General features: G+C 38.6%; 3 protein-coding genes and 2 long non-coding RNA genes across 6 annotated transcripts in view; 3 read left to right on the top strand and 2 right to left on the bottom strand.

Moving 5' to 3' along the window:
• Positions 1-22,473: 22,473 nt before the first annotated feature.
• On the bottom strand, positions 22,474-24,901 carry LOC122992765 (heat shock 70 kDa protein 12A-like). Its single transcript, XM_044366674.1, has 4 exons — positions 24,589-24,901; positions 24,024-24,248; positions 23,775-23,946; positions 22,474-23,552 (listed from the first exon to the last, which is right to left on the bottom strand). The coding sequence occupies exons 1-4, from the start codon at positions 24,868-24,870 to the stop codon at positions 22,474-22,476; spliced, it is 1,758 nt and encodes a 585-aa protein (XP_044222609.1). The 5' UTR covers positions 24,871-24,901.
• A 15,252-nt stretch (positions 24,902-40,153) lies between these two features.
• LOC122991941 lies at positions 40,154-42,477 on the bottom strand. The gene is made up of 3 exons (XR_006405951.1): positions 42,464-42,477; positions 42,341-42,374; positions 40,154-41,520 (listed from the first exon to the last, which is right to left on the bottom strand). It is a non-coding gene; the product is annotated as an uncharacterized LOC122991941 (long non-coding RNA).
• A 10,065-nt stretch (positions 42,478-52,542) lies between these two features.
• Positions 52,543-54,916, top strand: LOC122991933. The gene is made up of 3 exons (XR_006405942.1): positions 52,543-52,659; positions 52,806-52,839; positions 54,106-54,916. It is a non-coding gene; the product is annotated as an uncharacterized LOC122991933 (long non-coding RNA).
• Positions 54,917-54,967: 51 nt separating this feature from the next.
• On the top strand, positions 54,968-59,260 carry LOC122992772 (interferon-induced protein 44-like; the record flags this gene model as incomplete). Its single annotated transcript, XM_044366682.1, has 4 exons — positions 54,968-55,108; positions 55,756-55,924; positions 58,575-58,675; positions 58,774-59,260. Coding segments are annotated over 4 exons (573 nt in total), but the record flags the coding sequence as incomplete, so codon positions are not given.
• A 9,811-nt stretch (positions 59,261-69,071) lies between these two features.
• arhgap15 (Rho GTPase activating protein 15) overlaps positions 69,072-72,089 on the top strand; it is a 19,907-nt gene continuing 16,889 nt past the window's right edge. For both annotated transcript variants that reach the window (XM_044365386.1, XM_044365387.1), the window contains exon 1: positions 69,072-69,143. In XM_044365386.1, coding sequence (XP_044221321.1) covers positions 69,130-69,143 — 14 coding nt within the window. In that variant the 5' untranslated portion in view covers positions 69,072-69,129. The remainder of the gene's footprint in view (positions 69,144-72,089) is intronic.

Genomic DNA, 72,089 nt, shown 5'->3' on the forward strand with positions numbered 1-72,089 from the left:
GTTGTTAGCTCTCCCTTTCACAGCTTTCCACAGCTGTGTCCTAATAAGAACTGAGGTTGAAGAGGTGCTCTGCCTGGATGATAGTGCAGGCCAGCCAGTCACATCACAAATCTCAGGGAGCTGGGCTCTGCCTGTTACTCATCCTCCCATTTTCCCGGGAAATAATTTACTCTTAGACTTTGCTCCAAGAGAGTTCCAGGGTGGCCTAACACTTGTACCCAACCGGTCAAGGCAGATGGCCTCCCACCAAGAGCCAGGTTCTGCTTGAGGCCTCTCATCATGCTGAGACTTTGTATTCCCCCACACGACAATGTCATCCAAAAACACACCCACTCCCTCCATGCCATCAAACAGCTGCTGGATTGTCCTGTGGAAAATCTCTGGAGCGGAGGTTATACCAAAGGGAATGCGGTGGAAACAGTGCCTACCAAAAGGCGTGTTAAATGTACACAACTTTCTGCTTTCCTCATCTAACTCTGGTCTGGTAGAAGCCTGAGGATGCATTGAGTTTAGAGAAAAACTGTGCACCTGCCATTGCGCTTGTGATATCTGACTTTGTTGGTAGTTTAAAGTGCTCTCTCTTGATCCATTTCTGTAGATCTTTTGGATCTAAGCAAAGCCTTAAAGCATCAGTTTTCTTCTCTAGGATAACAAGGGGATTAACCCATTCTGTAGGTTCCTACACTTTTCTTATTATGTCTTTGTCTATCAGAGACTGCAGTTCTTTTCTCAGTCTTTCCTTCAGTGCTATTGGCACTTTCCTTGCTGCATGTGTTACCGGCTCAGCACCCTCTTTCAACTTTATTTTGGACTTGTTTGGTAAGCGACCAATCCCTTGAAAGATATCTTTGTGCTCTCTTATTGTCTCTACTGTTGAGTCATTGTCTCCAGCTACCTCTGCTGTAGAGCCTTTGTACATGTGCTCCACTGCGTGTCCTTTGGGAGATATTAAAATATTGAATTGCTGTTTACGACGTGGACTCTTTTGATAAGCCCCATCCTTTCACTTGCTTTTAGACCTAACACAGGCTGTCTGTCTTCCTCCTCTAGGACAAACAGAGCATTTAAACAACATCCCACTCCTGACAGGGTAGCCCTAAACACCCCTTTTGATGGGATGGGCTCATTGTTATATGCTCTTAAGTTCATTTTCTTAGGTCTGACTTTAGGCTTTGTCTGTAGCTTCCTGAAATATTTCATGGGTAGGATGTTGACACTTGCACCTGTATCTATCTTCATTGGGACAATTACATTATTCACCTCTAAGTTGGCTATCCATTCTTCCTCCTCGTCATCCTCATCCATGACTGCTACTCTCGCCACATGCAATGCATCATTATCATCACTGTTGCTTGCCTCTTTTGCCTGGCCCACTACATGCACCTTTTTCTTTGTGCCATTTATCATTTTTCTTCTTGTGCTTTTGCACTGCATCCACAGACTTGACTATTGTTTCACTGTCACTGTCAAAGGACTTGAGCTGTAACTTTGTGCTTTCTGATGACTGGCAAATCTATACTGCCTTTTCCAGAGTAGGGTCTGTTTCCTTTAATAAAAGCAGTTTTACTCTCTGCAGTTGCACTGTTAAATTCAACTTAGGCTAAAATGAAGGTTCGATAGCCTGAGTTAGACAAAAGTGGGTACCCTTCACATTTGCAGCTTTTTCAATATGAAGTTCCTAAAATAAAGAACTTCAAAAAACAAGACAAAACAGACCAAAACAACAGAAGAAAATGTAAACAACACAAGTTAGCCTTCCATTATATTGTAGACATGGACTTTCAGAACTGTATGTTCGTTTTGTGGTTGGTGGAGAGAAACTGTGGCGCCTCACTCTGAAAACTGAATACGTGACAATGCATGCACATTATACTTCCAACATACATGTATTGTCACGTACTTAGCAGTAATTCACACAGGACTAGTTCTTCTCAAACAAGCTCTGTGGTTTAGTTGGACAGGAAGTCACAGTATACAACATGCTCTGCAAAGCTCTGAGAGACTCAGACACAAAGAAGGAATCTAGAGAAAAAGAGGAAGCAAAGCAATAATCTGTATAAACATTATTACTGTATTTGTTTGAAGATTTCTCTGATTTGTATAATCTTAATAAGTACAAATCTTTCTTTTCAATTTTCAGACTGTCAGGATGTTGCATCCACTGATCTTACTTCTCCTATTACAGTCATGGGGAGGTCATTTCAATGAAACATGCTTGAGTAATACATGGATGTGTGTGCATGTGGTGAAAAGCAAAAAACACAATTCAGCTTCTGACAAAAAAGAAAAAAAATACTTTGTATGTAAGCCAAATGCATGAGATAAGATAAAAAACAACTGATATGAATGTAATATTGACATCAAAACTAATACTAAATCATAAATTTTTTTTTGATTCATTCAATTCTAGCGCCACATAGTGGACACAGGAAGTGATAGTTATCTCCTACATGCAATGTCCAATATTCATGAAAATGTATGTCCATATCAGTTGCCCCCTGATAAATGTATCGCTGCAATAATATTTCACTTATGTAATATTGCCTACATGCAACAGGAAGTGAAGTCTAAATAACACATAGTTCATCAAATGTATACACAGTTTCTAATATGTCATCTTCTGTGCAACATACTGCACACAGGAAATAATATTTTACTTATTCACACAGTGTCCCATAATCCTGACAGTTCAGGGCCGTGTCAACAGACCTCCAGTAGTGATACCATGGCTGCTGCTCCCTCAGAAGCGTGCAAGGTGTGAGGGCCCATTCATCACTGCTTGCATCTTTTTTTTAATTTATTATTATGATAAGATGATTCGTCTGTTGTCATAGTAATGAGTGTACACATGGTTGATAAATGAGACCCCTGGTGTTTACTGTGAGCATGGCATCAGCTGTAAAAACTGATAATCAAATACTTTGGAAGTCAACATTTCAACATTATCAATTAAGATCAAAGAGTCTAAATTTTGAATTTAGTCCTCAGGAGAATCTGAACGGTCACTGCTAGTGTCAGGTGTTTATTGTAAAACACCTAAATTATTATCAACTCTTCGTATAAAAATGATTCTTCTGATTTATCCAGTTCTAATCCAGATAACATTTAGCCTGTCGAGGAAACTGCTGCATGTTGGATGATTTTGAAACATCCTAGTGCTTTGGTCATGAAGTCAATCTCGATTGATCCTGTTGACCCAGAAACCTTGTCAGTGGCTGTGGCTGTTATCTCTGTGGAACCAAACTTAATTTCCAATTTGACCTGACGCTTCATGCTGCCTTCAGCATCAGGCATGCTAACATCAAATGAACCGACTTAATTCCCCAATCATCCACATATGTTGGTGTCTTTCTCTCAGTGCGATAAAAACTCATCCTCATCCCTGTTTGAATAGCTCTTATTGGATAGAAGATGTGCTCTCTGGTTTCATTCCAACCAACATCTTCACCGTCTTCCACTAGTGTGTTGGTTGAATCGTGGGTCCACCGTGATGGATAGTAACTCAGACTATAGAGAGGCAGCTGATGACGAGAAGTTGAAGCCGCCTGTTCCCGCGGCTATGACTATTGTGTCCACGCTTTTCAGCCCTCGCTGACAGAGGAGAGGAGGCCTGAGATCTGCCGGGAAGCGGAAGCTCATGTTGGGGGAGCATGAGTGGAGGTGCCCAGTGCCAGTGGCACTGCTGGGACGCTCAGCTTTGGTCTGACTGCTGTGTCGTGGCTGGAGGAGAGGAAAACCTATTTCAAACAAATCTTCATCCGAATCAGATGTGTTGATCTGCAGTTCGTGATCAATGGTTGGTTAACTTTTTGAAATCGAAATTCCGACATTTGTCCAAGTTTTTTATAATGTCATTATGCGATTAGGTGTGGAGTGTGGTTTCTGAGAAACTAGACTGAGACTGCATGTACGTGAAGCGCAGAATATGAGAGCGGAAGAAGAGGAGAGGGTTAGGTGGGATTTATAGGAATGCTGGAAGTGGCATAGTTGAGGTGTGGTCCTGCTCCTGAAACTTTGCTGAATAGCTTCAGTTAAAGAAGAAGCGGTTGTCCTCCTACAGCCTGCGTTAGTTAGTACAGATCAATTTTATATGTTTGCCTGTTATTGACTAATTGAATATACTGTTCAGTAGCTTTAACTTGGGTAATTTTAAAATATCACCTGAATAAGTGATTCAGGAATACACAACTTTTTTCCAGAACTCCAGAACAGCACGACAGAGATTTAACATTTAAAAATTAAAGGCAAAAATGTTTTATAGTGACAGGGTGAAAGGGTCCCTTCAGAAAACTGTAATCTTTGAAAAGCTGAAAATCTCACACTCAGTCAATCTTACAGACAGAACACCATGAGAGAGACAAGAGTTCATTCCCACGCTCACTGTCAAACCTCATTTGGTTTCTCTTTCTGTTCATCTGTGGCTGCTAAGATAGAATCGGCACACTGGTTGTGGTTAGAAAAACAGGAAGGTTAAAGAGTGAGAAACAGCATATTGAAAGTCACTGACTTCACCTTGCAGTGAGAAACTTATGACTGTCTTCAGTGCCTGCATATACAGTATATTGGCTGAGGACTTTTTTATTCCTGATTCAATGATGACATATTTGTTAGTTTTCTTTTAACTGTTTTGGATTCACAGAAGTTCAGGATGATTCACCTGACTGATGGACAGTCTTTCTGAGCTTTGCTTTTCCATCACAACATTATTTATTAAGGCCTGAGCAGGTCCCATTGTAATGCAAGGAATTATTGTGTTTTGGCCAAATTAATCACAACCTTTGAAACTTCACACATGTGTCAGATGTGGTGAACATTTATATGTTTTATGGGTCTTAGACATGGGTGTGGCTAAATGGCTCGTTAGCGCTCCCTATGATATTTCAAATTTGAATGCCCCACATTTAGGTTTCACCTAGATGTACCTAATGTGGTATTCACATGTATCATGTCTAGACTTACAAAAAGCCTCTTGGAGCCATACTCTAATCCCAACAGGAAGTCAGCCATTTGGATCAACTTTGAATTTTTTCTGTAAAGCGAAGCAATTGACAGGCCCCAAAACATGTTTGGAGCATTAAACAGGAAGTTGTTGTAACTTCACTTTACATTGTCCAATCTGCCCCGAATTTCTCATGTTTGATGAGAGTCCAGGCCAGAACACATTTACGTGTCGATATAGAGTCATAGTCATAGCGCCACCTACTGACAACAGGAAGTCAGCTTTATACGACAAACATCATCAGTCGACCTCCACTAAATATGTTGCTGCATTAACGACCCTCTTGTGTAGCACAGCCTACTGGCAACTGGAAATTAAGCCTTATGTAGCAAACATCATCCAGTTCACGTGAAATTTACAAGAAGTGGCCCACACTTGATATACAACAACATGATGTATAATTAGTGGGGTTTTTCTAGCACCACATAATGTATATCACATATTGATATTTAACTTGTTCATGCAAGGTCCAATAAGAATCTGGTCCTGAACACATCTGCATGCATTAAAAGCCCGTCGAGTGTGGCCCACCCGGACATACGCGAAGGTGCCCGATCATCGCCTCTTGCAGCTTTAATTATTATTATTATTATTATTATTGTTATTATTATTAGGGCCCGAGCATGAAAGTGCCAGGGGCCCAACGGTCTCTGTCACTGAAAGAGTGAAGAACCTATTGTTTTTGAAGGGATCATCATCAACATCGTCATCGTCGTCGTCGTCGTACGCCACTTTAATTTTGAGGGGCTTAGAATGCTCAGAAACTCACCAAATTTGGCACACATGTCAGAACTGGCGAAAAGTTTTGTAGTGACTGGGCTGGGCCATAGTGCCCCCAAATGCCAGGCCATTTTGGAACAATGTTTCTTTAATGTGCATGAAATTTGGTAGGTAGGACATAATGCATATTTTTTCAAACTTTTTCACTAAACAGGAAGTCAGCCATTTTGGATTTTGTGCGTCACCTCTCATTTTAGGAACATATGCTTGAGGCCTTTAGGATGTGCGAAAACTGACAAAACTTTCTATATATGTTCAAAACTTATAAATACTTTAGTCAGTATTAAAATGGGGCTTGGGCATGGCATTTCAGCTCTTTCGTGTCCCCTAATTAGTTTTAGCACTTTTAAGGTGCTAGGGGTGTTTAAAACTCACAAAACTTTGCACATGCATCAGAAGTGGCGTAACTTGATATTGGATATGGGTCTTGGGCATAAGTGTAGCAAAATGGCTGAGGGGTGCCCCCTAGAAAATCTCAAAGTTAAAGCACCCACCTTTAATTTTGACATAGATAAATGAAATTTGGTAGGCAGATGTTTCATCCTAAGACTTAAAAAAAAGCCTCTTGGAGCCATACCCTAAGTACAACAGGAAGTCAGCCACTTTGACTCAACTTTGCAATTTTTTCACAAAGTGAAGCCATTGACAGGTGTTGTACTTCAACAAACTCCTCCTAGAGAATATGTGTCGCTGAAGTTTGCCCAAAACATGTTTGGGAAATTAAACAGGAAGTTGTTGTAACTTGTCTTTACATTGTCCAATCTTCCCCAAATTTCTCATGTTTGATAAGAATCCAGGACTGAACACATCTATATGCCAATATAGAGTCATAGTCATAGCGCCACCTACTGACAAAAGGAAATCAGCCACATGTGACAAACATCATCCTATTTACATCAAATTTACATGGTGTGGTCTACACATGATATACAGCAACATGACGTATAATCAATCTCTCTCTTCATCAATAGGTGAAGAGAGTAGCTGACGTGCTACAGTAAGCGTATTGTATCATTTCCGGTTGCCGACTGTGTCTACTGATAGCGTTGTTGCTGCTCTCATCTCAGTTGATTTTCCTATATATATATATCACATTACTGTGGATTAATATCTGCTGTATATTTAAATTTTCGCTAGTTTTACACAAGCACTCTCAGCACTTTTCTCTTAGCAACTTTTCTCGCTAATCGCACAAGTTGTTAGTCACTTTAGCTCTGCAGCTAGCACTAGCAGCTAACTCAAACTAAGCAGTTAGCGATGGCTTCTCTCTCTCCCTCTCGTTCTCCTGCTCTCTCTTGCTCGGTGTGTCAAATGTTTAGTTATTCCTCTGCCTCCTTTAGTGATAGTGGTACGTGTAATAAGTGTAGTTTATTTGCAGCACTGGAGGCAAGGCTTAGTGAATTGGAAGCGCGGCTCCGCACCATGGAGAAACAATCAGCTGCTAATATAGTTAGCCAGCCCCTAGTATCCGGTGCGGGCCGACCTAGCGTAGCTCCTACTCCCCCGGTAGCTCCCGAGCAGCCGGGAAGCCAGGGCGGCTGGGTGACTGTCCGAAGGAAGCATAGCCCTAAGCAGAAGCCCACGGTTCACCACCAACCAGTTCATGTTTCTAACAGGTTCTCCCCACTCAGCGACACACCCGCTGAGAAACAAACTCTGATTATTGGCAGCTCCATAGTCAGAAACGTGAAGTTAGCGACACCAGCAGCTATAGTTAAGTGTATTCCTGGGGCCAGAGCGGGCGACATTGAGTCAAATTTAAAACTGCTGGCTAAGAATAAACGTAAATATGGTACGATCGTCATCCATGTCGGCGGCAACGACTCCCGATTACGCCAATCGGAGGTCACCAAAATTAATGTTGAGTCGGTGTGTACATTTGCAAAAACTATGTCGGACTCCGTAATTTTCTCTGGACCGCTGCCTAATCTGACCAGTGATGACATGTATAGCCGCATGTCACAATTCAACCGCTGGTTGTCGAGGTAGCGTCCAGCAAACGATGTGGGCTTCATAGATAATTGGCAGACTTTCTGGGAAAAACCTGGTCTGATTAGGAGAGACGGCATACATCCCACTTTGGATGGAGCTGCTCTCATATCCAGAAATATGGCTGACTTTATTAGTAAACCAAAACCATGACAACCCAGAGTTGAGACCAGGAGGCAGAGCTGCAGTCCTACACGCTTCTCTGCGCTTCCATTAGAGCAGTTACCCACCCAAACCCACATAGAGACTGTGTCTGTCCCCCGACCACATAAATCAATTAAATCCAAAGTAAACAAAAGAAGAGTCATTCATGAAAATCTAGTAAAAATTAAAACCACTACTGCAATAGTACAACAAAATAAGATAATTAAATGTGGACTCTTGAACATTAGATCTCTTTCATCTAAAGCAGTTTTAGTAAACGATTTAATTTCAGATCATCGTATTGATTTATTTTGTCTTACTGAAACCTGGCTGTGTCATGAAGAATATGTCAGCCTTAATGAATCCACTCCCCCCAGTCATATTAATACTCATATTCCTCGAGACACTGGCCAAGGAGGAGGAGTTGCAGCCATTTTCAACTCAAGCCTAATCATCAACCCTAGACCTAAATTTAATTTTAACTCATTAGAAAGCCTTGTTCTTAGTCTCTCTCAGCCAACCTGGAAAACTTTACAGTCAGTTCTATGTGTTATAGTGTACCGTCCTCCTGGCCCATACTCTGAATTCCTATCTGAATTCTCAGAGTTTTTGTCGTATTTAGTCCTTAGTACAGATGAAGTAATTATAGTAGGTGATTTTAATATTCATGTGGACGTTGATAGTGACAGTCTCAGTACTGCATTTATCTCATTATTAGACTCAATTGGCTTCTCTCAGTGTGTAAATAATCCCACTCACCGTCTTAACCACACCCTAGACCTTGTTCTGGTTTATGGGATTGAAATTGAACATTTAATAATTTTTCCACAAAATCCTATTTTATCAGATCATTTTTTAATAACTTTTGAATTCCTATTACTGGATTACACACCATTAGATAAAAATGTCCTCACTAGATGTCTCTCTGATAGTGTTGTAGATAAATTTAAGGAAGCAATTCCATCAGTACGGAATTCACTGCCATGTCTCAATACTACAGAGGACTCTTATGTTAACTTTAGTCCCTCCCAAATTGATAATCTTGTTGATAGTGCTGCAGGCTCACTAAGACAAACACTCGACTCCATCGCCCCCTTAAAAAAGAAGATAATAAAACATAAGAGGTTAGCTCCATGGTATAACTCCCAAACCCGCAAATTAAAGCAAACATCGCGAAAATTGGAAAGGATTTGGCGTTCCACTAAAGTAGAAGAATCTCGCTTAGTCTGGCAAGATAGTCTTAAAACATATAGGAAGGCCCTCTGTAATGCCAGAGCCGCCTATTACTCAGCATTAATAGAAGAGAATAAAAACAGCCCTAGGTTCCTTTTCAGCACTTTGGCTGACAAAGAGTCATAACTCTACTGATCCATGTATTCCTATAGCTCTTAGTAGTAACGACTTTATGAGCTTCTTTAATGATAAAATTCTAACTATTAGAGACAAAATTATCCACCTCCTGCCCTCAACAGGCACCGTTCTCTCCCCAAACACAGGAACCTTGGTAACGGCAGTAAATCCTGACATATATTTGGACTGTTTTTCTCCAGTAGACTTGTCTGAACTAACTTCAGTGATTTGTTCAGCTAAACCATCGACCTGTCTCTTAGATCCCATCCCAACTAGGCTGCTTAAGGAAGCCTTACCCTTAGTGAGCACTTCTTTACTAGATATGATCAATCTGTCTTTAGTACCACAGTCCTTTAAAGTAGCTGTAATTAAACCTCTTCTTAAGAAGCCTACTCTCGATTCAGGTGTTTTAGCCAATTATAGACCTATATCTAACCTTCCATTTCTATCTAAGATCCTTGAGAAAGCAGTCTCTTATCAGTTATGTGACTTTCTATGTAACAATAGTTTATTTGAGGATTTTCAGTCAGGATTTAGAGGCATCATAGCACAGAGACAGCACTGGTGAAAGTCACAAATGACCTCCTAACTCCATTGGACAAAGGATTTGTCTCTATACTTGTCCTGTTAGATCTTAGTGCTGCATTCAACACAATTGACCATCAAATCCTTTTGCAGAGACTGGAACATCTAATTGGCATTAAAGGAACTGCATTAAGCTGGTTTAAGTCCTATTTATCAGACCGATTTCAGTTTGTACATGTTAATGATGAATCCTCCGTGAAGGCAAAAGTTAGACACAGAGTTCCACAAGGTTCTGTACTTGGACCAATTCTATTCACCTTATATATGCTTCCTTTAGGTAATATTATTAGGAAACATTCCATAAATTTTCATTGTTACGCAGATGATACCCAATTATATTTATCAATGAAGCCAGATGAACCCAATCAGTTAAACAAACTCCAAACATGCCTTAACGACATAAAGACCTGGATGACCTGCAATTTTCTACTACTAAATTCAGATAAAACTGAAGTTATTGTGCTTGGCCCTAAACATCTTAGAAACACATTATCTAATGATAAAGCTACTCTGGATGGCATTACCCTGGCCTCCAGCACCACCGTAAGGATTCTGGGAGTTATCTTTGATCAGGATATGTCCTTTAACTGCCACATAAATCAAATCTCAAGGACTGCCTTTTTTCACTTACGTAATATCACAAAAATCAGGCACATCCTGTCCCTAAAAGATGCAGAAAAACTAGTTCACGCATTTGTTACTTCTAGGCTGGATTATTGCAATTCCTTATTAGGCTGCCCTAACAAGTCTCTAAAGACTCTCCAGCTGGTCCAGAATGCAGCTGCACGTGTTCTGACTAAAACTAGAAAAAGAGACCACATTTCTCCCATTTTAGCTTCACTACATTGGCTTCCTGTAAAATTTAGAATAGAATTTAAAATCCTTCTCCTAACTTACAAAGCCCTTAATGGTCAGGCACCATCATATCTTGAAGAGCTCATAATACCGTATTATCCCACTAGAACACTGCGCTCCCAGTATGCAGGCTTACTGGTGGTCCCTACAGTCTTTAAAAGTAGAATGGGAGGCAGAGCCTTCAGCTATCAGGCTCCTCTTCTATGGAACCATCTACCGGATTCAGTCCGGGGTGCAGACACCCTCTCTATGTTTACGAGTAGGCTTAAAACTTTCCTTTTTGATAAAGCTTATAGTTAGGGCTGACCAGGCTCGCCTTGGATCAGCCCTTAGTTATGCTGCTATAGGCCTAGACTGCTGGGGGACTTCCCATGATGCACTGAGCTCCTCTCTCCTCCTCCTCCTCTCCATCTGTATGCATTCATGTAACATCAATGCATGTCACTAACTTTGCTTCTTCCCCGGAGTTTTTTGTGCTTTCTCATCTCACAGGAAAACCTGAGTCCCGGGCCGAACCTTCGCGGTCCTTCACAGTCCTGATGGCATCCTTCCCTGGCTGTTGCTGCTTGTGCTTGTTGTTGTTGTTGTTGTGATTGTTTTTCTTCTGTCCCCCCTCCCCCTTTCCCTCTCTCTTTCTCTCTCTCAACCCAACCGGTCAAAGCAGATGGCCGCCCACCAAGAGCCGGGGTCTGCTTGAGGTTTCTACCCGTTAAAGGGGAGTTTTTCCTTACCGCTGTCGCCAAGTGCTTGCTCATGGGGGAATTGTTGGGTCTCTGTATATTAAAGAGTACGGTCTTGACCTGCTCTATGTGAAAAGTGCCTTGAGATGACTTCTGTTGTGATATGGCGTTTATATAAATAAAAATTGATTGAAATTGATTGATTGATAATTAGTGGATGTTCTCTAGCGCCACATTGTGGACACAGGAAGTGATAGTTATCTCCTACATGCAATGTCCAATATTCATGAAAATGTATGTCCATGTCAGGTGCCCTCTGGTAAATGTATCGCTTCAAAAATATTTCACTTATGTAATATTGCCTATGTGCAATAGAAAGTGGAAATGACACATAGATCATCAAATGTATACACACTTTCTAATAAGTCATCTCCAACGCCACATACTGCACACAGGAAACAATATTTCACCCATTAACAAAGTGTCCGATAATTCTGAAAATTTAGAATATAAAAATAAAATAAATTTAGAACCATGTCAACATAAAGTGCAGTGAATGGACGGTATATGCAGTTGAGAGCCACGTGTTCAGTTCCAACAATCTGCTGAATCTCTCAGCTCCTCTTCTGACTGGTAATAGAGGGCCTCTGATAAACACTTCAGCATTCAGAGAGCTGACTGTGTTCAACAGATCAATAAAGTCTTGTTTCAGCATTTCAGACTGTTGTTTCACAACATCATTGGTCCCTATGTGCACTATGATGTTTTTCACATTTGGATGTGCAGCCACAATATACAGGATTCTTTTAGTCATGTCAGAGACCATATCTTTGGGAAAGCAGAGTATTTTGGTGTTCTTACTGCACATGCTTCTTAAATCTTTTACATCTTTTCACCCACAATCAGAGGGTGACCTCCATTAGTATTTTTCATTGTTAAATCAAGCTTCAGTTACATATGCTATGGTCCAAAGATGTAGACTTGGCTTTTTAGCAACTATTCAGTAGGAATTGTCACTAATGTGAATTTTACACTGTTTACCTCTCTGAGTCTCTAGGTTAACCCAGGTTGAGAATGTGGTTACATTGCATGTACAGTAAAACTTTACAGGGTCTAAATATTGACTATATATATATATATATATATATATATATATATATATATATATGAATGAGCAAATAAAACTTGTATGTTGGATATGTCACCATTTCATAATCTTAAAAATGTTGAAGCTATGACTGGTAAAACAAATTCTCTGTTTTTTTTGTAAGGAATTATATCATTATAGTCTATTGAAATTGGACTTAAAAATGTTGGATTTTTCATACATTTGAAAGTGTGACTATATTTAAACAAACTTTTTATAGGAAATGATGAACTTTGACTTTTAAAGTCTAGACCACATACCTTCAAAAGTGGAACTTAAAGACAAGAATAAGAAATACTTATTGAATATTATTATTAAACTTCATACTTCAACAGTGGTGGAAGAAATACTGTTTTGCTTACCTACAGTACGTAAATGAAACAATAAAACATATACCTTAAATCAATATTTCACTGCATTTGTTAATAATAAACTTTAAACCATGGAGGGAGGACTGTTAAAGTTAATCTAAATGTCAAAAGTCCTTTTAAATAATAGTTGTGTGAAATTATTGCTGTGTTAAAATGAAAGCAGTGTTTAAAGGTTGTAGCTGCTCAAAGTGAAGATTAGACCTTATCTGTTATGGATTTTATAGCAATGACTCTTATTGTTGCTGTCGAGTGACAATCTCATAATACCAGTTTTGGAGATTACCCTTGTTTTTTCCCATTGTCACATTTCATTTTGTGGCAACTCAAAACTTGTACTTAAAATGGTGCAATTTCATCACATCAAATAATTCTTAACAGAAAACTCACCCATATGTACATTGAAATAGTTATTGGTCTCTGTAATTGTTCCTCCTGTTCATACTTGCCCTGAAATACTGTCAGACTTAAATGTAAGTGATATGAATCAAATACTCAGTCCCCGTTTTGTGAAAAAGTATATTGTTGAATTCAACTTAGGCTAGAATGAAGGTTTGATAGCCTGAGTTAGACAAAATCAAGTGGGTACCCTCCACATTTGTAGCTTTTTCAATATGAAGTTCCTAAAATAAAGAACTTCAAAAAACAAGACAAAACAGACCAAAACAACAGAAGAAAATGTAAACAACACAAGTTAGCCTTCCATTATATTGTAGACATGGACTTTCAGAACTGTATGTTCGTTTTGTGGTTGGTGGAGAGAAACTGTGGCGCCTCACTCTGAAAACTGAATACGTGACAATGCATGCACATTATACTTCCAACATACATGTATTGTCACGTACTTAGCAGTAATTCACACAGGACTAGTTCTTCTCAAACAAGCTCTGTGGTTTAGTCGGACAGGAAGTCACAGTATACAACACGCTCTGCAAAGCTCTGAGAGACTCAGACACAAAGAAGGAATCTAGAGAAAAAGAGGAAGCAAAGCAATAATCTGTATAAACATTATTACTGTATTTGTTTGAAGATTTCGTCACTGTCATTTTCCACTAAGTGAAGATTTACTGTGTCTTTGATTTGTACAATCTTAATAAGTACAAATCTTTCTTTTCAATTTTCAGACTGTCAGGATGTTGCATCCACTGATCTTACTTCTCCTATTACAGTCATGGGGAGGTCATTTCAATGAAACATGCTTGAGCTATACATGGTTGTGTGTGCATGTGGTGAAAAGCAAAGAACACAATTCAGCTTCTGACAAAAAAGAAAAAAAATCCTCTTTATGTAAGCGCAATGCATGAGATGAGATAGAAACATCGACATGAATGTAATACTGACATGAAAACTAATATTAAATTATAAAAAAGATCATTAATTCAACAAGAAAGGCTGGGTTAGAGTCTACAGTTAAGCAGCTCTGTGAGGCTGCACTTTACAACATCAAGTGAGGTTTCCAGTGTGAATTCAGTTGAAATTTACAGCATCTTCAAAAGTAATGCCTGTAATTTTTGATTTCCAAAGCGATTATAGTTCAAAAATATTTTTTGTGCACTTACCAACTGATTAAAAGTGAAAATACACAGAGTTGCCAGTTTACTTTAACTATGTCCAGATTAGCCTTGTAGGAGTATTAAAGAACAAGCGGTTGTCCTCTTACAGCCTGCATTAGTTAGTACAGATCAATTTTATATGTTTGCCTGTTATTGACTAATTGAATATACTGTTCAGTAGCTTTAACTTGTGTCATTTTAAAATATCACCTGAATAAGTGGTTCAGGAATACACAACTTTCTTCCAGAACTCCAGAACAGCACGACAGAGATTTAACATTTAAAAATTAAAGGCAAAAATGTTTTGTGGTGACAGGGTGAAAGGGTCCCTTCAGAAAACTGTAATCTTTGAAAAGCTGAAAATCTCACACTCAGTCAATCTTACAGTCAGAACACCATGAGAGAGACAAGAGTTCATTCCCACGCTCACTGTCAAATCTCATTTGGTTTCTCTTTCTGTTCATCTGTGGCTGCTAAGATAGAATCGGCACACTGGTTGTGGTTAGAAAAACAGTCTCCTGCCTCTATTGGATCGACAGACTGAGGGGGAGGTGGAGTGCTTTGCTGTGTTATCAACGCCACGTCTTAAGCAGTGTAGAGTAGCCTCTCTGAGCCTCTCGTTGAGCAAAAGGTGTTGCCGTGTATAAAGGTGTTACCGGTGATACACTGTGTTTGGGCATTCACCGACTACATGACTTGTACACCACCCCCCTTATTTATTATTTCTTTTTATTGTTTTATGGTACCTACTTCCTACTTACCTCGTGTGGGTGCAGTGGGTTTCGTTTGGTAATGATGTGTGGGTTGGTCGGTAATTGAGAGCCTCCATGTATGTTGAATGTGATTGTGTGTCGTGTATTGTATTGTATGTTTTGTGTTGGACCCCCTCGAAAATGAAATGATTCATCTCAAAGGACTATTCATTAAATAAAATTTTGTGAAACATCTGACATGTGTAGCAAAACCTTCAAGTTAAAATGAAGTGATGTGTAAGTGACCGCTGAGGGGTTGAAGCAAGCAGCAACCTCTGGGGCTGTAAAATGAAGCCAATGCTGAAGTGCAGTTCCTTGAATGGCCACTTGAGGCTACAAAAGCGAGTCAATCCCCATAGACCCCCATGTTAAAATGCCCAACTTTACAGCAGAAATAAACATGTTTACAGCCTGGAACAAAAAACAGTTTTGGTCTCTATAGCTCATGTCTGTATGGGGGGTGAAATTTTATATAACTCACCCATGCAAATTTTATTAAGCCGTAAAGTTCTGCATAATTAAGGATGTGGCTGCTTTGAGTGACAGGTTGCTAGCCGCTAGGTGGCTTGTTTCAGCAACCGGGCTTGATTCAGCCTGCCTCAGCTCCACCTCTTTGCCCATTTTGGATTAGCCAGGAGTTAGGCAGAGTCAGGCACTGCCAAGATGGTGACAGCCAGAGCTGCCCACTTTGAGCTGCTCTTCAGAAACCAATGGGTGATGTCACAGTGGCTACGTCCATATTTTTTACAGTCTATGAGTTGAAGATGTGTTTGGAAGGTGTTCTGGTAAATAATATCAGCACAGTCCAGTATAGGAAGTAACAACTGACAATTCTTTTCCTCATCTGAAAAGTAAAACCATTTATGGAGCGATACAATATAATTAGGTTGCAACTTAATTTGTTTATAATGGTCTGAATGTGTTGTTTGAAAGAGAGGACTGCATCAATCCAGAGACCCAGGCATTTGAAAGTAGCCACTTGTCCAAGAGGTGATCCATCATTAAAGGAAAAAGTCAAATGAGAAGAGTCACCAAGACCTAGTCTGGTACCAAGCAACATACTGCATGACTTCTTTTTATTCAGCAACGATTTTAGCTGTTGCAGACATATTATGGTAAATATCCTGTAAAATTAGTATCTTCGACTTTTTGGAATACCTTGCTATCATACATCATACTCTCCACTGACTCCACCAAATGTTGAAACAATGTTTTCCATTGTTTCTGGAAAGAGAATCATCCCTGGATGACAGTGATAACATCTGATAGTGGAGAATTTGACTTGAAGCCAAAGCTGCTTGCAGCTCCATCCGTCAACAGACGTTTCCACTGGGTTCAAAAAAATAACTCCTTGAGCTGTAATGTCAACTGAAAATGGCCCCATTCAACAGTAACAGTAGATTATCTGAAGTGAAATCCAGTTGTCTCTGATGAAAGTTAATAAAACTACCCGGTGTAAAAATAGTAGCAACTATGAGTACATTGTGTATAGTAGGGGAGGGGTCATGCTAGTAACCCCTCTACATCATCACTCTAACTCCATAATTCAGTACTACATAGTTCAGAGTCTTTTAACATGTTTTCAGCAATTATTTTCTAACATTAAATTAAATTCAATTTTATTCATATAGCGCCAAATCATAACAAAGGTTATCTCAGGGCAATTTTGTGGCCATCTGCCTTGACTGGTTGGGTTGAGAGAGAAAGAGGGAGAGAGGGGGAAAGAGACACAGAGAATCATAACAATAATAACAATAACAACAACAATAATATATAGAAATGACTAGTAATAATAATATTAATAATAGCCAAAGAAGATGTCAAGGCAGGACACCCACAGGACCACGCCATCATCCCTCAGACTCAGGAGTTTCCTGTGAGACAAGAAAACACCAAAACTCCAGGGAAGAAGCAAAGTTAGTACCATGCATTCATGGATGAATGCATACAGATGGAGAGGAGGAGGAGGAGAGAGGAGCTCAGTGCATCATGGGAAGTCCCCCAGCAGTCTAGGTCTATAGCAGCATAACTAAGGTCTGATCCAAGGTGAGCCTGGTCGGCCCTAACTATAAGCTTTATCAAAAAGGAAAGTTTTAAGCCTACTCTTAAACATAGAGAGGGTGTCTGCACCCGGGACCGAATCTCAAAGATGGTTCCACAAGAGAGGAGCCTGATAGCTGTGCTGGAAAGCAAAGAACACAATTAGCTACCCTATTACCTAATAGGGTACTATGAGCTCTTTAAGATATGATAGTGCCTGATCAAGGCTTTGTAGGTGAGGAGAAGGATTTTGAATTCTATTCTGGATTTTACAGGAAGCCAATGCAGTGAAGCTAAAATGGGATTTTTGTTTTTCCTAGTTTTAGTCAGAACACGTGCAGCTGCATTCTGGACCAGCTGGAGAGTCTTTAGAGACTTGTTATTGCAGCCTGATAATAAGGAATTGCAATAATCCAGCCTAGAAGTAACAAATGCGTGAACTAGTTTTTCAGCCTTTTTTAAATTTTTGCAATATTACGTAATATTGCTGTCAAATGCGGCACTAAGATCTAACAGGACAAGTATGGAGACAAATCCTTTGTCCTATGCAGTTAGGAGGTCATTAGTGACTTTCACCAGTGCTGTCTCTGTGCTATGATGCCTCTAAATCCTGACTGAAAATCTTCCAATAAACTATTGTTATGTAGAAAGTCACATAACTGATTAGAGACTGCTTTCTCGAGGATCTTAGAGAGAAATGGAAGGTTAGATATAGGTCTATAATTGGCTAAAATGCCTGAATCAAGAGTAGGCTTCTTAAGAGGAGGTTTAATTACAGCTACTTTAAAGGACTCTGGTACATAGCCTGTTACTAAAGACAGATTAATCATATCTAGTAAAGAAGTGCTCACTAAGGGTAAGACTTCCTTAAGCAGCCTAGTTGGGATGGGGTCTAAGAGACAGGTTGATGGTTTAGATGAAGAGATTGTTGAATATAGTTCTGGAAGGTTGATTGAAGAAAAACAGTCTAAATATATATCAGGTTTAACAGCTGTTTCGAAGGCTCCTGTGTTTGGGGATAAATCAGTGCCTGTTGAGTTGTTGTCTCCGCCCGTTCTCTGCCATGGAAGAGGTGGCACAAGTCCTTCAGACAAAGGACATATCAACAAAGACTGTCCAGTCCAGTGTGAGCATGCTCAGTGCACACCATCAGGGACTGCGGACAGAAGTGTCCTTCCACAGGCTGTATGAAGACGCACAGAACAATGCACTGACGCCCTGTCCTGCCCCCAGTGCGTTGACCACTGTGCCACCTTGATGATGGTGCTGGGCAACATGAATGGCGAACCCCTGAGGAGCTGTACAGAAGCAGGTTCTTTGAGGTGCTTGACATGTTAACATCTGAACTGGCTGGAAGATTCGACCAGCCCACTCTGCTCTCTTGTCTCACATGGAAAAGGTCCTGCTGGCTGCTGTCAACAAGTGAGTGTAGATAGACTTTATATGTGCAATAACTATGAGGAAAAGTCAGGTACCAGCAGCATTGTATTTTTAATTCCCAAGTGTCTGTATTTTCATTTAAAACAATTTTGTATAAATTACACAAAAGGCAGAGAAAATATAATGATTTTTTAACCTATTTCGACCACACGCGGTATTTAGATGTGATGTGTGTGTGCTTCATGGATTTATCACTATAAATCCATAGCGCTGTCCATGGATGTGAAGTAGCAGACGAATTTGCAGTTGCTCCTTTTTCTCAGTCAGTTTCATCTTGGATCTATAATATCCTCTAAATATATAATATATATATAAAATATAGGTCTACTATAAATACTCAATTCCATAGTATAGTGTAGCCTATGTATAATATAGAGTATGTTCACTGTCATGATCGAAGTGACAAGTAGCAATGTGTAGTCGAGGCAGAGCGAGACGATCAGAGACACAAGACAAGACACAGTGCTTGCATTGTTATTATTATTGTTTTAACAGGTCAGACGATGGTCTGGTTGCAATTCCCAATGACATTGCCATCCAATGCTCGGGAGACATGGACATGGCAAGACTCCACACACAGTTGGAAAAGCTCCCTAACCTTTTGACATCCCACAACTCTGTACTCAACTCCACACGCATCACAAAAGTCACTAAAATCGCCACCGTTATTGATGTTTCGGCAGCAGCGGGAGATGTCGCAGGTGTTTTTAGTGAGGTGGACAAGAACTATGTCTCTACCTCAGTGTGCCAATGTCCAATGCCACAGCTGAGAGGAGTTTCTCAATTCTCCATTGTTCGAAGACCTGCATCAGGCGGAGAAAAGGCTTAACAACCTGCTTTTCCTGCACATCCACAAAGAACTGACTGATGACTTGGACATGAACAAAGTGTTAAATAGCTTTTGCTTTGGGAGTGATAGGCACACTCAGTACTTTGGAAAATAAACCGAGGGGACTAAACCTCACTCGTTCTTACAGTTTTCAGTGGGATCTGTTGACACACACAGTCAAGCATGAGATAATTATTAGATGTGCTCTGCTTGCAGAATACTGAAGTATGAATCCCAGTCATGTTTTCCTATTAAAAAATTTAATTTTCAATGTAAATTGTTAAAATGTTAATTTAAATGCTCTTATTACCGCCACTCACAATAGTGACCAATAAAACCTGCCTGCTACTTTTCAGGTTATACATTTACTTTCTGAGAGTTAGTACAGTTTTTATGTATAATACGTTATCAACTTGTGCTGAAGAGATTTACTTAGTGTCACACTAAACCTTGCTCTGCTGCGGTGCTGTCTATTTGTATGTTAACAGGCATATTGAATGTAAAGACTTCGTTTTAATATAGCATGAATTGTGATTGTCTTTCGAACCGTATTAAAAAAAAATATTGACTAGTTTGTTGGTTGATTTGTTACAGTGTAACAGTTCTCAGAGTGAGAAACATAAGGGTCTGTATCAACACGAGCCAGTACGCTCCTTCTGAGTCGAATCTTTTAAGCTGTTTGGTGGCAGACCACTGCACTAAAACAAAACAAAACAAAAAAAGCTGCTACCATTTTGATCGGGAAGTACTCTGATGAGAACAGGGAGTGCATTTCTTACCATATTTTACTTGTACAACAACAGTAAGCTAGGCTGAGACTGAAAGGAAGTTGACATGGAAAAGTTAACTAGCCTATTACGTCATCCAAAGCTGGATGTCTCCCTGTTTCAAACTCATTCCGGCGCCGACTCTTTGTCAGCCTGGCCAAAGTGCTGAAAAAGAACCTATGGCTGTTTTTATTCTCCTCTATTAATGATGAGTAATAGGCTGCTCTGGCATTACAGAGGGCCTTCCTATATGTTTTAAGACTAAGCGAGATTCTTCTGGTTTGGTGGAAGGCCAAAGCCTTTCAAATTATCGCAATGTTTGCTTTAATTTGCAGGTTTGGGAGTTATCCCATGGAGCTAACCTCTTATGTTTTAGTATCTTCTTTTTTAAAAGGGGCGATGGAGTCGATTGTCATTCGCAGTGAGCCTGCGGCACTATCAACAAGTTTATCAATTTGGGAGGATCTAAGGCTGCAGGCTGGCTCATACGGGGTCAACATATCTTTTATGTAGCTTGGAGTCAGTCCCAGAAGTACTTTAAAAGTGATCAGTAAAATCTAAAAATCAATTCTAAAATGAACAGGGAGCCAATGGAGAGAAGCAAGGATTGGGGTGATGTGATGTTGTCTGTTAAAACCAGTAAGATGCCTAGCTGCTGCATTCTGAACTAGTTGGAGGTGAGAGAGGGATTCATTAACCATATCAAAAGCTCAAAATATTTATGACCATTATTTGATTCCATAAAATATCAGCTTTTCTAGTGCAGCTGATAAAAGGTCATCAAATACCAGAAACACCATATCCTCATAGTCCAACTACATTTATTGTAATATCAGAGAAAACATGCATACTGGTCTGAGTCCAAAGACAGAAGAACCTGGAACAAAATAACACAAACATATTTATACTTACAGTCAGTCTTAATCAATAACTCCAAATATGGTGTCATGCTTGTCTAGACAGCTTACTGTCTCCTTAATTTCCATTTATAATGCAACAAACACATGCACAGGGCGTGATCTGCAGTCAATTTCATACATTATCCTAATGAGTACATAATGTTGTCCTACAGTGACATTGTAATTTCAGGGTATAATAAGTTAGAATAGTAATATAATTTTATATGTTTCATATCTAAACATCATAATAAATCTATAGGTGTTTGGGGCCCTTTTAGCTAGGAGCCCCAGGCTTTGCCTAGTGGTAAAGTTTGCCTCTGTATACTGCAGTATGTCGTCTCATTTTGCACTACTTTCTTTAAAGGAGAAAAAGATCACAGTATTCCCAGTACGAACAAGGCTCCGCTTCCTTTACATCTGCTAATGTTACCTGGACTGATGGACACTGTTCACATCAGTTTATTAGATTATTCCTTCAAATATTATATAGATGGTCTTTGGACAAATAATGTGTGTCATGAGGAGAGAATGTGTAGAGTCAGTTGTGATCTCAGTGAAAAAGAACTTTATTTAGAGCACAACCTAAAGACAAAAACAAAACAATTAAAGACACAAAAACATCTTCAAAGAAAAACTGAAGACTTTATTGGATAATTACTTAAAGATAAAATATTAAAGTTATTTAGACATACATTGTTCTTCATCAATGTACAGCAAACAATATCAGCATAAACAAATACAATATATGATACAAAGTCACATTTTATGATACAGTACTGTCCCCATAATTACCAGTCTGATTAACTCATCACTATTCTTAGAAGCTCAGTTTTATGTGTCTCCACATTGTTACTGGGGTTATTGTATTTTACATTGTGGTCTGTAACATTTTCACTATTTTCACGCTTCATTTGTTGCAATGCAATTATTCATCAATGGGGATAAACAACGAGTGATGTGGTGTGAACAATTCATCAAGATCTCCACCATTTAAGAGTGTAGTTTCTGTTGTCATAGAAATGAGCGCACGTATGCTTGATAAATGAGAGCCCTGGTGCTTACTGTTAGTATGGCATCAACTGTAAAAAATGATCATCAAATGCTTTGGAAGTCAACACTTCAACATTAGCAATTAACATCAAAGAATCTAAAATCTGCCTTTTGAATTTAGTCCTCAGGAGAATCTGAACAGTAACTGTTAGATTCAGGTAATTTAATGTACAACACCTAAATTATTATTATGAAACTCTTTGTATAAAAATGATTCTTCTAATCCAGTTCTAATCCAGATAACATTTAGCCTGTCAAGGGCACTGCTGCATTTTGGATGCTTTTGAAACATCCTGGTGCTTTGGTCATGAAGTCCATCTTGATTGATTCTGTTGACCCAGAAACCTTGTCAGTGGCTGTGGCTGTTATCTCTGTGGATCCAAACTTAATTTCCAATTTGACCTGACGCTTCGTGCCACCTTTAGTGTCAGGCATGCTAACACCAAATGAACCGACTTCCTCTATTCCCCACTCATCCACATACTTTGGATTCTTTCTCTCAGTGCGATAAAAGCTCATACTCATTCTTGTCTGATTAGCTCTTACTGGATTAAAGATGTGCTCTCTGACTTCATCCCAACCAACATCTTCACCTTCTTCCACTAGTGTGCTGAAGATATCATTACACCATTCACCCTCTTCAGTTGTGAATTTCTTTCCTGCCTTATGCTTGGACTCATCAAAGGGCTCACTGACAGAAACCCCATAAGTGAAATCACTTTTCCGGGATGCCACCACCTGTGGGTTTCTTCCAAACATTACGGCTCCCTTCACGATTGCTTCTTGAGCCCTAAAAGGGCACAGAACTTTACACTGACTACCAAACTGATCAGTAATGTGTCGATGCAGAATCATGCTTGAAGAGTAACCTCCAACTAACAGAATGTACTCGATACTGAAATCTTTGTTGAAGATGTCACTGAGACTCTTGGTGATGCCTCTCAGACTCTCATCAAAGAAAGACCTCAGTTTCTCTTTAGAGATTTTGATCGAGCCATCATTCCAGGACGCACCTTGCATGGTTTCAAAGTACTTTTCAATTTCTTTCTTTTTCTGAGCTAATGTTCCTAGATTAACTGAGCAGGTAATCTGAACATCTTCATCTGCTTGTTTCAAATGTGTGAAATCATACATTATTTTCTGAACCTCATTGGGATGTTTTTTTTCATATTCATCCCAGACACCATCAGAGAAGATTTCTTTGAGGAAATCTTTGAATTTCTTGTCGACAGTTTGTCCTCCCATATCATTTCCAGAGGCCTTGTGCAGCTCCTTCAGGGCTCCTCCATCCAGCACTTCATGTACAGTTATGTCAATGGTTCCACCTGCAACACAGAGGAAGTGCTTAAAACTGACTAACTACAGCATTTGTACAAACAATAACTTCTTACACATCCAGACACTTTACTCAAAGCCAAACATCAGACAATAATGCTTCAACATACATATTTCTTGTCTGTAGAATTTTAAATTGTGCATGTTCTTGAGAGTGTAAACAAAAGCTTGTATGTGAATAAAGGTTTGTATAATTGTCAACAATACATTACCTCCACAATCAACAACAATGTACTGTGTTCCTGGAGTTTGCTCCAGTGCAGCTTTGTCATGGTTTTCTGTTATGAAACCTTCAGCTGGCAGCTTCTTACACCAGACTGAGGCTGCCTCTGGTTCCAGTGCTATCACCAGTCTGTCTTCTGTTCCATTGGACACAATACCAGCCTAGAAGAAAAATGAAAAGTCATTAGTTTCTTTTACTATTTCATAATTTCAGTGCTTTTTGGAGAAAATGTGCTCACCTTAGTTGCAGCTTCTCGCATGAACTGCTTAGCTGAAGAATCCCAGATCGCAGGTACAGTCAGCACCCAGGTGAAATCAGACGCAATGAACTTCATCCCTGCTGTGTTGTCACTAATGGTTTTTAGTGCATCTTCCTTCAGGTAACTCAGAGCTGCTGTGAAGACCTTCATGGCATTCATTGACTTTCCGTTTGCAGCTTTAATCGTCACATCCCTGTTGAGTTTCTGGTGATGATTGACAAGATGTTTGTTCATATACACACAGTTCTCAGTTTATTAGGTTCACTGAGGTTAAACTAATGTAGTTTAATACAACAGCCCTGCAGTAACTTCTTCCTTCATGAAAATTCTGTTTTTTATTCCCTCTTTCCCTCCCAAAAAACTTAATGCAGTTTTACAAAAAACACAAAACATTTTGTACTAATTATCATTACTATACAGACCCAGATATTTTTAACAATCTGTACATGCATAATCGTCCTTTATTCATTTACTTGACATAAGTATGAAACTATCTTATTCACAATTTATGGTACATTTAATTATACAGATCATTTTTACTCACTTTGCCATAGAGGGCCATCTTGAAGGCTTCAAAGTAGTAGTGTTGCTTTGCCTCTTCTCCACACATCTTGATATATGCTGCTCTGGCTTCATAACCAAACTTGAGGAATTCTTCATCTTCATTGAACAGGATGCAGGTCGGAGTCTTTGGGGTGTCCAGTCCCAGCTCTTTTCCCCACCGCTTCAAATTGGGTTCAATCTGCTCCTCACTGGATGTTAGACTGAAAGCATATCCACTGTATGCAGTGCCGAAGTCTATCGCTATGATGAATGAGTCACCCATTGTAGAAACAGGTCCAGCTAGTCTAAGTGAAGAGAAAGTCAAAGTGCCAATGAACAGCAGTCAGTGTATTTATTTGTTTTCTCTCTGTAAGCTCCGCCCCCTGGTTTTATTGTATTTGATCATTTCCTCAAACTAGATAAGAAGGAAGTAAAAGCTGTGTTAAGTTTTTGTTTAGCAAATGTCTCAAATGTCTTTATGAAAGGTTGAGTGGAGTGAAATACTGCCTGCAGATTTGAATCCGTGTATCATACAAACTATTAAATTTCAGCACAAAAGACAGAAATAAAAGCTACTTGTTAATTTTTTGTTAAATGAGTTTGATAGCTCTCTTTCTGTCTCTCTTTCTGATGAATCCTTAAATATAGAGAAACAACTTGATGATGCAGCATCAGATTAATGTACATACATTAATCTACGTGTGGAACGTACAAGTTATTTAAGAGAATTTGTGGCATTCACCTTTTATTTTTTACTTAGAATTTACAAACAAAATAAACTAGTTCAGACGAGTCATGAACAGACAGTCAATCATGTTCCTTCACTGGATGCTTGGGAAGTTTTCCCACATGACATCAAATCTGTTGACATGTAGAAGCAGAAAATCTGAGTCTGATTTTAGAGGCTCAGTCTGTTCATCAGAGATCACTTTTTACTGCAACATTAACCAAAACCTGCAGGCTTTTATTTGAGTGTAGATACATGTGTTAGATACATTTCAACAACTTCAGTGTATCTCGTATCTCAGACAGCTTAACAATAATAATAATAATAATATAATAATAATAATAATAATAATGATGATGTGCATAAAGCCAGGCCTTATTATAATTCTCAGCATCTACTCCTTGTACTCCCCATCAGACCTGCTGCACCCTCTCTCTATCTTTCTCCTCACTGAGAACATATTAGGGTGTTTGTTGAGTCATCATCACTGATCATGGTGGTCAGAGTTCAGATTGAGATACTGGTCTGTGTGGCTGGGTCTTACTCCTTAAGAATGTGTGTTCATGTAATAGGAAAAAGGAGTTTACCATCCTCTTCCTGTTCATCTGTGAACGTGATGTGTGGGTGGCTGACATGTGAGGCATGAAAATTATTTTGGGGATCCTAAAAAGTATTACAATGCTCATATAATGTGTGAGAGAGAAAGGCAACAACTTCTGAATACAGTACACAGATGGCATGTGATTCATTGGACTGGTTAAATATCTTGATTCCTTTTTTTCAAAATTCAAAAAAGTCACATATAAGTTTCAGTGTTCATAGCCACATGCACCAAGGTCAGTGATTGCTCCACTGGACATCAACAGTCTGTTTCCTTCACTGAATGCTGCAGACAGACAAAGATGGTATCCCCTGAAAAGACTCTCCAACTCCTTAAACAAAAGTTCTATTACTGGGGAAATATCGCCATCTGCAGGTCTACCATAACACCATCATGGGGGGGTTGTGTGTGCTGTATTTTATTCAGTCATGTCACCTCTGTGAGCAAGCTTGGACAAGTAAGGAGGGAAAATGAGTGAGAGAGGTAAGAGGAAAGGACAGGGGAAAACCTGTGGATCAGTAGAGGAAGCAGGACAAGAGGTGGAGAGATGATAAGCTGAGTGAGAAAGGAGTGAAAAGCAGAAGCTAAGAGAAGGAGAGAGGAGAAAAATGTTTGATGAGGAGCGAGGAGGAGAGGAGTGGAGAATTCATGACAAGAGGACAGAAGTGGAAATGTGGATTTGAGGAGTGAGGAAGAGAGAAGAAAGGGAGGATGAAGGAGAGAACAGGAAATGAGATGTGGAAACGTGGAGAAAGCAGGTGAAGAGGAAGAGCGACGAGAGATGAAAATGTGTTGAGAAGAAAGGAGTGAAGAACATAGGTGTCAGGAGCAGATGTACGAGAATAAGATATGCATTTAATCTTTTTTGCATCTTAACTTGATCAGAAATCCTAATACTTTTTTTTGTTTAATATTTCTTCTTTCAGTGGAGGACATGAAATGAGTGCAGTTGAGAGAGTGAGAGTAGTTAAGAAGAATAGAGGAGCAAGGGGCAATAGGTTTCAAGATGAGTAATGCTGTTTAAGCCAAATTCCTACCATACCTATCTTATGTAACTTAAGAATAGTAATATTGGACAATTGTTGCCTCTTTTTAGGTGGCAGGAGTGAAAATTAGTCAACATTTGTTGTGTTATGGTTTCAGAATGATGAAGACAGTTGGAGAACAATTAGATGCAAAATAGGATGTAGGATACAGAACGATTTTTTTCCTGGGTAACTATCATGTTTTTCCCAAATGATATACAGATTTTAGGACATTTTATTATTTTAAATGGCTTAAAAAATAATGCATATAGCTGCCGTAAATGGGCAGCTATATGCCCAACTTCTATTATTACTCACAGGAAGATCTTCCAGTTTCTGATGTCAAAACGTTAGTCAATAAACAGGTAACACCTCTATCACCAGTTGTTATTCAAATGGAGCTTATCCTCATCTACCTCTATGCCTGAGATCCAGAAGCTCGCTCCTCCTCTCATCATCCAATATCTCCACCCCTTTCTCCTCCACTCCAGGTCCAGCACCAGGTCCGAGATCACCAGAAAGACACACAGGCCTAAACTGAAACATTTTTCCTTGCAGAATATTGAGACAATCAAATGAAAGATTCTGTAAAATAATAGTTAAATGTATAATGTCAGCTACTAAAACAAACAGCAGACTGTTCATCCAACTTGTAGTTATGCTCTCCAACAAACAGACTGCAGTTACAGCAAATATGTAAATATATGTGAGATAACTGTTGTATATTTGGTCTGCTGTTTTCAGTATTAAATGTCTAACCTAAATATTATTATATTCCCCTGCATTTGTCCAAAACCAAAAGATATTTATTTGAATCGTAGACAAAAAAGTTGATGTAAGAGAATTATTTGCTTTAACAAGAATAAGAGTCAACAGACATGTTAGCAGCTCTGTGAGGCTTTAATTAGGCACAGTGGTGCTTTAAGCTAAATGCTAACATCAGCAAACATAATGTTTAACCTTCACCATCTTAGTTTAAGTGCTAGCATGCTAACGTTTTTCAGGTATATACAAAAGTAAATTATAATTAATATATAACATAATATATATATAACATAAATGTCTGAACCAGATTTCATGAGAATCCATGAAATAGTTATTTCAGTCTGGACCAAAGTGGTGGACTAACAGACCGACATCGGCTTCCACAGAGCTACGTTGCTAGCATGGCTAAACACAGTGATATAACGACAACATCAGTTAGTGTTTTAGAGGGAAGCTGTTTGTCTTTATCATGTGTTATTGACTTAATTTAAGCTTCAGATTAAAGATGATAAATCTGCAGTCTTCCAATACTCACAAATCAAGTTATAAAATCCTTTTGATAAAAACATGTTCAGACCATCTGAAGCAGAATATATCATCCTGCTGTGATGCAGCATGTTTCTGTAAAACCAGAGACACGGCTGCCAACTCTCACGGCACACGTCCATTTTCTGTCACAAGTGGTTAGCTGACACCTTGGAGACGCCTGATAGACACAGGTGTGAATGGCGATGTGTCCATTTGTGAAACGCATTTTAAAACTAAATGTAAACAGCCTCAAAGACGTTGGACTTTCATTTTGAAACACATATAACACAGTTTGTACTGTTTAAACCAACAGAGCTCAGGGTTTATGTTTGTGTCCTTCACACACTTTAAAACATGTGATCAGTGGACAGAAAGACTCTCAGGTGTCCTCACAGGGACAATAATGGACTCAGAGGAGGACATGTCACCTCATGATGGACTGTTTATCTGGACTGAAGGTTTTTACTTCCTGAGGAAGCTGGAACGCAGCACAAGACTCCGTTTTTGTCTTTTTTAATATTATTCTGCAGCTGAACTGTAATTTATTATTTTCATGTTGTTGGTCAGAATGATTCTCAAACTTCAGGATACGTACTGTTTAAAATAGTAATATGTTTATAAAGCATCTTTTAAACCATACACACATATATATAATATTACACTTATTTATTATAATTATAAGACGAGGAAAGTTTAACTTTTGTGTAAAATTGGGACCAAAAATGATTTCATATTGTAAAACTGTACAGATAATTTTCTGTTATTGTGCAACAAACAACTCTTATAATATTCTTTCCAACATGTCTCAGTCATAGTCATACCTGTACTGAAATCTGATGGACAGCACCTGCTGTGACATCACAGCAACAGCTGCAGTCTGCTGCCCTCTGCTGCCTCAATATGGAATTACACTTTAAAATCTTTACTGTAAGTCCTCCTACATAGTATTCATAATCAGTATATAAAGAGTTAATAAATGGTTTGTAGCATACTACAATGCTGTTATAAGCAGATATTTTAAGTGTTTAATGACTGATACATTAATAACCACTTATATCTGCTTACAGCTACATTATAGTGGGTTATAAACCATTTATTAACTGGTTATAGACTGATTATTAATGATAAATTGAGTAAATAAATCCTCTCTTGTACAGTGATGGCTGCTGAAAAGAAACCAAACTTCAGTTTTTTTCATTTTACTTACAAAGTAGAGACAGTTACAGTCAATAATGTTCATACTAATCTTCATCTTTAGAACTAGCACAGGTCAGAAAAGGTGGGGTCACATTTTGGTTTTTCATTTTTTGTTCTTTTCATGTTTCATGTGGGATGAAACTACTTAAATAACACTCAGACACAGAAAACTAAGTGACCTTCATCATCATCATCAGTTTTCTGCCTACACTCTAACAAACACATGAAGGTGTAAATCAGAGCTGTTAATGTGTTTCTGTGTCATATAAGACACTGTCATCATTAACATCATCATCATCATCATCGTCTTAATAAAGCACTTTTACTACACAGATAATCTTAAATCTCTGCATGTGATGTATAGATTCAAATGTCAGTCCTGACTGGTTCGGCTTCGTGTTCATCATTAAAATAAAAACGTTTACATTTTCAGTTCACTTGTTGTTCTGTGCTGCTTTTGGACACTTTACACATTTAAACCAGTGGCGTTGTTTCCTCTCAGATATTTGAGATTGGATGCCTTCAGAAATTGTTTTATTATTTTATTTTCACAATATTTATTTTAAATTTGCCTTATCAATATAATCAATATAAACAGAAGTCACTTGTGTGTTTTTACTGCCATCTTCAATCAGAGATGGAATAAATACTCAGATACTTTACTGCAGTAAAAGCACTAATACAGCAATGTAAAAATACTCCATTACAAGTAAAAGTCTTGCATGACAATTCCAACTTAGGTACACACTGATGCTTCAGTATTAATAATCTAATGATGTCATATATAATATAATATCAGTCAGAGGGACCAAACCACTACTTTTAATGTGCAATGCCAAGACTATATGTCAGATGTGTCTCAAGATTGCATTGGCAGTAGCAGATCTTCGGACTTAGTCTAACTTACCTATGTTACACCTGACCTCACACCTGACATAGTATCTAAGGCATGCAAAGGTTATGGGGGAAACAGACTACAAACTGACTATGGTACCAGATGGAGTGAGTAAGTGGTAGTGCATGCTGAGGTTGTGGGTATAGTACACTACGCTGATACTACCACGGTGGCTCCACCCCCCTTTGGTGTGGAGGCTGCTCCACCCAGGGTGTAGAAACGGCTGAAAGCTTGGCCAGGGGGAAGGTTCGTCATCACTGCTGTGGTTTCGTTTCCCATCCTGCTGGCGAGGTGGTGGGCACCTGGGAGGTCCTGTTCTGCCATCCATCCTGGCGCGAGGCATCTTGTTACCTTCCAGCGCTAGGTTGGCATCTCCTGAGGTGTGGATCCACAGGACTTTGTGCCTTGCTAGAGGGCACAAAGACGACGAGTGTTGATCAGGTTTGAGGAATTAGGTTCATTGAAAGGACTAGATGTTACAGTCCCTAGTGTTTGCACCACTTCTAATTCGGGAGTTCTTGAGGGATGGCTGCTATAAGGCTTTACCAGCGGGACACATCGTCAGTTGTGTACCTCAGCATCACAGGGTGTTTCGGCCAGTCATCACAATACACCCTCTGCTGAGGCAGGCCCACTGCAGGTTAAGCCTGGGTGTGTGTCCCGCTGTTAGCTGTTCGCCTTAGCAGCCCAGGTGGTGTCGCTCCTCTTCAGCCACAGCCAATGGTTCGTCCTCTCAGCGGTGTTGGTCAGCTCTTTGATGGCTTGTCTGTGAGCCTGTCCCCTGACTTCAACCTCCCTAAGGAGCTTTGCTGTTGTGCTGGCTACAAAGCCCCTACACCCCTCCTCCACACCCTTATCTTCCAGCCTCTGTCCTCTGCCTCAACTGCTAAGTTGGAGTAGCACAGCTTCTTATGCTCATACGCTTCTTCGATGGCGTCCTCCCAGGGAACTGTCAGCTCTATGATGTAGGCGAGCTGGCAGGAATTAGACCAGAGGACGAGGTCTGGTCGCAGGGTGGTTGTTGCAATCTCTGGAGGGAAAATGAGCCTCTGATCTAGGTCGACTCACATCTGCCAATCCCTGGCTGCATTCAGTGGGGCCAGATCAGGGTTTGAGGGGCCAACTTTCAGCTTGTCCCCCTCCCAAACAAACGATGGTGGGTGTCGGCGCACATTCTGGTTGAAGGGTTGGGCGTTGATGGAAACCCTCTTGCACTCAAGTTTATCGGCTACACACCTGAGGACCTGGTCTCCATGTGTATCTGCCTTGAGTGAGGCTGGTCCTACAGGTAAATATATTGTGATTTATTACTAATTTTGTTTTCACACAAGATGAACAATCATCTTCCCTCAGTCGCTTTATAACACCACTATGTACATAGTGACATGTGCTACAGATGATGATGATGATGCTGTTGATGATGATGAAGAACGAAGGCAAAGTGAAACAGATGTTTTAACACGTCATCACTATTCTGCAAAAGCTTTACAGTTTCATTTCTAATGGTGTGTGCAAAATAATATTTTATTTTTTTATGTGTATTTGATAAAAGTCAGTGAATAAGAATGTTTAAATATATATAATGTGGCATCTTCTGCTCTGTTGATCATGTTGATGAAGTTAAACTGAATTAAACAAGATACAGAGAAGTTGTGCTTTGTCAATCATTGATTATAAGTGTTTTGTTTTGTTTTTTACTGGTTGACATACAGTATAGTTATGTGCATAATGATGAGTTTCTTCTTTCCATTAAACACATTTGACATCTGTTCAGAGATTTTCTGTGAAGTCAGAAAAGGAGTCATTATAGAAAGCAAAACCTGTTTCACTGTTCTCACGGGCACCTGCTACTGTTTTAAGACATACTTCAAAAAATATGAGATTATCATTTAATGTCAGGAGATAAAAATCACAAATGAATGAGGAAACTGAAAGATCTTCATGTCAGAGGAATGTGCGATAACACATCTTTGATTTTGTTCTTTTAAACCACATTGTTTCCACCAACAAGTTTCTTTTGTATTTTTTCAGTCAAAGTTGTTCTCTGGAAACTTTAGGACATGTCAGATAAGAATGAAGATATTATGTAAAGTCGGTTTTAGAAAAACCCTGTTTGTTAAATCCATATTATTGTTGTATTTAAAAGAAACATTTCCAACATATATTGGTATTAATCCCAATAAACCTGTGGAAAGTGTGAGACTTTCAAATATCTCTTACTTACCTATACAGTAGAACTTTTAGTTCCAAACAGTTTGTTAATGGTAAAACTTTTAAAGTTATTCAGATCAGATTGTCACATCTGTTTGTTTCACATACTGAGACATCATCAGCAGAGGTGTGTTTGAGTATCTATGGAGTCTGCATTTACTGAACATCTCTCTCAAAAATAATAAAACATGTAACATATTCAGCCTGTTATTGTCTGCTGTGTAAATTTACTGTCTGACATGTTTAAAGGGATTTTGTTTGCATTATGATTAAACTCACATACTTCTCACTTGTTGATTTCTTTTACTTTTCCGTTACAGGTTGGAGAGTCTTTTCTGGAGTTACCATCTCTGTTTGTAGCTTTCAGTGGAGGAAACAGACTGTTAATGTCCAGTGGAACAATCACTGACCTTGCTGCAAGTTGGTATGAACACTGAAACTTACATGTTCTCTAAGATTTAAAGATGTGACTTTGTTGAATATTTAAAACGTACCAAGAACTCAACAAACAAGTTTAAGCAGCCTGATGAATCAGCTGCCATCTGTGTACTGCAACACTTGTCGTCCTTCATCAATTGTTGTCTTTTGTTCTGTTTGCAATATGAGAGGTACCTCAAAGTTTAACTGGTTTCTCACCACTTGACAAGGGGGCTGGAAGTAGAGGTCTAAGGGACCACTGGCCACCCCCTACTTTATCCTCCTCCCACATTCCTTTTAATGCGAATCACTGTATCCCCACAAACGCCCCTATATTTCAACACTTATGGTTAAAAGATGTTTCAATCATTCCCATCCACTCTAAGACATTTGGTAAGATAAAGCTGGCAAAAACATGTTACAACTTTATTTCTAAGTGAAATGATTGTTTCTTAATTGGACACTTATGCCCATAGGTGAAACCTATTCAGCACGTGCAGATAACCAACCGGGCAACACACATGTTTTGACAGTTCACGTGAAATGGTTAATTCATGGTACTGCATTGAAATGACAAAGCATTTCATTTTTGAGTAAAGTCAATCAAGGTGCTCCCAAACTTTATTTAGACTATTGTAGACTATGAATGACATTTTCTCAACAGCATAGCATGTTGATAATTTGCAAAGGTGAAGCAGTGGAAAAGTTCTGATTTATCATTAAATATGGATTTTGGGCAACATTCCTACACACACACTAACACACACACACACTTTTTGATGCCTGCACTTCTGAAATGAATCTGGTGCCCCTGCCCCTTGAGCTGCTGTATGTTTGGAAGCTCAGAGGAATTCTGAACCTGGCTGGGAAAAACAGCCTTGTCTGCACAGGTCCGTCACTCAGGGAATCTGTGCATATTAAAAAGTCTGATTGATTGAAGTCTGAATTGATTTTTGGAATTTAAAACGTCTTATTTTCAATATGACAGGTCTTAAATTTTGAGATGATGCCTCAACACGACATCAACTGTTGCCTTTTGTTCTGTTTGCAACATGAGAGGTACCTCAAAGTTTAACTGGTTTCTCACCACTTGAGCTCCTGTAAGTAGGCCACTGCCTGGGGCCCCCAACTAAAATGGGCCCCAAACTGCTATAGAACTTTAAAAAAAAAATTGCCAATGTGAGACCCCCCTCATACTACAGATGAATGGACTATTCCATTACTGGACAAGCTGCTGCACCTCTCGACTGACATGGCAAATGGACTGTACTTGTATAGCACCTTTCTAGTCTTCCGACCACTCAAAGCGCTTTTTACACTACGAGCCACATTCACCCATTCACACACAGTCATACGCTGAATGGGTACAGGGGCTACCATACAAGGTCCCAACCTGCCCATCAGAAGCAAACCACTAACGTACTAACATATCCTGTTGCACTGACTCACTGACCCTCTTCTCCCCCAACACCTCATGAAAACAGGCGAAGAGAATGATGATAATATAAGTAAAAAACTGCATTCAATGAATAGAAAGAGTCAAGTAGCAGCCTGTAAGAAAAGCAAACTGCAGAGGAAGAGAGGAAGACAATGTGCGGTGACATGCTGCTCCCAGTGATGGAGGACGTATTCAGATCCTTAAAGTCACAATATTGCAATATAGAAATACTCCATTACAAGTCAAAGTCTTGTAACTTTTAACTTTTACTTCTGTTAATGTTACATGTTACTTGTATTATTATAACAGACACATTACCTTATAAGCAACATTTGAATGTTAATTTTAACATCATTTTAATTTATTTAGCTATTGCTGGGTAGTTTAATCTATAATGATGCATCATATTTTATCAGTTCACATATTTTGTATCAAAAATTTTAATCTGCAAATATAGTGGAGTGTAACTACAAAGTACCATAAAATGATAATATTCAAGTAGCCTGCAGTACCCCCTTTAGTCAGCTGACTCACAGAGGAACAGGAGTTACCCCTAGCTCAGTGACACGGGAAAGGCGTGTGTTTGAGGGCATGTTCAGTTTTTAAAGGGGCGGTGATGTCACGGCTGTGTCATCAGGACGCTCCGCTGTGCAGGAGCGTCTCCGCCAATGAGACTGTATGTTGACTGTTCCCTGCTGAGGTGTGAAAATCGCAAAGCATCCTTGGAAATGGAGTTTGCAATGGACTCCCATTGTCTGTAAGCAGCATTTTGGCACTATTCCTTTGTCTCTGGGGAAACAAAGGAACAAGCACCTCGTGGTCAGGCCTCACAGGTTACATATAGGTCTTCTCTGTGTGACCTCATGGTTTGAGGCCCAACACCACTAATCAGAGGGTCAGTGGTTTGATCCCTAGTTCCTCCAGTCTGCATGTCGAAGTGTCCTTGGGCAAGATACTGAACATCGTGAGAGGAAGAGAAGTGGTTCCTTTGTCCACAGACAGTGCGCGTACGGACGGCAGTCTGTAACGCACGTGTCTGGTTTCTGACCGACAAAGCAACTTACTTTCTCGCTCACGATGGCACAAACACAGCAGTAGTCCCGAGCGGGACAAACACAAAATAGTCTAGCGTGGTGAACACAACTAAACAGGCAGCAAACTTAAAATACTCCTTAGAGTGAAGCAGGAAAAATGGACTCGGCGGTCCGTCAACAACACAACAAACAATAGCAAAAGCTAAGAGCTAAATGCTAAACAGCAGCAACTGATGCTGATAAGAACACACAATTAACAGTGCCTCTGCCCAGACTTATGACTCTTACTTGGGTGGCTTCAGAAAGCGAGCAGGGTTTGTGTGTAGTCCGTCTTTATGTCCGGCTTTGTCCTGGGCTCGGATGCAGACGGTGGCCGTTCTCGCACGGTCAGCGAAAAGCACGGCAGCTGGCTCTCGGCGGCGTGGCAGAGAGAACAGCAGAGTCGACTCGGTGAAGAAGTTTTTCTTCCTTCTCGAGGGAATTTGAGGACGCTGGTTGCAGCAGCGGTCTCTCTCGGATCCGGGAATGTGTTCGGGTGAACACGGACGAAGTCTCGTCTTGTCCGGCGAGGGGAGTCTTCGATGAGGGGAAAACACGTGCGTGGGGTACCCCCTTTAGTCAGCTGACTCACAGAGGAACAGGAGTTACCCCTAGCTCAGTGACATGGGAAAGGCGTGTGCTTCAGGGCACATTAAGTTTTTAAAGGGGCGGTGATGTCACGGCTGCGTCATCAGGACGCTCCGCTGTGCAGGAGCGTCTCCGCCAATGAGACTGTATGTTGACTGTTCCCTGCTGAGGTGTGAAAATCGCAAAGCATCCTTGGAAATGGAGTTTGCAATGGACTCCCATTGTCTGTAAGCAGCATTTGGGCACTATTCCTTTGTCTCTGGGGAAACAAAGGAACAAGCACCTCGTGGTCAGGCCTCACAGGTTACATGTAGGCCTTCTCTGTGTGACCTCATGGTTTGAGGCCCAACACCACTAATCAGAGGGTCAGTGGTTTGATCCCTAGTTCCTCCAGTCTGCATGTCGAAGTGTCCTTGGGCAAGATACTGAACCCCAAATTGCCCCCAATGGTGTGTGAATGTGTGTGAAAGGGTCACCATAGAAACATTATGGGGCACTTTGGATAGGAAGCGCTGTATCGCTCCTGATGAGAAGGTTGGCACCTTGCATGGCAGCCTCTGCCATCAGCATATGAATGTGTGTGAATGGGTGAATGCTGGCATTTAGTATAAAGCACCTTGAGTGGTTGATAAGACTAGAAAAGTGCTGTATAAATGTAGTCCATTTACCATTTACCATCAGTAGTCAGAGCAGTGGTTCATTATCAGCAAGTTGATAGCAATCAGGAGACAATTTTGCAGAACTTGCAGAAAAGATTTTCCAAGATTGAAGAGACCAAATGTTTGGTGCTGGCAACACTACTGGATCCTTTAACAATCCACCACTGGAGACCAAGGATCAGATCCTAAATCAATAAGGGTGGAGGAAGATTAACTCTCAGAATGTTCGCAAACATTTTTGGGGCTCACAGTCATCATGGAACTCCTGCTGAGGAAGAGTGAGTGAGGACATCTCTGAGGAGCTGAACCATTACCTCCAGGAGCCGATGACTGACAGAAAGACTTTTCTGCCACTGGAATGGTGGAAACAGAAAACACCCCCTAAGCCTTATTTAGTTTTAAATAAGTGCACTGTAGACAGAGTGCAGATCTACTTAAGCGAACAGTGACAATGAAACAATAACATTAAATAAAAGTAAGTGTTAAATAAATGTTCATTTAAGTTTAACAATTTTGTCTAATTTGTTATTATGAAGTCCTTTAATTCTTGATATATTCTGTAGGTGATAGTAGGCCGACTTTGTAACTTTCTTAATGTGGATGTTAAAATCCAGACCTGATTCCATGACAACATCAAGATTTCTGGCTTTGTTTGTAGTTTTCAATGTTAGTGACTGAAGCTGAACACTGACTTTTAATCGTTCTTTGGCTCCAAAAACAATTATTTATGTTTCATCTTTGTTTAATTAAAGAATCACCACAGATCTACATCACAACAAAATACATTCCAATAAGAAAATAATTCTGTTCAGTGTAAACATTTGAAATGCTTTTTTATTCAGTCTACAAACAAACGACAAACAACATTTTCTTTCTTGTAATCTGTAAATTCATGTTAGTTCTTCATGTTTAAAAGATATTTGATGATTAGTCATGAGGATTATTACGTCTGCAGTCTTTTTGTATATTATAACATCTTCAGGCTGAAGTTAAAATGAATAATAATAAACTCTACTTACAGAAAAAATCAATCTTTCCTCTGTTTTTTATCATATTTCTGAGAAACACTTTATAGACTTAACAATTAATCAATTCATTATCAATAATGAAAATAGTTATTTGCAGCTACAGTGTATAAATTCATACAATTACATAACTGGAATCAAATATCATTGTGTTTCTTATTAATGTTGCTGTTTCATATTTATATTCAGCTGTAGAAGATTAATGACTTAAATTAAAAGTATTTGTGTGAAAGGAGCAAACCAGACTTCTGTGTTCCACACACACACACACACACACACACACACACACACACACACACACACACACACAATGCTAACAGGACGTCTCCATGATGAACTTCATACAGCAGAAAGTTTAGCAGGATCAACTTTATTAAACAAGCAGCAAGCAGTGAAGCTGCTGGTACCCTACTGTATTTGTTAGGACTGTTCTTCTTCTTCTGCCCTCTCAGTATCTGTCACTTTGGATAAAAGCGTCTGCTAAATGACATTGTAAATTGTAAATTGTAAATTGTAAATTGTAATGTGTCAGTCGACACATAAAATTTGGTAATAATTTATTAAAATGGGCATGGCTTATTACAACAAATCTAAATTTATAGAAATTTCACATTCCAAACCTCAAAAGATCAAAATAATTCACCTTTACATCCTACAGAGCTAAAAAAATTTCACTACATCCATCATCACTGCAACCTATGGTCAATTCAGAAGTCTGTCACTATATTTTTAAAAATATGCAAAACCATTTTAGATCTATATCTCTATAAGTCTTTATTCATATGCTACTAAAATTGACACAGACATTCTTTGGATACTAGACATCACATTTCAAATGATGTTCAGATTGGTCAAATGGTGAGTCCGCAGTGTATCTTGCTGTAACTTGTACCGTATGAACAAAATGTTCTACTTCATCCAATTTTTAAAAGCATTTCACCAAAATATTTGACAATACACCACCATACAATGGTATGTGATTTTATTCAGAATTTTCTCACCAACATTTTAACTTGTAAGTGTTTTGAGTGTAAATAGACAAAAAATACGCCAGTATGGCACATGTGATATCATAGACTCAAGTTAAAAGAAGATGTGTGGAAACTTTGTCTCCCCAGTGGTGCTGTCACCTTCTCTGGGGATACAAAGGTCTAGGTTTCAAATTAGCAGGTGGCCAATTCAAACTTGCCAGCCTTGTGGCATGTTTTCATATTCTTGTGAAGGTCATATTAAATCAAAGACTGCCCTTTGTGCTTAGACCCCGTTCATTGCTGCTTGCGGCTGTATTTTCATTCTTGTTCTTGCTCGTAATGCAGCTGTTAACACCACTAAAGCTGGATGATAGGCAGCTTCCAGTGACTGTATTTCTGTAATTCTTTCTGTATTTGATCAACTGCCTGATCATTCTTTGGACAGGTCAGTAATCCGCTCTCTGTCTCATGGAAAAGAACGTGAACTTCCAACTGAACATTGTCATACACGTCAGACCATCTTCTTCTCTGTAGACTCTGTAGAGTGTCTGTAGAGTGTCTGTAGAGTCTGTAGAGTGTCTGTAGAGTGTCTGTAGAGAGTCTGTAGAGAGACTATAGAGTGTCTGTAGAGTGTCTGTAGAGAGTCTGTAGAGAGACTGTAGAGTGTCTGTAGAGAGTCTGGAGTGTCTGTAGAGAGTCTGTAGAGAGTCTGTAGTGTCTGTAGAGTGTCTGTAGAGTGTCTGTAGAGAGTCTATAGTGTCTGTAGAGAGTCTGTAGAGAGTCTGTAGAGAGTCTGTGGAGAGTCTGTAGAGTGTCTGTAGAGAGTCTGTGGAGAGTCTGTAGAGTGTCTGTAGAGTGTCTGTAGCTCTACAGACGCAGATGTTTGACTCACTGACCTCTTGTAAATTGTGACACATACAATAATTAGTCTTCAAGGTTCAGCTTTACTGTCAGTATACAGTGAAATAAAAGGAAGTCTTTTCCACCTGCACGCTACACAGAACATAAAAAGGTCAAACATTTTAAATTACAATAAAACAATACAATAACCTAAACCTGTATTATATTTACAGTTACAAATGAACCTCAGCAAGACTGCCATCTAAATGCAGTTTAAATATCACTTCATTACTGATGTTTGTTGAGATTAATAAATGACTTTTTAATACATTATTGGTCCAAATATTAGATTTATCTTCTTCTTCTGATACTGACCTTAATGAGCAGATCAATTATCAGTCATAATTCACATTTAATACAGTTTCTGATGAAAAATGAACCAGAAACTAGGGAGGATAATTTGGTCATAATTAAAATCCAATCCAAAAATCCAAATAGAAAATTAAAAGAGATCAAATTAAAGAGATTATTATTCTATTACACTATTAGGAATAATCAGGGCCTAATTAAACTTAAAAAGAAAAAGGAATACATGAGGAACAAGAGATTACCAACTGAAGAGAAGAAAATCAAAGCAAGGCAAAGATAAAACTAAAGAAAATATACCAAACTCAAGCACTACACAAAGAAACACAAATGGCACAAACAGTATCACAAACTGTTTGTAACCCAGAGCTCATTCAAATTACACACTATCCTCTTTATCACTGAGACAGCATATATGCTATGTGAGTTCAGACTGGAGTGAAAACAAAGACAGACCAACCAAAATAATCACCCCGCAAGACAGTTTTTTAAAGACACAACTCAAATCAGTCCAAACAAAAAGGGAGAAAAGTCTGAGGGCCTCTGGAGGACAGGTAGAGGAAGACTGGAACACAACCATAACAGTTTATACATTTTGCTGATATTTCTGTACTTTTAAGTAAATTTGGATGCAGGACATTTACTTGTATTTTTAGTATTTTTACGCTGTGTTTGTACTACTTGTCTTAAATAAAGGGTCTGAGTACTTCTTTCATCAACAGCTGTGAGACTGAACTACTGACACATAAAACCAAACCAAAGGACGTCAAGCTTTCTCAGCTGCAGGTGCTGATTTTCATTAGTTTTGGCTCTTTGAGTGATCGTCTCCGTTGTGTTTTATTTACTGCAAACATTCACGTTACATTTCCTTTGAATCAGGATTCTGTATCTGTGAATCTTGCCTGATGAAAGTCACTCAAACCTGCATGAATTCAAAGGGAATATGACACATAATCTCATATTTCACCTAGATTATTTTCTTTAAATCAAGAAGATGCTTCATTTTCTCAGAAATGAGAGATTTCAGTGAGTTACAGAGGCTGAACAGGAAGTGATGTCATGACTTCAGCTCTCTACGCTGAGCCAGATGGAGCTGGGTTCATGAGGACTGATTAATACTGTCATGATATTAGTGTATTGTTTGTTAAATTAAATTAAATGTTAGAAAGATACGTTTTTAAATTAAAAGAAAAGAGAACTACCATATCCAGCTGACTTGAGCAGTCCCTGAAGACACGTCCTGAGCTACTAACATGGGGGATGGAGAAGCTTTGTAGGCTGCTCAGATGTTGGTGTAGATTAGGTTAGTTGTGTTCTCAAGTCCCCTGCAATGATAAATAACCCATCGCAATGATGGCGTAGAGCTCTCATAAGGCTTCCTTGGTGTTAACACCGGCAGATATCTACTGCCACAGCCACAGTGACAGTGAATTCCCTCAGTAGATGATGGAGTCTACGCTTCTCAGTTAATGTCTCCAATAGCGATTCAACACAAAAGTTGTATTTGTACACCATTCCCTGTTCACGTGAACACAGTCCACCTCTTCTCGCCGGAGGAGGAAGCGTCTCTTACGCTCGGGGGCTGGTTGACTCCTCCTGCTGTATGGCTGTGTTGGGAATGACATCATAGAGCCACGTCACAGTTTTATTAGCAGGCAGAGTGAGTAGTAGTAACAGTCAGATTTTATTGTTGAGGGATCGAGGGACCGTTTTATGTTCACAGATTAGTGACTCAGGTTTTTACTGAGAGAAACTTTGGAAATAAATCACCTCATGCACTTTGTGTTTTAGACACTTTTTTTTTTTTTTACTGCCAACACTTTGTCAAAATGAGGGTTTTTTTCTCTGAGGTGAGAACTGAGATGCAGCTGAGGCTGTTAATGCTCAGACCACCTGTATTAACAAATGCAAAGATATTTTCATGGCTTTAGTTGGTGGAGGTGCACAAACACAGACATCTTAAAAATCACAATCAAGTTTTTACTGAAACTTTGAAACACAAAATATCTTTGATGAATGTTGAGTTTTGCTTCTTTCAGTTTTCTGATTAAAATGTTTGTTATAATACAACTTTTAATGTGATTTATGGTTTCATGTTGGATCTCTTCCCTGCAGTTAAATACCTGCAGTCAGCTTCCTCAGCAGAATTCATCTGTTTTGTATTATGACACTGATTTCCACGGTCGCATCGTGTTTCTACATGTTTGCAGTTGTGGTTTTATGATCCACAGAACTGCCTGAAGCAGCCTTCAATAATGAGCAGATATGACTCATAATAACAATACTGCAGCTCACCTGACTCCACCTGCTGACAGTAAAATATATTCAGCCTCTCTGAAGCTGTTTGTGCTGCTGCTGCTCACTAAAACTACAAACATGTCGGTCACACTCCATCCTTTATGTTAAACAGCAGAGACATAAACTCACCCCCAAGATATTTGTCTCCATGGTTCACTGAGAACTGAAGAGAAAACAAACATTTTCATTAACATCATGTGTCATTCTGTGTCAATAAAGGTCAGAATTCAGAAACAGATTTTAATGTCTTACTGGGAGAAGGCGGCTGCTCAGATCCTACAAAGACAAACATTTAGGAAACATGAACATGTAATACAAGACTTTTTATTTGATGTTAATCTAACATGGAATAAATAAAAATACTGCAAATTACAATGAATTGAAGGTTCAGTGATTTATATCAGCTTTTAGTATCAAAGAGGAAACTGTTTCTTGTTTTAATGTTTTTATTTCATCCAAACTGATGAAACCAAACTAAACAGAAGTCAGTTTTCAGTTTCAATTTAAGAAGAATTTAGTTTAAAAGAAACAGATTTACATCAATAAAACATAAAGTTTTACACTGAAGGAGAATAATATTCATAGTGTTAACATGTCGTCTATATTCTGCTGTTAAATGTGTTTCTTACCATGAACATGAGGAAACAGAAGAAGTGCTGTAGAGAGGAAGATATGCAGGACGTCATGATCAATACTTTTGATTAATGTTTTAATGAATAAATGTAATAAATGTTTCTGATCTTTAAGAAAATATATTTACATTAAGAAACAGAACTGAGTTTATAAAAGTTTACAGTAACATTTACACTGATGACATTTTAGTGAAGAGAGACAATCAGCGCTAACCTCAGGGACAAATACATCACATTTCCTGTTTCACAATAAAAGCCAGTCCATGGCTCACTGGTTTTAATTTGAAGCAGGAAACGTTGTGTTTGCATTAGCAGTAACTGAACACATCTCTGTTCACAGCAGGAGTGACAAAAACAGTTTTACAGAGAAGTGTAAAAACTGCAGAAATATGTTTAAAGTGAATCACTTGTTGATGATTAAACTTTTCACCACATTTTATTGAACTCTGGTTTGAAGCTTTTGAGAAATCAGACAAATGAAACCAAAACTAGAACTATTCAGAAACAGATTTTCTGCAGATATTTGTATTAATAGCTTTAGTTAAATTGTACTAAATAATCTGAGGAGAAATATTCCTACCTTTAAAGAAAGGGTGCAGTTTCCTCTCACTTTCCTTCCACTGTTTCATGAGTCACGATCAACATAAATACAACAGCCAGCATCAACACACACACACACACACACACACACATACACAGTGAAAGTGAAAGTCACACTGACGGTCTGAAAGCAGTTGCTGCTTTTCTTATCGGTCAAATGTTTTTTGAAACTTAAAGCAGGAGGAACGTTTATACGACTCGTGTTTGTCTCCACTTTGCTGCTGCAGAAGAAGAAGACCAGCAGAGTGACAGAAAGCTGCGGGTAAAGATTTCTCTCCTCGGTTTATTTATTTCATGTGCTGCATGATGTTAGCATGTTAGCATGTTAGCACTACATGCTCTCTGTGGTTAATGAAGGTTTTATGTTAATGACGTCACATGACGAGCTGTTTTACAGCTTCTTTAACTTTAAGGATTTTAGTTTTGAGATTATTCAAACGTTTGTTTCGTCATTAACAGGAAACTGTTTCTTTTTATTGATCATATGGACATACAGTGAATCTTTTATCACACTAAAGATAAGAGATAAAAACAAAACAGTTAAAACTACAACTGACAAGAGCAGAGTTAAACAGGACAGAGAACAGTGTCTGTTTTAGTTTGTTCAGTGTGATGATCGCAGAGGGAATAAAAGATGTTTGTAGATGTTTTTCTGGGACTTTGTAGCATCGACCTGCTGGCAGTAAAAGGAAGGACTGATGGAGGGGTGAGAGGTCCTAGAAACACACTGAGCCGTGTTGGAAGTCTCTCTGACAGAGAAGCTTTCAAACATCACTGTTAGAGTTTGACCCAGTCTGAGTCGATACAATACTGAGTTAATGTTGTTCTGAGCCAGTTTTAATGTTATTTTTATTATTTACACAAACTAAAGCTTGTTATAATCTACTCTGTTTAAACTGACATGTCACAGTTTGTTATTGATTGTTAATAACTTGTGTCTCTTTTGAATCGTTTTGTAGAAACAATCAATCTGTGACAGTTTTTAGTTAAAGCTTGTTGTCTGTAACACTGGCTCACAGTAACAGATTGATCAAGTTAACCTGATGTTGTTGCTGCTGTATTGATCCAAACTGGATTCAACTTTAACCCAGTGATGTTCAGAGTGTATAAATCTGTACACAGGAGACCAAGTGTGTGTCACATATCATCTGATTCATTTATCTCATATTTCACTGAGCTGAAGACTTGTTCATGTGTTTTTCTTCATATTGATGAACTGTGAGTGGAATTCATGCAGGTGTGATTCAGTGAGCTGAATTTAGAGGCCACGTGCACATACCAAGTGTCACCTGCAGGTGGTGCTGCAGCACTGTGATAAATACCTCAGTGGTTAGGGTTAGGGTTAGCTGAAATGATCCAATATTTCAGCAAAAATCAAAGATTAGAGAAAAAGTCCAAAAACTGAAAACAGATTTGTGTATCAGAACTTTGTTTTTTCTTCTTTCCTCTCCCATTAATCATCTCACCACCCCTCAGATTTATCTGCTGACCCTTTGGAGGGGCCCCGACCCCTAGGTTGGGAACCACTGGACTAAATATAGTTCAAAGTAGGGCTGCAACTAATGATTATTTTCATTATCGATTATTCTGTTGATTATTTCCTCGATTAATTGATTAGTTGTTTGGTCCATAAAATATCAGAAAATGGTGAAAAATGTTGATTTCCCAAAGTCCAAGATGCAACATAAAATGTTTTGTTTTGTCTTCAATCCAAAAATATTCAGTTTACTGTCATAGAGACTAAAGAAACCAGAAAATATTCATCAATCATATCATGTTTTTCAGATTTGTATGAAATGATGCATTTCTTGAGTTTGATTATTGAAAGTAATTCCTGCTTGTTTTAATCATAATCTTTATTTATATATCACTTTTCAAAACAGATGTTACAAAGTGCTTCACAAGAAGATAAAAACAGGACAGATTAAATAAAAGTAAAAACAGTAAAATAACCATTAAGTCAGCACTGAGGTAGATCAAGAACAAATATATATATTTGTTCTTGATCTACCTCAGTGCTGACTTATATATATACATATATATATATATATATATATATATACATATATATATATATATATATATCACAGAGATTAAACAAGGTGATGAATACAAATATGTACACACATAGATAGAACACACACATACACACACACACACACATCATTGGTACATTCAATCCCCAAACCTCACTCCTGACACATTAGGAGACGTGATGGTGACAAACACTAGCGCCCATAAGTTTTATCCTCATCACCGCCTCACATGTCCAAGGTCGAGAGTTTGTCTACAGTTTAATTTGATGACTCACGACAGTAAATACAAGTCACATAATCATAGTGAAGCATACATATATGAAACAGAAATTGTGTCACCAAAATGCACACATACGCTTACACACACACACACACACACACACTCACTAACACACACACACACACACACACACACACACTCACTAACACACACACACACACACACACACACACACACACACTCACTAACACACACACACACACACTCACTCACACACACTCACACACACACACACACACACACACATACACACACACACACACTCACTAACACACACACACACACACATACACAGACACACACACTCACTGAACGTGACTGGCAACTAAAACACAGAAAAAATGAAACGGAAAACATGAAAAATTTTGGGGAAAACTTTTCAGAATATAATAAAAAACTAGATTTCAAGTAGTTGAACTCAAAGTTTTGACTGTTAGAATAATGTTCAGTACTTTGATGATCTGTAAGTTATTAAATGTTAATGATTTCTGATCGGTACTCTCATGTTTAATCATCTCAGATAACTGTTTCATGTCTCTAATTCATGTTGTATCTGTTCCCTGTTTTAAAAAGTCAGCACAGAAAGCAAAATAAGACGTTTACATGACTGCATCCAGCCAGCCAAGCCTTTCTGCTGTACCAGTTAGAAATCTTTTAAGACAGACAGTTAGTTTCTCCACCAACGTTCTCCTCTCTGATGGATTTTAGAGGAGAGATTTTATTGAATCAGGTGACTAAAGACCTGAGTTTTGCAGCGTTTGTCATCGTCAATAACAGCAAGAGTCACTACTCTACTGCTGGTTGACTCTGCTTGGGGCGATTAAAGAATCACCCTTTTTGAATCAGATTGGAGGAAGCTGATTGGCTAAATTTATGTGGTCGTGTGAATATCTTGAGTCAGCAACTGGCTGCGCTGCTGCACTGACTGGACGATGTTTCTAGAAGAGCCGTTGAGAGAAGGAAACAAACAGGAAGCTGCTGCAGCATTTCCTCCCCATGATAATGATTTACATGTTCATGAATGTTGTTTGTTATTTATTTATTTTACAAAAGGTTTATTTTTAAAGAAATAACACTTTCCACCAGGTGGGCTGTGTTGGTGCATTAGTGCTGAATATTTTTGGGTTTTGGACTGTTTGTTGGACAAAACAAGATATTTGATGACGTCACCTTGTCCCTTAGTAACTTTCCACCACTGCTGGTGTAAATGTCGTTAGTTTTGCAGGTGTTTGGTCATAAATCAAAATATTGGACACATTAAAAGAATGGCCTGATAGATGAAAAGTCAGAGATTCAAAGTTATTACAATTCATGAATGTGTGAAACTAATTTCTTGACAACCCATCCAACAGTTGTTGAGATATTTCACAGAATAAGTGAAAACTTGGTGCTAGAGGAAAAGTCAGTGGATTTAGGATCATCCTCTGGGGAACACGGACTTCTGCACAAGATTTCACGGCAATCCATTTAATATTTTTTGAGATATTAGATTTAGAACATTTTATCTGCTCAACATGAGCACAAATGCAGGAACTTAAAGGCACGAGGAACACGAAAAGTGATGGTCACACGTTGAGCTGATAACATTTTCTCTGTTTTCTGTAACAAACAGCTTCCCTCCATTTTCTGTCCCTTGTGTTACTACTGACCCTTTTAGGAAGCCTTCTATTCCACAGTGTCTCTGAGGATTTTTGTAAATCTTATACAGTCCTAAGACCCTCTGTATCCATGATATCTCAAAGAATATTTAACCTATAAGTATATGTCTATGGTTATTATTTTTTTAGTGTTGATAGATTCTGCAGTTCCTCTGTGTTGCAGCCACATTACAAGGTGACAGACAACAGGGAGAACTAACAAGCTGTTGTCTATTTTGTCCAGTTAACACTGAGCAATGGACGCCGACGCCACAGAGACGATGGCGGTGGCGGCGCTCGGCCGGCCTTTCAGCCTCGGGATGCTGTATGACTGCCGCAAAGACTCACTCATCCCTGGTAAGAATTCACATGTAGAAATACTTAATGCATCACAACTAGACAACAACCAAAACATTCTGAACATTGAAATGGGTCGGTACTCTGCTGTGGAAGAAAATAGTGTGTTATAGTGTTATAAAGGATACAAGTGAGTTGTTGGATATGAGAGACTCACATCATCTGAGATGGTTCTTTGAAGAAGAGACCTTTAAATCATCGACTTATTTAGTGAATTCATGAGAGTTTATGAATAAAACCTCGTATTAGTTAGGTGTAAGGCTCAAACAATTATTGTTGCTTTTTATTATTAGATGACCTAGACTGATTTGCGATCAGCAGTGACCAGTTCTCTGTTGTACGTCTGTTAAAGGGGTCTTATAATCCCATAATAGATGGGACATGAAATGGCAGAACATTCATTCATTCATTAAAGGAAGCTGATCTTGATTTTTGCTTCTTCTTTTGCAGGCATGACATTGTGGGACCTTAATGATCTGAAAAATGATATACAAGAAAAACCACAGCACTGCAACGATTTTCAGATAGTTGCATCTGAATCAATTGCAGATAAATCTTCAGCATTAAATGTAGAAGCATCGCTGAAGGCAAGTTTCCTTGGTGGACTAGTAGAGGTTGGAGGATCTGCCAAATACCTGAAAGATAGTAAAACATCCAAAAATCAGGCCAGAGTAACACTGACGTACCAAGCAACAACAAAGATGAAGCAACTGTCAATGAATCATCTTGGAACACACAATGTAAAGCATCGGGATGTCATTGATAAAAAAATAGCGACACATGTAGTTACAGGTATCCTTTATGGGGCACAAGCCTTCTTTGTCTTTGACCGTGAGGTGTCTGATGAAGAAAGTCATCATGACATTCAGGGCAAGATGAAGATGATGATAAAGAAAATCCCAAAACTCACAATAGAGGGGGAAGGTTCCCTAAAAATGAAAGATGAGGAAAAAGAAAGTGTGGAGAAGTTCTCCTGCAAATTCCATGGAGACTTTTTACTGGAGAAAACTCCAACATCCTTTCAGGATGCCATACAAGTCTACCAAAGCCTGCCAAATTTACTGGGAACCAATGGAGAAAATGCTGTACCAATGAAGGTCTGGCTGATGCCACTTGTGAGTTTAGATTCAGATGCTGCTAAACTCGTCCGTCAGATAAGTATAAGATTAGTACAGGAATCCCAGAGTGTCCTGGAGGACTTCACTGAGCTGGAAATGAGGTGCAATGACGCAATGAGAACCACCACTGCACAGCAGTTCCCACAGATTGGTAAAAAACTTAAAACATTTGCACAATTTTGCTCCGAGTACAAACTGGAATTCCAACAAAATTTGGCAAAGAAACTTCCATTAATCCGGGGAGGAGGGAAAGAGGAGGCTGTGCTCGCAGAGATCCTGAAGAAGAGACATTCTTCTCCTTTCAACAACAAAAGCCTGAATGAGTGGATGGACTGTAAAGAGAGAGAAATCTACACCGTACTGTCTTTCACCAACAAGATGAACAACACCAGGATCGTCTCATCTCAAAGTCATCTGAACAGGGAAATTCTCAGCACAGAACATGCTGTGTGTTTTGTTTTCACCTCACTGGGAAGTGCTGAACCGTACCTCTCAGATTTATTAAACTACTTAAAAGAAACACCCAAACCAGACGACCCTCAAGATCCACAGACTGATGATGTAGAGAGGGAACAATGGTACACCTCAAAAGAAGTATCAGATGCAATGAGGAAGAAAGCAAAACTATTCAGTGATTTTGCAGAGGCCAACAAGGAGAAGAAGAACATAAAGTTTCTGACAGTAGGTTTAACAAATGAGACACAGAAAGGTTCAAGCATCTACGTTTATGAAGACGGTTTTTCTGTCAGTGAGAACTTTGAGCTGCCTTCAAAGCCTGAAACAGTGACAGCAGGTGATGTAACCCACAACAGTGTGAGACTGAAGATTTGTCCACCAAGATTTGGATCAGAGAACATCACCTCCTACTCTGTAGAGTACTGTGTCAGCGGAGAGGATGGATGGCAACAAAAACCAGCATCAAAGGCTGAAGAAGTCACAGTGAGCGATCTGACTCCTAACACAGAGTACATGTTCAGATGCAGAGCAGTCACCTCAGTAGGTGTTGGGCCAGCTGGTGAAGTCAGTGGTCCCATTAAAACCTTACCTTGCAGCCCTCCTGGAAAACCTCACGTTGAAGCAAACCCAGGTGAGATATCAGTTAGCTGGGAGAAACCTGCAGAGATTGGACAAGATGTCCACATTTATGATCATAAAACATCTGTCAGCAGGTGTTCTGACTCCGTGCTGAAAAGAGAGGGCTTTTAACAGCCAATGATGTAATAACATTTCTAAATCAATAATGTAATACATTTTTTGCACATAATAAGTTATTACACTTTTAGCTGGGTTAACAAAATCATAAAAAATAACTGGAGCTGGTAATTTGTCACACCTCCATGACACCCTTACTGTTGCCTGATTCAAAAAGCTGCTCAAAAACCTGACCACACACACTCACACACACACACACACACACACACACACACACACACACACACACACACACACACACACCTACTCTCTCTCTAGGAATAATGATTATTTGTTTGTGGTACTTGATGGTTAGAATGAAACTCATTTATTGACGCCTGTAACACTACTTGAACCATAACTGATGTCACTAAACACGAGAGTCCGACTGTGACCAGGTATTAGTAGTCCAGTTAGTGTTTCTTTTATTTACAGGCCTATTTTAGCATAATGGGGCCTGTTTTCCTGCAGGGCCAAACAGTCTTTATGCAGTTTTCCTAAGATGTAAGTCTATTGTTTGTGTGTCTGTGCCTGTTTGGTCATTCCCGGGCACCACAGATGCGTATTTGCACTGATGTGGGAGGAGAGGCACTGCTGATGCTGTCTTTGTGTTTACAGACACAAACAACTCATATGGGTTGCTTTTCATTACACTAATTTTATGCTTCCTCGCGTCCTCTCTCCGCCGTGACCCGGAAACCGATCTCCCTCCGCCACCATGGAGGATCTTCCAATCCCTTTACTGCACCTGGAAGAGCTTAGAGCGAGGAAGGGAAGCACGGAAACACGTTATCGCAATGAAAAGCACCCATAGACTGTGATACTTTGGACTGTCATAGATACTACACTCACTCACCAGTAGGCTCTGTTACAATGTGGATGCGACACCATGTACCCTACTGATGTCAGCTGACAGAGAGAGAAAGGAAAATTGGCAGTTAGACTGTCATAGACTGTATATAGAGATTTATATACAGTCTATGGCAGTTACATGTTACCTGTGCATTTATTGCGGCTAAATGACTCAGAAGCAAAATGGACGGTGGAAAAAAGAGGAAGAGTAGAGCAGAGAAAACAGAGAAAACAGAAAGGTAAATTAAAGCTGCAAGCAGCGTTGAACGGGCCCTCGCGCGCCCGTGCACGTCGGCTGCTGTGCAATCGAAGGTCTTCTGTGACGGGCATGTAGATGTGTTCAGACCCGGCTGTTTTCAGACAGTGCAAGAAGGAGATAAACATCACTTCCTTTGTCCACTATTTTACCTGCTGCTGGGGCTACTTTGTTGAAATTTCGTAGGTGTGTTCAGGTCAGGACTCTTATCAAACATGTAAAGTTTGGTGCAGACTGGAGCATTTACGATAAAGTTATAGCAACTTCCTCTGTCACGGCGAAGCACCAAATCTCAACAGTGTGAGGATGAGAATTTTCTGCAGGGTGAGACATGTCTGTCTTGTTCACACCTGTGTCATCAAAATTATGCAAGTTTTGGGCCCATTCACTTTAATTCAATTTCAATTAGTAAACAAAACTCTTGATGAGTTTGTGTGTAAAACAAATTAATTTCCTAATTTTCATCAAGTTTATTTTTAGAAAAGTAAAGACTTTTAACCCACATGACCTGGTCAAAGTGTGATTGACATGTGTACTGTCAGGTGTGTAGAGACAATAAGTAACTGCAGCTGGACACAGAAAATACATATCATATCACATACCAAGTGTCACCTGCAGGTGGTGCTGCAGCACTGTGATAAATACCTCACTTCACCAGCACCAACACAATATATTCTTATGAATGGATTATAAACTGGATGTTAAATAACACTATTAATAAGAGAAAACAACCACATGGAGCAACAATTTTTATTGTTGTTATATATTTTTTATTTATACATTACTGTTAGTTACTATTTCAGCTTTTTATATATTATTTTTAGCTGAATGAATTTTATTTTGCTTATGACACACAATAACACAAAATACAATCACAATCTTGTATTATTGTATGCATGTATATATAGGCCAAATATATTTATGTTTACTTGTAATTTTCACTTTCACTGTTTTTACTATAATTTATAATATAACTATTTATAATTGATGTTTTCCATATATTTCTCACTTTCCAGCCATGGGAGGCTCATCTTCAGCCCCATCACCCCCTCCAATTAAGCTATGAAACCACCTGCTGAACACAGTTCAAACTTTACTCATGATATTAAACTATTATATGATGCAGCAGTGGAAGCAGTAGACACGTTTCATGTGTTAAAAGAACTTGTAGTTTTGCCTTTACTGTATCACTCTCTTAGTTTTATTTTCCTCTATTGTAATAGAACACATCTGTTTAATATAACAAAATTCCACCATAAGGTGAACCTAAAAACTTATATCAGTTTAGTCTGATTTAAAGAACAAGTAAACAAGTAAATAAATACTTCTATCACTATTACTACTCTTGCTACAGTTTTGCCAAACATCATTGTCATAATTCTGTAATATTCATTTTTACCAGATATCTTTCCAAACTTTTTATGATTTTTATTCTTCTATTATCTAAAGTATTGCTTCTGCTTCACTTTCACAGCACCACCTTCTCCCAGTAAGTTATGAAATTTCTTTTACAACATCCACAACACATTAATTCTGACTATTATTTACATGTTGACGCATGATTCTGATGAATTTACTCTTTCAAAATTCTCATTATATTTACTGTTTGATGCCTTTATGTTATTTTCTTGTCAGCTTTTAGTGTTCCCAGGAGAAAAATATCTTGGGGGTGAGTAGATATAAATTTGATGCTGTAGCCTTCATTTGTGCCTCTGCTGCTCAACACCAACCTGTCTGACAGTTTATCTGTTTGTCAGGCCAGAATTTTATTTTGGTTTATGACCAAATACCTGCAAAACTAATGGCATCCCATCACCCTCAGCTGTGTTTACTGCTAATGAGCAAATTCTACAATGCTAACAAGCTAATCTAACAGTAAACATTATACCTGCTGAAATTAGCATGTTAACTAAAAGTTATTTATAACTAGTTGAAATAATTAACTAAAAATAATGGATGAATAGTTGAAATAATTAGCTATAAGTATAATGTAACCATTGTTACTGTGAACACAGTACAATGCTAAGTACAACCTCACTGCTAGCATGGCTGTTGACTCTTAAACTGTGTCTGAAATCTCTCCTTATTTTCTACATAGTGCACTACTGTTTATTTACCCTCCACCATTTTATTTGTATGTCTGAACTGTGGCATGTACACTACTTTCTTCTAATAGTCCCACAGTGTGATGCACTGCATTTTATAGATGTGATAATTAATGTTGAGTCACCCAATCAGTCATAACATTCATATAAAATTTATTTATTTTTACTTGTTTATTTTATTTAAAAAGGGATAATGTACAAGTTGAACATGTACAAAGTTATACAAAAAAGAACACACAAGACACAAAATATAGAACTACACACAATAGCACATCACAAATGTGATAAAGCAAGTCAGGAAGACAATAACATAGAATATCACAGTCAGTGAGTACAGAGCTGAGCAGCTTTTAACAGATTTTTTTAACTTGGTTCTGAAAGTAAAGCTGCAGCTCCTCACGTTGTCAGGCAGCGTGTTCCACTGATTTGTTACAGAGAAAGCTGATTGCCAAAATGCAGTGCAGTGAAATGGTGCAATCTCCTATCTGGAGGATCTAATAGAATTTACTGAGCAAGTGTACACAAAGTCATGTAGTGGAGGAGGGGCCAAACCATAAACCAGGCACTAATTTGACAATAATCTAAAATTATCAAAGCTCAGTAAATATTATTTCTCCAGGACCCGCCAGTGATGGAAATGTATTGGCTTTGTGTCCAGAGTTAGAGAAGAATCTCAATTTACGGCTCATTGTTTAGTGAACTGCTGAGTGACTGTTATATAGGGAGTAGTCAATGAATGTATGACAGAGTGATTTTGGACACCACCTTGTTAAAACTGATATAAAGGCTGGTCAATTAAACTAAAATCCAATTCAACCATTTTTACACAGAGACAAAGAGAGAGATCTGCAGTATGTGAGGAATTATCAACCTGAAAACACCGACGTCAAACATCTCAGGATCTTGCTTTACGGGCCAGTCGGTGTTGGAAAGTCCAGCTTCATCAGTTCTGTCGTCAGCGCCGTGAGAGGCAGGATGGGCATTCCAGCTTTGGACAGTGCAACTGTCAGTGGCAGAAGTCACTCCAAGAAAGTACGTAAACTAGTCCAGATCAAGTCTTTTTCTTCCTCTACTAATTCTTCTTCACCTCCTTTCACTCGGATTTGATGTTTTTGACACTTGAGATTTGACACACTTGCCTCATCTCCGTCTGGTGTTACTATTAGTGATGTTACCTTCCACACATGATCAACTTTTCAAAGCAAAAGTATCGCAGCGAGATGTTTCAATGCTTCATTTGCCAAAAATCATGTGACTACCTCAGACGCGGCCTCGTTACATCAGGAGGTGTTGTGCTGGTTTTGGATACAGGATGTGCTTCTCAGTCTGCCACAGTATTTAAAAACAGAGCTGTAGACTCAGTTTAAAGGGGATCAGTTCTAATAGTGTAGACTTTATAGAACAAAACAATGAAAGCAGTAAGGCCATTTATATTCTAACTGTTTCATCCTTCCATACAAAGACAATACCAATAATTACTCAGCTGATGTCAGTATTTTACTGTATCAAATACTTCAAACCAGATATTTTCTAACGTAGTTGTTAATCTTTGGCAGATGATTCAACCAGGAGAGTTTCATGCTGATCCAACCCACAATTCTCTGCAAATTACAAACAAAGACACTAGTTAAAGGATGGCACCATTGTCATAAATCCTGCACATTTCCATGTTTCTTTCAGTATAAGACTCACAGAATCCAGAAAGAAAGCAGAGGAAACTTCTACCCTTTTGTATTCAATAACATCATGGGTCTGGAGGAAAGAGCTGAATGTGGAGTCAGAGTGGAAGACATCAAACTGGCCTTGAAGGGACACCTAAAGGAGGGTTATGAGGTACAACTGTGACACTTGATTCAGTCAAACACGTTAGTTTTGTATGGCAGCATAGTGCTGACACCATGACAAGAAATATCTGCTCAGTTTCTTGTTGTAACAAGAAACTTTTCATGTTATTTCGAGATTATTTTCTCATTATTAGTAGATGCCAAATTATTCAGTTTTTACAAGAAATCTTCTTGTAATAACAACATATCACTTTGCTGTCTCACAGAATGAACGTATCTCATTAAATCAAACTTCTCGTTATAACATGATAAGTTGGTTAGTAATAACAAGAAACTTCCATATGTCATTATGGTTTGAATAAGATTTATGTCATGTATTTAGTATCTAGTAAAAATAAATATAAAAAATATAAAATATCTCTGAATAACATGAAAAATATCTTGTTATAATGTGAATATATAATGTCAATATGCAAATTTACTCAATATTTCACTAATTTTAATAAAAGTCTGAATACTTCTACTGGTAATGCTGAATTTTATTTATCTTTTAAAGCTATTTATTAGTTAATTTTTTTTTAACTAAAAATAGATTTGTATACTTCTCCCATTTGTTCAGTAGATATGAACCTTTTTTGTAGACTTTGTTGACATTGTTGCATCATTGTTTATATGGACTTTTATATTATTTTACAGTTCAATCCTGCATCTCCATTGTCAGACCGTGATCCTGGATACATCTCCTCACCGTCTGAAGATGACAAAGTTCATGTTCTGGTTTGTGTCTGTGATGCTAATGCATCAGAGATTAAGGGGTCTGTTATGCAGAAGATGAGGGAAATCAGAGAAGCAGCCAGTGACTTGGGTAAGAGCAGTGCTTCAGAAAAGAGTATCAGCCAATGAAACACATCTGTTATAATAAGGTTTCAGGTACACTGCTCACAGTAAAGCTGAGTGTTCGTGAATCTGCTTCAATCAGTGAACTCATGCAGAACTAATAATGATGTGAATGTTGATTATGTACAGACTGCAGCTCAGCTGATACTGCAGTTATGATGCTGATGTAAATACAGAAATATTAGAGTTTAAAACAATCTGATAATGATGTAATATATCTAATTTAATATATGTATATAAACATTTTTGATATGAATTAATTATTTTAACTAATTAATTATTTGATATTTATCCCTTAAATTTGGTTAGAGTCCAGTTTCTGACTGAAATATCTCAATAACTATTGGATGAATATTGTGCAGATATTCATGATCCTCTCAGGATGAATCTAATCTCTTCACTGATCCTCTGACTTTTCACCCAGTGACATCATCCGCTCAAAATTTAAATTTGTCCGAAGCATACAAACTGCTAATTATCAAATGTTAGCATGCTAACGTTAAGATGGTGAACATGGTGAGCATTATACCTGCCAAACATCAACATGTTAGCATTTAGCTAAAAGAATGTCAGTACAGTACCTAAGTTACAGCCACACAGAGCAGCTCGCAGGGCTCTAGACTCTTATGAACATATTTACTGAGGATTCTCAGCTCCTCTTTTAGGCGCTAAACAGCTGAACTGTGATTCTCCTTATTTACTGACCATACTGAGGTTTTGTGTCAGTTAAATGGAAGAAAAGTGGAACCGCTGAACATTCAAAGTTCAGCAGCAGAAAACACTTTTCACTCCATTCTTGTCCAGACATACGAGTGAGTCTGATTCATCATCACTTTAACTGCATGGCGCAATGGCACTTAGTTTGTGTCCAAATCCACTTTTGCTATTTTAACGGTGGAAAAATGGTCGCTGCGCCAGGCGCACGGTTCAAAGGGGTTGTCCATAGTCTCCTAATTAATCATGGGTGTGTTTTCAGCGTAACATGCAATAAACCAATCACAGTGTCATCTCCCATTCCCTTTAAGAGCCAGGTGTGCTTGCACCTTGGCGGATTAGTAGCAAGACGGAGCGCTTCTCTGCAGAGGAAACGGATCTGCTCGTGCGCAAAGGGAAAGTGCACGATCCATAACGAGCACACTGCTGCTCCTGGACCCTCCCGTGGTCCCAGACCACCAGTTTAAGATCCTGTTCATTCATTTGTTGCAAATTTATCTTCGTTTGGTTTTTGAAAAGGTTTATTATTTTAATTACAGCTTTGGATTCTTTAAAATCGTTTTGTTCAGTCAGGGAGTATCAGGTCAAATCAGCAGGGTTTTAATTGTTGAAAGTATAGAAACTTGATCACTGTAACCTCAAAAATGTTAAAGAATATTTGTTAAATATTGTTCAAAAATTAAAGAATTAATTTTAATCATGTAAAGAATCATCAACACAGTTATCAGGACTTGATGAGCTCTCCAAGGTGCTGATCCTGCTGCTGGCAGCAGCTAGAAGCTGTGCAGATTTATTTCCTTCGTTAGTTTAATCATTGTTTTCACCTCATTTATTTCCTCATGTCATCATGTACTGATGCAGCAGGAAAGTCGATCTGTGTCTGATCCGTTGTTGTCCGTCTGTTTAAATACCTACATGATTACACGATTTGGTCAAATAATTCAACAATTTAATCCATCATTACTGCGATTAGTTAATTCTGATAAATATTATGACTGAGCATTATGACATGTATTTTTTAAAATATATTAATATACACAATAATAATCTTTCACATTGTAATCCTTTTATTTGTTACCTTGTGCATGTTTGTGTGCTGCTGCGTGTCCTGTGTGTGTAACAAGCAGAGTGTATGTGGTGCAGCCGCCTGTGTAGGCGCATATTACTGTCCTGATAACGCTCCTTAAAATAACAGTGAAACACTGCGCCATTGACTTTAGACCAGGTTTTTGTTGGTCAATAGTGCAATCGCTCTCTGCTGCCTCAAGATAGCAACGCGCCAACAATCCGCCTGACCACACCTTACATTTAGACCAACACGCCCATGGGCGCACTGATGGACGCACTGATGGACGCACTGATGGACGCAATGATGGACGCAAGTGCCAACAACGTGGGCGCTGGACGGGAAAATGACAACTGCGTCGGTCTTAAAATAAGAAAGGACCCTTAGTGCTTAGTAAATATCCTCCTCAGTCTTGCTCTCCTATAAATTCATTTTCAGCACATAGTAATATAGAATATGCAGAAATTATAAAATAGAATTAAATTAATATAGTTCTCCAGTAGATTAAGCTAAAATAAAATATTAATGCCAAAATGAATATTTATTCCAGAAAGTTTACATTGTGGAACAATAAGTTACAGCTAATTTTTGTTTGTGTCTTTTTGTTGGTATTGGTAAACTGTTGTTTCTTCAGTATTTTATATATTTTGTGCTGGTTTGTGAACACCACAGCTTTAATCTGTATTTATCTGTCTTCTTAATGTGAAGTGGTCTAGTCTGCATTTCTTAGGTTTGTGGTTTACAGTGTTTAACATGCAGTTCTAATGTTTTTTTAAACCTGAATGAACTGTGAAAGTTAACTGAGGTCAGGTTACTAAATGCATCTCTCTGTCGGCAGGGATTCCTCAAGTGGCTGTTGTCACCAAAGTTGATGAAGCCTGTGGTGAAACTCAAAAGGATCTAAAGAATGTCTACAAGAGCAAATACCTGAAGAAAAAGGTGAGTTTCTGTCAGTTTTGTTACAGAAATGTAAAGTAAGTTCAGTATTTTTATAATGTGAGCTCAGTGTAGATGACTTTTGTTTCTTTAAAACTTAGATGAAAGACTTCAGCGCTAGGCTGGGTATTCCACTCAACTGCATCTTTGCTGTGAAGAACTACAGCTCAGAAATCTCCCCGGATGAGGATGTTGACACACTAATCCTGAACGCACTGAGACTGATGATTGACTTTGGAGATGACTTCATTAACAAAATGTAAACCTACTTTCTGCTGAGATACATGGTCATCATACCATTATCATTTATTATCATTAATGATGATCAGCTTAATACCAGTATGATGGAGAATGGTTTAATATTATGTTAATACACATTCATGTTGAGATAATCAATAAAGAGGTATTAGTCTGTGTTGATTTGCTTTTTATTGTCCTAATGTGTAGTTGATTTGTTGAGTATGATCAAATATTTCAATTAAAGGTGATTTGTTTGCCTTTCCTTCCCTTTCATAAAGTCGCTCCACTCAAAAACATGTTTTTCTTCTTGTTCCTTCAGTTGGATGTTTGTTCTCTTCTCTTTGTAGCATCATGTGCAGAGTTTGTTTTCATTCTTCTGCTGAAAGTTTCTCTGAAATCATTTAAAATTAGATTTTTAGGTGTGGGCCTATGAGCAGGATTTGTGACATCACGACTAGTTTGGAAGCCAATCCTGGTCCAATATTCAATATATACACAAATGTGATGTGTTTTTCTTTGTTGGTTTTGTGGAAAAACATATCAGACATTATTGTTTCAAGCAGAGCATTTTTATCTATCTTAAAATATGTCTGAATAATAATAATAATATTTGTGTTGGACCCTCATACAAGAAATGCATCCCAGAGTGCTTTACAAAACATTAAAAAAAAAAAGATAAGATAAAGTGAAATTACAATAAACAGAATACATACTTCAGTGGTGGTAATTTGAGACTTAGTAAGCAAAAATTCAGAAAGTTTCACTATGTATACACAATTTGTAAATTGGTGCCTAGGTCTCTGAAGCCATAAACATAACAGAACCTCCCTTTTCCCAATGGATGCAGACTCACCACCGGTCTTTACTAAAATGTTGTTAATAAACGTATTTGGCAGGTTGAAACAATGTTGATCCTGAACAAGTGGCAGCTGGTGACTCAAAAAATTGGGGAGGACAGGAGGAAAACCAACATGGTATCTTACAACAAACCGCATCAAACTATATCATTGTCCCACCTGATGAAATTGGAGGGGTGGGGGGCAATTTTATATGCCGATAAAACAATTTGCTTGAGTGGTGTAAAGGCTGCCTCTTTAAAGACATTTAGCATATACATATTGTTTCTAAACAAAGAAGAGCTCATTTTAGCCATGGAGTGGTTCAGATGTGTGATTTTAACAACAAAGTGAAATTCAAATTTATAGTATTGTTCTATTGTGACAACAGATTTATGTTCTCATCAAAAACAGACAAGATATCACATGATTTACACTTGTGTCCTATGTATTTTCTTAGTATACAGAAATATATAAAGTAGCACAAAGCTTATAATGTGATACAGGAACAGATCAGTGCTGAATACTAGAAAGACTGAACACTAAAAACATTCACAGATCTAAAAGTGAAGGTTCACATCAGAAAGTATTAATGTATGTATCAAATACATGACTTACACACTCTTATCTATGTGCACCACATACAAAATATAGTCTACCAAGGTGACATGGTAACACTAGGGGTGCAATGAATCACAAAACTCACGGTTTGGATCATATCACGGATTTGACTCATGGATCGGATCATTATTAGGATCAGTGAAAAAAAGGGGTAGACAAATAAAAGTTTGTTTTTCATTTATTCTGTAACACACTTACAGCCAGAAACAGCAAGGAACTTTTGCCCATGGTCTTAAATGAAAACAATATTTAAGATGTCCAATGTTTAAATAAAATAAAATAAAATATATAAAATATTCAATGTTCAGTTATTGCAATATGAGGCATGAAACCTTCCTCTTTTAAACAGTGAATGAAACAGCCTCTGTCCACATCATCAAAACTTGATGATAACAAACATTCACCGCTAACATCAGTTAGCAGCTAGATGCTAATCAGCTGCTCAGCTGCAGCACATTAAACAGCAGGTAAACAACTCAAATGTCACTTTGGAACCGTTAGATGCTGGTTTGATCGTTAACCTTCAAAATCCCTGTTAGTGACACGCTGTCTGCCCATGACTTGTACGTACAGCAGTTTGTTTACTTTGTCTTAAATGAGACATTAAATTTTGCAATTAATCTGCAGTTCATATGCCTGCCGAACCGTGGGGGGCGATCCATATGGATCATGGATCAACTACAATCCATTATACCACTAGTTAACACTTGTTATTCTAGTTACTTTAAGCTTATTACTCAATATACGGCTCAGCTTAAAAACGAACTAAAGAAACTGTCAGAAGCAAGCAGCCAGACCTCCTGCACACTAATCATACAACATCAACAAGTGACTGAACAACCACTCAATTAAAAACGGGATCAATTCCACATGAATGAATGAGTCCAGACAGCTCACTGTAACTTCAACAAGCAAACTACCCACAACACATTATATATATATCTCTGCTGCATTCTTGTTAAGGTGATAAATTCACACAACAGCCACACAGAGAGACATTTAACCATCAGAGATGAAATTAGCGACCAAAGAGACAGAGTGAGAGAGAAGCTGTATCTGACTCACGTTATCTGATGTCTTCTTTCTATCATGGAGATGAAGTATTCATGTCATAACATCCATTCGTGACTGTTGGTCATCTTGTTTGTTAGTTAACAGAACGTTGTGGCTGCTGCTTAACCAGTCTGATATCATTAGCAACAATGACAAACAAGCTAACTCTCCTGGTTGTTTCTCAGGTTGCTTCTCTCTCCAGCCTCCCCGGCAGCATCCTGCTGCTGCTGCGCTGCCCAGTCCAGATAATTTCTCCCAGTAACTAGAATAACAAGTGTTAACATGTCAGCTTTGTAGACTATATTTTGTATGTCGTGCACATAGATGAGAGTGTGTAAGTCATGTATTTGATACATGCATTCATACTTTCTGATGTGAACCTTCACTTTTAGATCTCTGAATGTTTTTAGTGTTCGGTCTTTCTAGTATTCAGCACTGATCTGTTCCTGTATCACATTACAAGCTTTGTGGTACTTTATATATTTCTGTATACAAAGAAAATACATAGGAAACACAAGTAAATCATGTGATATCTTGTCTGTTTTTGATGAGAACATAAATCTTTTGTCACAATAGAATACTATAAATTTGAATTTCACTTTGTTGGTAAAATCACACATCTGAACCAGTCCATGGCTAAAATGAGCTCTTCTTTGTTTAGAAACAATATGCATATGCTAAATGTCTTTAAAGAAGCAGCCTTTACACCACTCAGGGGTTTTTGTTTTTGAAAGCAAATTGTTTTATTGGCATATAAAATTGCCCCCCACCCCTCCGATTTCATCAGGTGGGGGACAATGATATAGTTTGATGCGGTTTGTTGTAACATTCCATGTTGGTTTTCCTCCTGTCCTCCCCAATTTTTTGAGTCACCAGCCGCCACTGGTGTGCATAAACCTGCTGTCTTCACTTAATATCCTTGTTCTTACCTGACATGTCATGTAAAGAACTGCCTGGCCTCTTAAATACTGGGAAGAATGTGTTTTTGGAAAGCAGCCTAACTTTGCAGAGCTAACAAAGGTGTGTACTACATTTCACCAATGCTACGTGACTGGTAGGAAGATCTTGAGACCTGATGTTCCCTTTGTTTCCACTGTGTCACAAAGTGTAAAGTCAGCCATGTAATTCATTTTTTTACTGTTGGAGTACAGTGAGGATTTAAGTGTATCATTGAGTTGTTGGGGGAATAAAATCTATTGTGGCGCAGTGGTTGAAACTGGAACAAGAGGACAAATTCACAGCATGACAAAGAATTAGTTTTGATTCTATCAAAATCTCTCACATTGGATTGCTGTTTTTCGTATGCTGTTTTTTTCTGACAAGCAAGATTAAATTTTGTAGTGACAGTGGATAAAATGTGTGTGCAAGTTCTCACTCAGATTAAACTACTTGTTAGGTAAAAAAGAAGCCTCCATATGGTGAACACGGACTCCTAAATTACAGTACATATGTGCCCACAACTAATATGGTCAGAATAATATCATAACCATCCTGATGTGTTCTTAAAACTGTTTTTTTAATCTTACTGACCGGTGACTATAATAGCCTGTCTGTTATATTACAGTCAATCACGGCAGCTAAGACACTGCACCCATTGTAACAGTATAATTATAACATAATTATAGCCTACATCTTTTATTTCTTATCAGCACATTCATAGTTAAAGCCATGCAAAGCATACAAAATGTCTGCCAAAAAACATTTCAATACTTCCATAACATGAAAGACAAGAAATGTACTGAATGCAGTACACAGAAGGCAGTTGACCTGTTTGGCTGCTTAAACTTGTTTGTTGACTTGTTGGTACATTTTAAAAATTCAATGAAGTCACATGATTGAATCTGAGAGAACATGTGAGTTTCAGTGTTCATACCTACATGCACCAAGGTCAGTGTTTATTACACTAGACAGCAACAGTCTGTTTCATCCACTGAATGCTGCAGACACACATAGAGATGGCAGCACTCAAAAAGACTGTAATAAAATAGTAAAAGAAATCTTTAACAGTGTCAACTTTGGGAGTTTAATTTTAGTGACTAAATCCATTTAAAAAAAAGTATAGTCTGGCTTTCAACGTATGCAATAGAACATAACCAGCTAAGTTAGGAAAGGTATTTCAAAGACACATGTGACTCTGAGTGTATGAAACTAGACAAAAGTGTCAATCTTACCTGATGCTTAAAAGCATCACTACTAAGAAGCAGCTGAAAACTAAAGTCCTACGATTAAGTCAAGTCAGTTTTATTTGTATGGCCCAATATCACATATTCCATATTCCAATTTGCTTCAAGGAGCTTTAAAATATTTACAGCAACACCCTCTGTCCTTAGACTGAATTTTAAAGGAAAAACTTTATATATCTATATCTATCTATCTATCTATCTATCTATCTATCTATCTATCTATCTATCTATCTATCTATATATATATATATATATATATATATATATATATATATATATATATATATATATACACACACACACATATATGAAGAATGTAATGAGGAGGATGCCAAGCAGCTCCCAGGTGCCACCTGAACATAATAAGACCTGAGCCACACAACCTTCATCACCATGGAGACATGGCAGGAGGATAGACTGCACATGCACACAGGAGAGACTAACATCACACCGTTCACATACACAGGAAAAGACATTATTCAGACAGGTGAGAGAGAAGAATAAAGACATCATTCAGAGAGAGACATGGGGTGAGGCTGAACTCCTGCAGGATGAGGAACCAGATCCAAAACCTCAGGAAATGGCAGTGTCTGCTTTCAGCAGGTCAGGACATCCAAGAAGGCCAGTTATTAACAAGTCCAATTCCCTGCACCTCACACTAATGAGCCAACCAGTGGTTCATTGAGGTGAGCCTAAAGTACATCTCATCATTACCCCTCACAGGAAAGGGACCAGAGACAATTAATTGATGTCGACACATCTTTCTGGCCAACTAAACATCCTGACTAGGCTATGATTTACGATCTCAGATGGCCTCATCCTAGAGTTATTGATGCCAACATGAATGACAATGTTGCTGTAAGTAGTGGTGATATGTGTCTAGCGTTCCTGATTCTCCCTCCATGATGCTGGCACCCTCAGATTAGCCTCTACGTCAGAGACTCTGGTTCTGGGTAAGCAGTGAACTAAGGCTGGCGAAGCTAATCTGATATAGCAGGGAATGGAGTCTCTTATCACTAGCATGCATTGTTTAACCCCTTCAGCGAGTGTCCTCACAGGGACAATAATGGACTCAGAGGAGGACATGTCACCTCATGATGGACTGTTTATCTGGACTGAAGGTTTTTACTTCCTGAGGAAGCTGGAACGCAGCACAAGACTCAGTTTTTGTCTTTTTAAATATTATTCTGTAGCTGAAGTGTAATTTATTATTTTAATGTTGTTGGTCAGAATGATTCTCACAATTCTGGAAAACGTACTGTTTAAAATAATAATATGTTAATAAAGCATCTGTTAAATCATACATATATAAATATATATAATTACACTTATTTATTATAATTATAAAACAAGGAAAGTTTAACTTTTGTGTAAAAATTAGGGCAAAAAATGATTTTATATTGTTTTAACTGTACAGATAATTTTCTGCTATTGTGCAACAAACATCTCTTATAACATTCTTTCCAGCATATCTTAGTCATAGTTTGTACACCTGTACTGAAAGCTGATGGACAACACCTGCTGTGACATCACTAGAGGGACGTGGCCAGAGGTGCATCAACTGTTTGAAAGCAAACAGCTGCAGTCTGCTGCCCTCTGTTGCTTCAATGTGGAATTACACTTTAAGGTCAGTGGATGCTGAAATTTAACATTTTGCTTAGAGTCCTCCTATTTATCATTTTCCTCAAGCAGACACAGATTGTTTAGTCCAATCTTTTAACTCTCATTGCTCCACGATCTCGTTGTTTCCAGCGTAGATGTCAGAGGGCAGAGCGACTGTGGAAATCCACTAAGCTCAATGTTTACCGTCTTGTTTGACACTATTAACAACATCATCACTCCGGCACCTCCGGATGTGCCTATCTGACTGCAGCAATTTTCTTTCCTTCTTTGTTGATAAAATTAGAGGTGTCAGAGCTAGCATTATCCCCTTGTTTCTTCCCCTCTCCACTCACAGATCTGGTGAGTAGTATGAGATCCTCCTCTTCCCCTGTTGACTTTTTACCCACTTCCGTGCTCAAAAATGCACTTGAGTGTATTGGGCCATGCCTGGTTTCTATTATAAACAGCTCCCTGCAATCTGGTTGTGTCCCAGCTTACTTCAAATATGCAGTTGTTCAGCTCCTCCTGAAAAAAACAAACCTTGATCCATACAGTCCCCATAACTACAGGCCTATATCCAAGCTGCCTTTTATTTCTAAAATTTTAGAGAAGGTTGTTGCCAAACAGTTCACTGCTGTCTTGTCTGCACACAACATTTTTGATAAATTCCAATCAGGTTTCCGTCAGAAGCATTCCACCGAAACTGCTCTTCTCAGAGTTTCCAATGACATATTGATGTCATCAGATGTGGGTGAGTGCTCCATTTTAGTGCTGCTGGATCTTAGCGCAGCTTTTGACACTGTGGATCACAGAATAATGACTGAAAGTCTCAGGCAATATGTGGGTGTCTCGGGGAGCGCCCTGGACTGGTTCTCTTCCTACCTCGCAGATAGGAGTTTTTCTGTCTCTTGGTCCTTACACATCCGAAACTTCTCTTTCCTGTGGTGTGCCGCAGTGTGCTTCTGACAGTATAGCTCCCAAGGTAGCTAAAAGTATTGGGTCCCTTTCATCAGCTGTTAGGTCAAATTTAAGAAATCTTGGTGTCATATTTGACCAGGCTTTGCATTTTGATCAGCATATTAAATCATTGACCCGTACATGTTTTTTCCATCTACGAAATATAGCTAAATTCAAGTCCATCGTATCACAACCAGAACTAGAAATGATCGTCCATGCATTCATTTCATCCCGTTTGGACTATTGTAATTCCATTTTCATTTGTCTCAGCAAAGCATCTGTGAACCGGCTACAAACGGTCCAAAATGCTGCTGCAAGACTGTTAACCAGGTCCAGCAGGATGACTCACATCTCTCCAATTTTAAGTTCTTTGCACTGGTTGCCCATTCATTTTAGGATTCCTTTTAAGATTCTTGCTATTACATATAGAGCCCTACAGGGACAGGCTCCTGAGTACATCATGGACTTATCCATCCCTATGTCGCCAGTAGGTCACTTAGGTCATCCAACCAGGACTGGCTGTCCCTCGCTCGCAGCTGAAAACTAAAGGTGATCGTGCCTTTGCATTTGTGGCTCCAACACTATGGAACTCTCTGGTTTTCTATTCAGCCTCTGTTGAATCCTCTGTTTTGTTTTGGTTTCTTCTAGTTCGGCTCTGTTTGTTCAAGTCTCATTCTGCTTTCTGCTCAGTCAGCCAGTTTTGTGTTTTTGCCTGCAATTCTTCATCAAAGAAGTCTCGCAGCTCGACCTGCTGTCCTGCATTGGGGTCAATTTACTGCTACTCTACATGATAATAACATGTTGATTGGGAAATAACTAAGTACATTTACTCAAGTACTGTACTAAAATACCATACTTCTAAAACAAGTACTATACTTCCACTCCACTAGCTTTCAGAGGGAAATATTGTACTTTCTACTCCACTACATTTATTTGACAGCTTTAGTTACTTTTCAGATGAAGATTTGACACAATGGATAATATAACAAGCTTTTAAAATACAACACATTGTTAAAGATGAAACCAGTGGTTTCCAACCTTTTTGTCTTTTGACGTCTTACAAAAAGCAGTGTGTAGTCGGGGTCACATTTCACATGTCTATGAGTTGTTAACAGCTCCACCAAATAGTGATTTTTCCCTCTAAACTTCTCACATGCTTTCATTTCAATAAATGTTCAAATGATCCAATATTTCAGCAAAAATCAAAGATTAGAGAAAAAGTCCAAAAACTGAAAACAGATTTGTGTATCAGAACTTTGTTTTTTCTTCTTTCCTCTCCCATTAATCATCTCACCACCCCTCAGATTTATCTGCTGACCCTTTGGAGGGGCCCCACCCCTAGGTTGGGAACCACTGGACTAAACTAGCTAACTGTATATAAAGTAGTGTAAACTAGCTCCACCTCCAGCAGCTACAACAGTAACATGCTGCTCTAACACTGATGCTTCACTATTAATAATCTAATGATGTCATATATAATAATATATCAGTCAGAGGGACCAAACCACTACTTTTACTGCAATACTTTAACTACATCAAGCTCATAATACTTATGTACTTTTACTGCAATACTTTAACTACATCAAGCTCATAATACTTATGTACTTTTACTGCAATACTTTAACTACATCAAGCTCATAATACTTATGTACTTTTACTGCAATACTTTAACTACATCAAGCTCATAATACTTATGTACTTTTACTGTAGTACTCTAACTACATCAAGCTCATAATACTTATGTACTTTTACTGCAATACTTTAACTACATCAAGCTCATAATACTTATGTACTTTTACTGCAGTACTTTAACTACATCAAGCTCATAATACTTATGTACTTTTACTGCAGTACTTTAACTACATCAAGCTCATAATACTTATGTACTTTTACTGCAATACTTTAACTACATCAAGCTCATAATACTTATGTACTTTTACTGCAGTACTTTAACTACATCAAGCTCATAATACTTATGTACTTTTACTGCAGTACTTGGACTACATCAAGCTCATAATACTTATGTACTTTTACTGCAGTACTTGGACTACATCAAGCTCATAATACTTATGTACTTTTACTGCAGTACTTTAACTACATCAAGCTCATAATACTTATGTACTTTTACTGCAGTACTTGGACTACATCAAGCGTGGTGAGAGTCTGTTCCGAAATAGCATGTTGGACACAGAAACAGAGATTCATGTGGGTACATGAGAAATCTCAAGTACGGCACTATTTGCCTCCAGGCTGCTGTTTTCTGTTCAGATCATGGTTGCTGCGGTCGGTAAAGTCAAGTTGCTCCGGGTATCCAGCAGCAGCAGCCACTAGATTGTCCTCCATGACTGTTGTCTTCACTTGTTGTTGTCACCACCAGAGAAGGCCCGCCTCTCAATTCATGCGATTGAACAATGAGGGAAAAAATGCAAATGATGTTGGGTGTTTTTCAGCTCTGAGTTGAAGTTTTTTCAACTTGAAGCGTTCAGGCCGCTCCTGCAAAGACACGGGGCACATAGAGCAGAAAAACACAAGGTGCATGGAGCAACTCAAAAGCAAAGAGCAAAAAGCTTCATTCTTATTGAAAACAATTACAAAAAGCCGCCCAAGGTTTCTAAAAAGCTCTCTGTCTGATCGGGGCCCAAGTATGTTGGGTTCTTCTTCACTCAAGTGGTGAAAAATGACTTTATACATCTCTAATATTAAACTGGCACTGACAGTGACGCCTCTTTCTAAAACTGGTCTGTAAATAGCAGAAGAAGAAAGTTGCCCCATGCAGTCGCTCTCTGCAGATGTTTGTACATGAACTGACAGAAGTGACAAACTGCTTTTTTCAGGAAATGGTAAGGTTGCAGCAGTGTAGTGTGAGACGGCTGGTCTGAAGAAACCACGTGATGAATCATACTTCCTCTAACAGTGAGGCCTCGACTCTCTGCGTCTCTTCTTTTGTGATCAGTGACACACAGAGATGGCGGGTCTGAGGTAAGTTAAATATTAAATCATCCATCAGGGTTTTCTGCCGCCCTGATTCATGACTTGACGCTTCGGTTGTGTTTTTCTTGGTGATGGGTTTGTGCTGGTGTCGGTCTGCAGGTTTCTACACATCATTACTGGCTGTAACACTTGTTGGGTTGTTATTTATTGCTGTGAAGGCCTCCGATGACTGATGTGCGATGGAGGAAATACAAAACGTTTGAACTTGTCTTGATAGACGCTGCTAAATTTAGCTGATTATTTCACTCCAACAGTGATTTTGCATTCTGTTGTTCACATAATGTGACTTTATTTTTTATTTTTGTTTATTTTTTTAAATTTTTGACTCTATTTTTTGTGATTTTGCACGGACGAACAGACTAGTTTCCCCTCTGAGGATTAATAGTTATCTCTCTATCGATGCACAAGTGAAATTCCAGCTTCCGTTGTCTAGAGCGCTTCAGTTTGTCTCCTCTTACTGCAGCTTTCATCACTAAACTCATTATCATCTCGTATTATGACGCTGCACTGCTGCGTTATGTGGTTTTATCTGACAGTCGGTTACTAAAAAAGGTTCAAACCCACAAAACTGAAGCACTTTGATGTCACAGTGACGCCGACGTCATTCTTGTTTCAACCTCTTAAACTCCAGATTTTCCTCCTTTTTAAATGTAGAAAACCTTTTTTTAAATTATTTTCCTCGCTGACAATATTTAGTGTATATTCTGTGATAAAGAAGGCAGGTTCAGTTATCATCAAACACTCATCAGGTACAGAGAAACCTTCCTGCTGTTCTGTGATACCACCTGCCCGGTCTTTATTAATGAAGATGCATCATGTAAACGTAATATTAACTATAACAAGTCTAGATTTTAATATAGTTTCTATGTTGGTCTTAAACACCTGACCAGTCCCGACATCAGTGTGTGGAGGTAATATTTCTGTAAAACTTAAACAAACAAACAAACAAACAAACAAACAAGAGTAGCAGGATTTCACTTCTTTTTCTCCGTCTTTACTCCAAACGGAATCATGAATCAGATCTGAAATATGAGAGCCGACAACATGAACGACCTCAGAAACAAACATCACAGAACAGACGCAGGTTTATGGACATGTGACGAGCCGACGTCATCTCGTCAGGAAAGTAAAAAAAAACAACAAAAAAACATTTTTAACATCCGACATGAGAACAGGATATAAATACCAGAAAACTACTAAAAGCAGAATATGAACCTTTAAGGTCTCGTCATCCTCTGATTGGTCGCTGGTTATAAAACCAAAAACCTTTCCCACTAACGGTCACTGATAAGACGTTTAGTTCAGCAGTGACAGCGCTCCTTTTATTTTCAGTTTTCATCCATGTTAACTGTATGATGAATGAATATCCAGTGAATGTCTTCACATACGTCATGTGAACGGGAATTAAATTATATTAATATTCCATAGAGAGACAGACAGATAGAGAGATCGGTAGTAGGGATGTACAGAGGACCAAATATTTGTATTTGTATTTGAATAAAAGTGGAAAGAGGCTTAAAAATCCTGTCTTTTCATTTTAGAAAGTTTAAGCGTTACATTAAGTGTTCATGAAGTTTTACATTTAAAATTAGGTGATTTGTTTTGCTCTAATCCTTCTGAATGACAGATGTTTGTATCATCGTTCCTATGAAGTAAACTTGACAACAGAATCGTCTGAGTATTTGAGTATTTGAGGATGTAGTCCTGTGAGCGTCTGGATGAGCTGACAGCCTTGTGCTGATAGATTTTATCTGAGACAAACCTGCTGAGTTCAGTTTGTTAAAAACCAGTTGAAATCCAGTTGTCTCAGTTTTGGCTGTAAAGTGTTGAACGCTGAGCTAAAAGCTCTACTGTCCTCTAGATGTTTTCAAACCGAGCGCATGGTTGCTGTAACAGCGTCATCTGTCTGTAAAAGACTTTCAACACAGACACACTTCTCAAAGTGTTTCATCACAACTGATGTAATCTAAAATCATTGTTTTCAGTTGGAAATCAGAGCTTTTCCAAAGAGCAGGAACCTTTTCAATATCTAAGGACTGTTGAAAAATGAAGCACCAGGCTGGTTTTAGCTCTTCTGCACAAGTTTCTAAAAGAAAAGGTGAAATCTCGTCAGGTTGTCTTTGAAGTGACACGTTTAAAAAGCTACTGGACAGATTGTGGAGCGATCTGCAGTTTGTTCTCAACACACTCAGCAGGGAATAAAGAGTCCTAATCTGATGTGACTGAGTACTTCTTAGCTGGTTCAAGATAGTCTACAAATGAAAAATGTTAAAACGTCGTTTCCTGGCTCGTCTCAGTTGCTGCTTCACTTCCTTCTGCACAGATCTGCCTGAGCTTTAAAGGCTATTTTTCCCTGTTATTACAGTGTTATTACAGTGTTATTACAGTGTTATTATACAAGCTAACTCTGGTACAGTACATCAAATGGTTTAACACTGTACATGGTCCCAATAAATACATAAAGAAGTAAAAATTTGACCACACAGCTGCTGTTTTAATCTTCGCTTCGCAGCTCTTAAAAACTGTCCTGTAAATTGGGATTAAGTTCACTAATTTGTGATCAGAATTAGCGACAGAAGGCTAGCAGTATAGCATTTTATACATTCCCATAACACACGTGTAAAACATTTCACATATTGTTCATAGTCAGGAAGAACCAGTTCTAGCTCGCAGTGGTTAAAACCTCCAAGTATGAAAACTGGGGAATTGATCGTGTAAACAGTCTGATATGTAGCCAGCAGCTCTGGTAGCGTTCGCACTGGGAGGCACACAGGACTGTATGTCTGGTTCTGTGCATCTTTCACACTGCAGGCTGAATAAAACCTGAACCAACATCTGCTAACAGACACATGGACACATATTACTGATTATTATTATTATCATCATTGAACCCTGAGGAGGATCCAGACTGATGTAATCCTTCAGATTTAAGGT

The sequence above is a fragment of the Thunnus albacares genome, chromosome 11 (genome assembly GCF_914725855.1).
Source record: "Thunnus albacares chromosome 11, fThuAlb1.1, whole genome shotgun sequence".
NCBI classification, from domain to species: domain Eukaryota; kingdom Metazoa; phylum Chordata; class Actinopteri; order Scombriformes; family Scombridae; genus Thunnus; species Thunnus albacares.

What these genes read in the sequence shown, in the direction of transcription:
- LOC122992765 (XM_044366674.1), bottom strand. Translation starts at nt 24,870, where the DNA reads ATGGGTGACTCATTCATCATAGCGATAGACTTCGGCACTGCATACAGT. An exon ending in TGCGAGAAGCTGCAACTAAG is followed by an intron (nt 23,947 to 24,023) that starts GTGAGCACATTT and finishes TTTTTCTTCTAG; the next exon opens with GCTGGTATTGTGTCCAATGG. An exon ending in CATTGTTGTTGATTGTGGAG is followed by an intron (nt 23,553 to 23,774) that starts GTAATGTATTGT and finishes TCTGTGTTGCAG; the next exon opens with GTGGAACCATTGACATAACT.